This window comes from Thalassophryne amazonica, chromosome 19 (genome assembly GCF_902500255.1).
Source record: "Thalassophryne amazonica chromosome 19, fThaAma1.1, whole genome shotgun sequence".
Lineage (NCBI taxonomy): Eukaryota > Metazoa > Chordata > Actinopteri > Batrachoidiformes > Batrachoididae > Thalassophryne > Thalassophryne amazonica.
This window is the reverse complement of record NC_047121.1, coordinates 48,910,791-48,982,879: the sequence shown is the minus strand read 5'-3', so window position 1 is coordinate 48,982,879 and position 72,089 is coordinate 48,910,791. Positions and strand designations below refer to the sequence as shown.

Below are 72,089 nucleotides of genomic sequence, written 5' to 3'. Positions count from 1 at the left end.
ATATTATTTACAGAATCACACGTACATCCTGCAAGAAACACAGTATCGGTGCAACAAAATGCTATTCTACACACCTCCTTGGTCACACACTTTCAACATCACCCCACGGACAATCTTATAATCCAATGATCACTGAGCTGACTGACAGAATAAAAGAGCCGAAGAGAGACTTTGGATCCACATATTAGGCCCCATCACTCCCCAAAGCCTCAATGGCTATGAAATTCCATCATCCCCCTCCTCCTCTTCTTTCCTCACCCTCCCTCTTCCTCTTCAGGTGCAGTCCTGAACCATATATTTTCTTCTCCAGGAACAGTTTTCCCCTGCAAACTATTAATGTGTTTCCTGTTGATTCACATTCCACTGATTGGTGGGAACATTTCAGTTCCCTTGAGGACTAATAAATAAAAATTTTGCTCTCAAGCACAAGGTGTCCTTAATTTTTCTAATTACAAATATTGATACGAGCTCATATAGCATAGATCATGTTTTGGAAGGAAACGTATCCAGTTCTCGGGTGCACTTCTTTGGCCTCCGAGAGGGGAGTGTGACCCCTGCTGGCGACTCTGTTTATGGGTCATTTCTTTTGCAGTCTTGAATATTATAGATGAATCACATTGCTGTCTTTTTTTTTTCTCCTAAGCATCCATGGTAGTGCTATGTGACTGTATTTATCTAATAGATTACAATTTGTTCATGTAAATGGGGAATCTTCTTCACAGACTAAGGTTAATTATGGAGTTCCACAAGGTTCTGTGCTAGGACCAATTTTATTCACTTTATACATGTTTTCTTTAGGCAGTATTATTAGACGGTATTGCTTAAATTTTCATTGTTACACAGATGATACCCAGCTTTATCTATCCATGAAGACACACACCAATTAGCTAAACTGCAGGATTGTCTTACAGACATAAAGACATGGATGACCTCTAATTTCCTGCTTTTAAACTCTGATAAAACTGAAGTTATTGTACTTGGCCCCACAAATCTTAGAAACATGGTGTCTAACCAGATCCTTACTCTGGATGGCATTACCCTGACCTTTAGTAATACTGTGAGAAATCTTGGAGTCATTTTTGATCAGGATATGTCATTCAATGCGCATATTAAACAAATATGTAGGACTGCTTTTTTGCATTTGCGCAATATCTCTAAAATTAGAAAGGTCTTGTCTCAGAGTGATGCTGAAAAACTAATTCATGCATTTATTTCCTCTAGGCTGGACTATTGTAATTCATTATTATCAGGTTGTCCTAAAAGTTCCCTGAAAAGCCTTCAGTTAATTCAAAATGCTGCAGCTAGAGTACTAACGGGGAGTAGAAGGAGAGAGCATATCTCACCCATATTGGCCTCTCTTCATTGGCTTCCTGTTAATTCTAGCATAGAATTTAAAATTCTTCTTCTTACTTATAAGGTTTTGAATAATCAGGTCCCATCTTATCTTAGGGACCTCATAGTACCATATCACCCCAATAGAGCGCTTCGCTCTCAGACTGCAGGCTTACTTGTAGTTCCTAGGGTTTGTAAGAGTAGAATGGGAGACAGAGCCTTCAGCTTTCAGGCTCCTCTCCTCTGGAACCAGCTCCCAATTCAGATCAGGGAGACAGACACCCTCTCTACTTTTAAGATTAGGCTTAAAACTTTCCTTTTTGCTAAAGCTTATAGTTAGGGCTGGATCAGGTGACCCTGAACCATCCCTTAGTTATGCTGCTATAGACTTAGACTGCTGGGGGGTTCCCATGATGCACTGAGTGTTTCTTTCTCTTTTTGCTGTATATGCACCACTCTGCATTTAATCATTAGTGATTGATCTCTGCTCCCCTCCACTGCATGTCTTTTTCCTGGTTCTCTCCCTCAGCCCCAACCAGTCCCAGCAGAAGACTGCCCCTCCCTGAGCCTGGTTCTGCTGGAGGTTTCTTCCTGTTAAAAGGGAGTTTTTCCTTCCCACTGTTGCCAAGTGCTTGCTCACAGGGGGTCGTTTTGACCGTTGGGGTTTTTCCGTAATTATTGTATGGCCTTGCCTTACAATATAAAGCGCCTTGGGGCAACTGTTTGTTGTGATTTGGCGCTATATAAATAAAATTGATTTGATTTGGTTTTTCTTTTCTCCTAAGCATCCATGGTAGTGCTATGTGACTAAAAAGATTAATCCAGGTTGTGAGTATCTTTCTTATTGTTACATGGGAAACAAGATACCAGATACCAGTAGATTCAGTAGATTCTCACAAATCCAACAAGACCAAGCATTCATGATATGCACACTCTTAAGGCTATGAAATTGGGCTATTAGTAAAAAAGTAGAAAAGGGGGTGTTCACAATAATAGTAGCATCTGCTGTTGATGCTACAAACTCAAAACTATTATGTTCAAACTGCTTTTATAGCAATCCTGTGAATCACTAAATTCAGTAGTATTTAGTTGTATAACCACAGTTTTGCATGATTTCTTCACATCTGTGAGGCATGCAGTCAACCAACTTGTGGCACCTTTCAGCTGTTATTCCACTCCAAGATTCTTTAACAACATTCCACAATTCATTCACATTTCTTGGTTTTGCTTCAGAAACAGCTGTTTTGATGTCACCCCACAAGTTCTCAATTGGATTTAGGTCTGGGGATTGGGCAGGCCACTCCAAAACATTAATTTTTTTGGTTTGGAACCAAGATTTTGCTCGTTTACTAGTGTGCTTGGGGTCATTGTCTTGTTGAATGTCCTCTTCAGCATAAAGCAACATGACCTCTTCAAGTATTTTGACATATTCAAACTGATCCATGATACCTGGTATGCAATATATAGGCCCAACACCATAGTAGGAGAAACATGCCCGTATCATGATGCTTGCACCACCATGCTTCACTGTCTTCACTGTGAACTGTGGCTTGAATTCAGAGTTTGGGGGTCGTCTCACAAACTGTCTGCGGCCCTTGGACCCAAAATGAACAATTTTACTCTCATCAGTCCACAAAATATTCCTCCATTTCTCTTTAGGCCAGTTGATGTGTTCTTTGGCAAATTGTAACCTCTTCTGCACATGTCTTTTATTTAACAGAGGGACTTTGCGGGGGATTCTTGCAAATAGATTAGCTTCACACAGGCGTCTTCTAACTGTCACAGCACTTACAGGTAACTCCAGACTGTCTTTGATCATCCTGGAGCTGATCAATGCTTTAATCAATGCTTTTGCCATTCTGGTTATTCTTCTATCCATTTTGATGGTTGTTTTCCATTTTCTTCCACATGTCTCTGTTTTTTTTGTCCATTTTAAAGCATTGGAGATCATTGTAGATGAACAGCCTATAATTTTTTGCACCTGCGTATAAGTTTTCCCCTCTCCAATCAACTTTTTAATCAGACTACGCTGTTCTTCTGAATAGTGTCTTGAACATCCCATTTTCCTCAGGCTTTCAAAGAGAAAAGCATGTTCAACAGGTGCTGGCTTCATCCTTAAATAGGGGACACCTGATTCACACCTGTTTGTTCCACAAAATTGATGAGCTCACTGACTGAATGCCACACTACTATTATTGTGAACACCCCCTTTTCTACTTTTTTTTTTTTTTAACTAATAGCCCAATTTCATAGCCTTAAGAGTGTGCATATCATGAATGCTTGTTCTTGTTGGATTTGTGAGAATCGACTGAATCTACTGGTACCTTGTTTCCCATGTAACAATAAGAAATATACTCAAAACCTGGATTAATCTTTTTAGTCACATAACACTACTATTATTATTACTACTATTATTACTATTAACACTACTACTATTATTCTGAACTACTGTATGTAAATTGGGGAAACAACTTGGGGTTTCTTTCTAAGTTTTCTTGGAAAAAATGAGGCAATCAGTTCAATAAGTAAACTGACTGATTTTACTGTGTACACATCATCATCATCATCATCATCATCATCATCACTTTTACAGCCAGCTGGCTTTTGATCCATCTAGGGATGAAACAGAAAAATAAATTGGCAACAAATAAATTCAGATTGTAATTTCACTTTAAGATGAATGATCAGAATTTTAAATACTGTATTTAAAAACTGTTTTTGCTTTTAGTTTCTGATTTGATGTCACAAAAATTTAAAAAATATGTACAAATTTTCCAAGATGAAGGCAAACCTTCAAATGTCAATATTGCTAATTCTTTTTCCTTTTTGAAATAATGTTACATTTTAAAATTTAGTTTTAAATATCTGAAATTCTTAATTACTTTATTATTTAAATGTATATACTTGTATTTATGTGCGCACTTTAAAATCCTGTTGCTTTTTTTGAAAATGAATATTGCTATTACTGTTGCTATTAGTAATAGTGTTACTGAATATTAATGAAGTCTATTAAAATAATGTTCAATTAGAGACCATAGTTTCAGTTCAGAGTTAGCAGTAGGAGAATAAGATTTAGACGAGGATAAACGCTCAGTCCAAAATAATGACTTCATCACTCTGTGGTATTGTGCTATTCGTGCTTTGGTGCTTTTTCTTCCAGCGCTCCTTGTCAGAACGGTGGTATGTGTCTCGATGGTACAGTGAACTCCTCCTGTGTTTGTGCTTCTGGATTTTCTGGAGAATTCTGTGAGATCAGCATTGACAGCTGCCAACCGAACCCCTGCCTCAACGGTGGTAACTGCACCAACCACGGCCTGGCCTTCACGTGCGCCTGTCTGCATGGCTTCACTGGTTTCACTTGTAACGACACAGCTAGCCTGTCTCCCTGCACCGGCAGACCCTGTGCCAACGGGGGCACCTGTGTCGGTCAAACTGACGGAACCTTCCAGTGCATTTGCCACAAATGGTTTACAGGTCCCACGTGTTCTGTGTCTCATAGACCGAAGTCCAAAACCAAAGCTGTTAGTGTCCTAGCGAGACCCGCGGAGCACCGAGTGTTCTCGCTGACCCCTCAGCACTACTCCCTCCCGGCACATGCCTTCCACAAGCTCCTCAGACCCCCCGACAGAGACCTGCTGAAGATCACCCTGAAGGAGACGGTCCATTCCTCCGGCGTTCTGGTTACTCATGGTCAGCTTATCTGTTTTGGCATGCTGGCCCTGCTCACCTGTCTGGTCATCCTGGGTACGACGGGAATCGTGTTCTTTGGGCGTTGTGAGACATGGCTGGCCAACGCCAAGTACAGCCAGCTCGTACGGCAGCAAAGAGAACACCTGCTGAGAGAAACAGGAGGTGCCAACCAGGAAGAGCCGGCGCACTCAGTGAACATCATTTTGCCAGAAAAAATAAGACTCACCAGCTTTGCGAAGCACTACACCTCAATTTGACAACCCTGTCCTGAATGTCCAAAAACACAGAATTAAACACCCGGACTCTTGTACAAAGCAAGAACTGCAATTTTAAAGTCTTACAGTCAAACATTTTAAAGTTAACTTTTAACCCATATTTTAACACTGTGTTGAACCTTACACATAGTTTAAGCTGTAGAGAGTTGATATGATCAACTCTGAGAAATAACTTCAACAATTTGCAAGTTCGAACAGCGAGTATTAACAAAAAGAGACTGTTGAGAATTGAAAGTTAAAATAAGAGTTTTTAAAAGAGTTGAATCAACACCGATAAGAGGAACTCAGAAACAATTTCAACAGTGTACAAAGTTAAACAGTAAGAGTGTTAAAATAAGAGTTTGTAGAGAGTCAAATCAACACTGATATAATCAATTGAACTGTGAGAAGCAGTTTCAACTGTGCTAAAGGTTCAGCATTGAAAATGTTACAAAGTCTGCACAGAGTTGAATCAACACTGATAAGATCAACTCTGAGAAACAATTTCAACAATGTACAAGGTTAAACAGTAAGAGTGTTAAAATAAGAGTTTGTAGAGAGTTGAATCAATACTTTGTGAGAATTACATACACTGAGCAATAGTGTTGTTTAACACTATGCAAGTTGAATTAACACTGATTTTGCTGCGTACATTGCTGTTCATGATGAGGGCGATACAAAGTTGTCATTCATCCATTTGTATTCACATATTCTTCCATATAAAAATGTACTTGAATGTAAGGCAGACAAGACAAAAGATTGTAAATGTATTTTTAATCATAAATAAACAACCTGAAATGTGTACATAATTAGAAGAACACCATTTAGCAACTTGATGTTGAGTTAAAGTTAAGAATGGTGTTGAATTTTGAAGCAATTCATCAAAAGTAAAATTTTAGTATGAATCAGCAAGTATTAATTTATATAACACATTAGCAAATATGTTATGGTTTTGCTTGGTTTCTTTAGGATTACTCAAAAACTATTGAACCAATTTTTTTATGATAACTGGTGAAAATACTGCATTGCGTTAAAGGATGAATGGCTAAAATTCAAGATTTAATCATAACTTTACCAAATGGAGTGTTGTTGATCATTTATTTATTTATTTTGTGTGTATGTTTGTATGTATACACAGTATTGCAAAAATAGGTTTGGGGAGAATTAATGTGCCACAAACTCTTAAAAATGATGACTGCTAAATATATATTTTTCAGTCATTAGAAAAATGCTAAATGTTTGACTTTTCAAAAATACATGTTTTCCTTTAAATGGTCTCCTGCATTTTATAAGAAAATGGGTTGTAGTTGCTCAAGTTTAGGCAATTTTATTATCAGCAACTGTCTTTATGTTACGTTATGTCTTTATGTACCAAGCAATCCACCTAAAAATAAATATATTTTTTAAATTGGGGTTTTAACTGTATACTTCACTGTTTACTTTTATGAAATAGTTAGAATTTTTATTTTATGTTATTATATTTTATTTTTGTTGGAATTGGAAAGCGTGAGCATTTTAAACTTGATATTTGGGGAAAAAAATTTAAGACATAATAATAATAATAAATTTTATTTATAATCCACCTTTCATTAATAAAAATCTCAAAGTGCTACAGAAAACAAAACAAACAAACTGATAAAACCAAGGATCAAAACATAAAATAGATCACAAAATGGAATAAAAAAGATGACGATGCTAAGAGTTCAAAATTACGGAGAGCTGTGAAAGGCCTTTTTAGGATGGCTTAAAAATTTGTACCAAAAAAAAAAAAAGTTCATTAATAGCACAAAATGAAAGTAGCAATCCGCAGAGCAATCAGGAATGAATTAAAACTACATAAACTGATAAATTGTGACAATTATTTGGAATTTTTTTAAAAACTGAACTCTGTACGTATATTATTATTTTAACAATCACCACTTACAGTCATAAATGTTGTAGATTTATTATATGCTAATTGATGCAAATTGTGCATTTGTATATGCAGTAAAAATGTGTAGATATTACGTGCCAGTCAAGCAGCCACTGAGAACTGAATCAAAATCGCTGTCTGCAGGTGTATTATAGGATGTTGATTTTACAGACTCACACACGATGCATTTTCATAACAATAATGTGATTCATCTTTTGTACTTGTTCATATGCTGTAGATATGGTGCATATATGACTGAGCCTTTAGATCAGCAGATACACGTCAGTATTATTGATTTGCTTCATGTTAATGAGGCTAGAAATGGAGCCAGTGTGCATGCAAAAACACTCATATTCACAAACACATCACGTGAGGATCCTTTTGGTTTTTATCGCGCAGATAACTGTAGTCTGACAAACAGCCCACGCTGTGAATGTGAGGCGATGTTAGCATCATGATGCCATGCAGTGATTATCCTCATCCCATAAGATGTCACATTCTACTGGGATCAGCAATTCTGTATTTGTTCCATTCTTGGATTGTTTGTACTTTTGCCAGATTATGTTTTGTTGTATATTTGTTGGTTTTAATAAAGTATGCAAAAAAAAAAAAAATCTAACAGAACTAAGCACTTGTCATAGCTGCAAACAAAATGAGACATTCCTTTATTTATTGTGTTGTCATTTTTTTTTTTTTTTTTATCACATTTGACATTTGGTCACTGCTGGTTTGACATAAGCAGGTTTAAATAAGATTAGACTCACAGCAAAACCAACATATAAAACATGCCACAGTAAGAAATAAAGCCAATGTGCATACAGGATGTACTGTCTCCCTGTTTCAAATGCAGAAAAAAACATCTGTTCTTCTCTGTGACGCTGAACCTCTTCTGTGCAGACTGCGTGCAGCGTGCATGGAGCTACTCAACACAACAGTCTGTGTCTCCACCTTGTGGTGCAAAAGTGTCTTCATAGACGATTTCATTATAAAAACTAACTTCAAACTCATCTACAGGCAAAAAAAAAGGGAGTGTGCTACCTCTTTGACCCCAGTGAAATCAACCTTTGCTGTATCTCAGAACCACTGAAGCTACAGCAGGTTTTTTTTTTTTTAAATTACGCTGATACCGGAAGTTTCTATTTGCTTCAGTTTGTGAAAATAACCAAAAATGTCTCTATTGACCTTTCACTATAAATTTGAAATCATAAATGTAATACCTTCAGGGCCCTATTTTGAAAAGCTACAGCTCACACACTAAAGCTCATCATGAAAATGGACTTATGCTGTGTTCAATTCCAGTTTACTATTTACGCAGCACATCTTATGTGCACAAAGTAGGTCAGAAATATGTAAAAAAAAAAAAAAAAAATCAGCAGAATTGTGCATTTTATGGATTTTTTTTTAAAAAGCACAAAAAACGCAGAAATGTAAACACCAAATTTTGCTCAGACATTTTTTTATATACAGTGGTCCCTCGTTTATCGCGGGAGTTACGTTCTAAAAATAACCCACAATAGACAAAATCCGCGAAGTAGTCAGCGTTAGTTTTTACAATTATAGATGTTTTAAGGCTGTAAAACCCCTCACTACACACTTTATACACTTTTCTCAAACAGGCATTAACATTTTCTCACGTTTCTCTCCTGTGTAAACACTCTCAAAGTTCAAACCTTAGTAGAAAAATAAGTCCAGTATTATAGAATGAAACCAAAGATCAAAACCTGTTTTCAGGCCCAAACATTTTTTTGAGAAATAAAAATAGAACGTTTTCCTATAAATAATTATTATGGCCTTTAGAACTAACAAATTAAATTTTAACGATCAACCGACGAGGTTGGACACATAAGAAATTATTAATAGTGACTGACCAGTATTTCACAGTTCCTCTGATCGCGCGTCTGCGTCGTGGCGCCGCTCCACTGTAGCGTCTTTTTCCACTGAGTGACACCTCGGTGCAGGTGTCTTTTTCTGAGTGAAGAACACAGTTATGGGTAGTTGTTGGCGCTCTTTTTTTCTTCTGGGTGAGAAGAACAGACACGGAGAACACAATGCGCGTGCTCTCCCTTCGCTCACTGCCTCCGGTGTTACTGTTGTGGGGTACGGATGCGGCCCCGCAAAAATCCAAGCCATTAAAAAGATGCAAACCTCTCTCAGTGGCCACGGAGCTCTGTGGCTGCAGTTACTGAGACCACGCAGCGCTGTGAAAGGTGAACCGCGTTATAGTGAGGGACCTCTGTATAAGGAAGAAAAAAGATATCATGCCAGGCTCTTTTCTTCTCTTTATTTTCCTTTTTTGGATAATGCAGTTTTGGTTGGAATGGATTCTGCGTGTGAGAAAATGACAGTGTCATAAAATACACAATCAATTCACACTGATTCGCACTCAGAGCCATAGCTTGATGCACGAGTACACGTCCCCGTGTGTACAAATCGTGAACCATTTTATGTAAGATGTATCTGAGTTGATGTTAGTCTTTAGGCTTCCCCTGGTTGCTCAGACTCACCACAGGAGATCCAGTACAGATCCGCACTGAGATTTGGCACAAGTATTACAAATTCCTGACTAGGGTTGGGTATTGAAAACCGGTTCTTTTCAAGAATTGTTAAGAAATTATTTGATCCACTGACATCAATAACCTTTTTGCTTAACAATTCCCTGATTGGTCCTTCATGATCATTTCTTTTTATATATATATATATATATATATATATATGGGGGTTGTGATTGTGTTTTTTGCCATTTCGTTGAACCCTGTGGAGAAACGTGCACAACTCCTGGTATTTCTCAGTATTCTCCCATTCAAGTCCTAATCAGAACCTATTCTCCTTTACCTCTGAGATCTGACAGGCTCGGGTAAGGTGTATCTGAATAGTACACTGCAGAAAAACTTTACACTGGACTTCAGACCATGTTTATTGGCGATCAATATCACAAAAGTTTTTTTCGTTTTTTTTTGCTGCCTCACAAAAGCAATCTGCCAATACAGCACCTGACTACACCTCATTCTAAGATACACACAGCTGCACAGATGTGTACTATTACTTTTCCAGCTTGATAATCTAAAGTTTTGAGAAGTGGGCTTGTGACCAGAAGGTCATGGGTTCAATTCCCTGATCAGAGAGGGAAATCCCCCAAAGGTACCATGAAGTCCTGAATCTTGATAGTTGATGCTGGTATATGTAACTGAGCTTTGGCAACACAATCATCAATATGTGTAGTATCATAGTATGACCACTAGGTGTCACTAACGTCTGGAATCATGCACTGATGAAACACTCAGTATGAGGAGATGACCATACACTGCTGCTGCACTCACAGGACAGGTTGTATCAAATGAAAGCCTTAATCCACATCATTTTAAAGATCTAGACAAATCCTTCAGTGTGGATCATTATCTGAAAGTTAGTGGTTATCAGCAAAGTGATGCTCACTTTGTTAACGCGGTGCATCAAGGAGGTACAAGTTAACTTTTTGAATATAGTGCTGTTTTCCCCTTGGTGAAGCATTACAGTTTTTTTTAAATTGGTAAAACACAAAACCCAATTCTCTAAACCAAATAACTAGTTCTCTAAACACATTTAATAAAACTAACCCCCATTTGCCAAAACCATAAACACGTCACACGAAGACACAATTCACAAAACGCAGTCCTCCTTTTCTCATAAATCTAAACACATTTTGCCTTGCTAAGACACAAGTTGCATAAAACTCTGCTCAGATTCTCAATTTAAAGCTCAAGTGATGCAAAATGCTTGCCACAGTCAGCAAAACCTGAACACAATGTACACACATGGCTTCATTCAGTAAACATAACGACTCAGAATTGTAGACACTTGCTGGTGTCTACAAATATCTTTGTAAAGCTCAGTGCAGGTGTGCTGTTGTCACCACACTTTAAGAGGTGTAGTGCAGCAGATAACTGAAACAATCGTGCAAATGGTGATACAAGCACCAAGGTTGGCACAAATACTCCTTAGACATTACTCTTTTGAACAAACTGACTGCCCACTTGAATTTTCAGTAGGTGGCCAGGTAGGGATCAATTGAAGAATTACACAGGGGTTAAAATTAAAAATGCTGAAATAATTTTGAAAACTACACCACGTTATTTGTGTGATCGTAAAGATTCCAAAAAGGTATAGATTGGGCTATCTATGACTGAATGATTAGGAGTTATGGGGTAGAAACAGCAAAAATGGTGACAAAGGTCAGTTTCAGTTTGTACAGGGGTCAAAAGTTAAAGTTGCTCCAATTTTGGTAAAAAATGATGCAAATTATTAGTTGAGGTAACAGTGTTTTAAAAAGGAATAGTTTGCACCATGTATCATGCTTATCATGTTACAGGGTAACATATGTCACATGTCATAGAATCCAATGGACGTTGACCTTGTTTGACCTTTGGAGACCAAACAATTCAACACAATCAAAACTATTCCATTTATTAATCCTATTAGCTCAACCAATAATTTGTATCACTTTTTACCAAAATTAGAGCTACTTTAACTTTTGACCCCTGTAAAAACTGACACTGACCTTTGTCACCATTTTTGCTGTTTTTACCCCATAACTTCTGATCATTCAGGCATAGATAGTCAAAACTATACCTTTTTGGAATCTTTATGATCAGACAAATAATGTGTAGTTTTCAAAATGATTTCAGCATTTTTAATTTCGGCTTCGGCCCCTGTGTAATTCTTCAGTTGTCCCCTACCTGGCCCCCTACTGAAAATTTAAGTGGCCAGTCGGTTTGTTCAAAAGAGTAATGTCTATGGAGTATTTGTGCCAACTTTGGTGCTTGTATCACCATTTGCACGATTTTCCTCTAAATATTCTCTTAGCCGCTGCACTAGTGAGGACGAGTTGTAGCTGCTGCAGAAAACCGCGGATGAAAAGCTCACAGCTCGCTTGACATGGGCAGTTCAGTCGAACCCGACCTCCTGCCCACGGACCAAGTTTAATGCTGCTATCGACCCACAATACAAAAATAATATTAACACACAGTGACTTGGAGAAGTAACTTTAATCTGATTACTGGAAAGATTAACGTGTTAGATTACCTGTTACTAAAAAAAGTTGGCAGATTAGAGTAACGCGTTACTAAGCGTTACTATGTAACACGTTACCGGCATCACTGCTCTAGAGTATGTAGCATTCATGGATTTGTGTTTCATATGAACAGTATGTACACTACTGTACTGTATCACAACTCAATGCAAACACTACAGAGGATCCATTACACACAATACACATTGAAGATACAATGTTCAGGGTGTGATGTTTTTTTTTCATTTATTGAACTATACCACACACACACACACACATCATTGTGCAGCATCACGTCGTTGAGCTGGGTCAGGCCACAGGATCTCATCTACGGCACAGGCATGATGGTGCGAGTTTGCCTTGCTTTCCCTCCTTGGCCTGCTCCTCTCCCTCCTCTGACTAACTCCTCTTCCTCTGATTCTGCCTCTGTCCACTGTGGTACTGTGTACGTTTGGAACCTTCACCAAACTGTGCACTCTGAACTGGCTTCTATAGGTGTGGTCACATCATTTGCAGCAAGTGTCTACAATTCTGAGTCATTATGTTTAATGAATGAAGCCATGTGTGTACATTGTGTTCAGGTTTTGCTGACTGTGGTAAGCATTTTGCATCACTTGAGCTTTAAATTGAGAATCTGATCAGCGTTTTATGCAACTTGTGTTTTAGCAAGGCAAAATGTGTTTAGATTTATGAGAAAAGGAGGACTGCGTTTTGTGAATTGTCTTCATGTGAAATGTGTTTATGGTTTTGGCAAATGGGGGCTAGTTTTATTAAATGTGTTTAGAGAACTGGTCATTTGGTTTAGAGAATTGGGTTTTGTGTTTTAGCAATTTAAAAAAAACTGTAAAATCAACATAATACCACACAGACACTCTGGGACTGAGTGGACAGGGGTATTTTCAGGTCTGCTGCTGTATATGTCTTTCAGTAGGATGAGGAGTCGGGCCACCAATATGTGGACCTGGGATCAATTCCTGGTCTCACTATCTCTCTGTGTCTTTGGACAATACACTTCATCTGCATTGTCGAGTACACCCAGCTATAAATGGGTCTGGGAAGGGTCCTCCTGTTGGCTGTGCACCCCATCATATATATCAAGCAAGTACAAAGTAAACATATTTGGGCCTAATGTTTTGGGTCTAGTAGCTGTTTCCAAAATCACAGACACTGAAGTGTCGAATTTCTGTAATGACGGAACCAAAATCACATTCTAATCCAATTACATTTTTTCCTCAAATCTGACTGATTAATTGTGTGAGATTTCAGACAATAAAATATCACATAAACGGTTGCAAAATAGAACCCCAATTCCAATGAAGTTGGGACATTGTGTGAAATGTAAATAAAACACAATACAATGATTTGCAAATCCTCTTCAACCTATCTTCAATTGAATACACCACAAAGACACGATATTTAATGTTCAAACTGATAAAGTTTTTTGTTTTTGTGCAAATATGCTCATTAGAAATGGATACCTGCAACACATTTCAAAAAAGCTCGGACAGGGGCAACAAAAGACTGGGAAAGCTGATGAATGCTCAAAGAACACCTTTTTGGAACATTCCACAGATGAACAAGTTAATTACAACCCCTGGCAAAAATTATGGAATCACCGGCCTCGGAGGATGTTCATTCAGTTGTTTAATTTTGTAGAAAAAAAGCAGATCACAGACATGACACAAAACTAAAGTCATTTCAAATGGCAACTTTCTGGCTTTAAGAAACACTATAAATCAAATCAAATCAATTTTATTTATATAGCGCCAAATCACAACAAACAGTTGCCCAAAGGCGCTTTATATTGTAAGGCAAGGCCATACAATAATTACGGAAAAACCCCAACGGTCAAAACGACCCCCTGTGAGCAAGCACTTGGCAACAGTGGGAAGGAAAAACTCCCTTTTAACAGGAAGAAACCTCCAGCAGAACCAGGCTCAGGGAGGGGCAGTCTTCTGCTGGGACTGGTTGGGGCTGAGGGAGAGAACCAGGAAAAAGACATGCTGTGGAGGGGAGCAGAGATCAATCACTAATGATTAAATGCAGAGTGGTGCATACAGAGCAAAAAGAGAAAGAAACACTCAATGCATCATGGGAACCCCCCAGCAGTCTAAGTCTATAGCAGCATAACTAAGGGATGGTTCAGGGTCACCTGATCCAGCCCTAACTATAAGCTTTAGCAAAAAGGAAAGTTTTAAGCCTAATCTTAAAAGTAGAGAGGGTGTCTGTCTCCCTGATCTGAATTGGGAGCTGGTTCCACAGGAGAGGAGCCTGAAAGCTAAAGGCTCTGTCTCCCATTCTACTCTTACAAACCCTAGGAACTACAAGTAAGCCTGCAGTCTGAGAGCGAAGCGCTCTATTGGGGTGATATGGTACTATGAGGTCCCTAAGATAAGATGGGACCTGATTATTCAAAACCTTATAAGTAAGAAGAAGAATTTTACATTCTATTCTAGAATTAACAGGAAGCCAATGAAGAGAGGCCAATATGGGTGAGATATGCTCTCTCCTTCCAGTCCCTGTCAATACTCTAGCTGCAGCATTTTGAATTAACTGAAGGCGTTTCAGGGAACTTTTAGGACAACCTGATAATAATGAATTACAATAGTCCAGCCTAGAGGAAATAAATGCATGAATTAGTTTTTCAGCATCACTCTGAGACAAGACCTTTCTAATTTTAGAGATATTGTGCAAATGCAAAAAAGCAGTCCTACATATTTGTTTAATATGCGCATTGAATGACATATCCTGATCAAAAATGACTCCAAGATTTCTCACAGTATTACTAGAGGTCAGGGTAATGCCAGGGTAATGCCATCCATGTAGACACCATGTTTCTAAGATTTGTGGGGCCAAGTACAATAACTTCAGTTTTATCTGAGTTTAAAAACAGGAAATTAGAGGTCATCCATGTCTTTATGTCTGTAAGACAATCCTGCAGTTTAGCTAATTGGTGTGTGTCCTCTGGCTTCATGGATAGATAAAGCTGGGTATCATCTGCGTAACAATGAAAATTTAAGCAATGCCGTCTAATAATACTGCCTAAGGAAAACATGTATAAAGTGAAAAAAATTGGTCCTAGCACAGAACCTTGTGGAACTCCATAATTAACCTTAGTCTGTGAAGAAGATTCCCCATTTACATGAACAAATTGTAATCTATTAGATAAATATGATTCAAACCACCGCAGCGCAGTGCCTTTAATACCTATGGCATGCTCTAATCTCTGTAATAAAATTTTATGGTCAACAGTATCAAAAGCAGCACTGAGGTCTAACAGAACAAGCACAGAAATGAGTCCACTGTCTGAGGCCATAAGAAGATCATTTGTAACCTTCACTAATGCTGTTTCTGTACTATGATGAATTCTAAAACCTGACTGAAACTCTTCAAATAGACCATTCCTCTGCAGATGATCAGTTAGCTGTTTTACAACTACCCTTTCAAGAATATTTGAGAGAAAAGGAAGGTTGGAGATTGGCCTATAATTAGCTAAGATAGCTGGGTCAAGTGATGGCTTTTTAAGTAATGGTTTAATTACTGCCACCTTAAAAGCCTGTGGTACATAGCCAACTAATAAGGATAGATTGATCATATTTAAGATCGAAGCATTGATTAATGGTAGGGCTTCCTTGAGCAGCCTGGTAGGAATGGGGTCTAATAGACATGTTGATGGTTTGGAGGAAGTAACTAATGAAAATAACTCAGACAGAACAATCGGAGAGAAAGAGTCTAACCAAATACCAGCATCACTGAAAGCAGCCAAAGATAACGATACGTCTTTGGGATGGTTATGAGTAATTTTTTCTCTAATAGTTAAATTTTATTAGCACAGAAAGTCATGAAGTCATTATTAGTTAAAGTTAAAGGAATACTCGGCTCAATAGAGCTCTGACTCTTTGTCAGCCTGGCTACAGTGCTGAAAAGAAACCTGGGGTTGTTCTTATTTTCTTCAATTAGTGATGAGTAGTAAGATGTCCTAGCTTTACGAAGGGCTTTTTTATAGAGCAACAGACTCTTTTTCCAGGCTAAGTGAAGATCTTCTAAATTAGTGAGACGCCATTTCCTCTCCAACTTATGGGTTATCTGCTTTAAGCTGCGAGTTTGTGAGTTATACCACGGAGTCAGGCACTTCTGATTTAAGGCTCTCTTTTTCAGAGGAGCTACAGCATCCAAAGTTGTCTTCAATGAGGATGTAAAACTATTGACGAGATACTCTGTCTCACTTACAGAGTTTAGGTAGCTACTCTGCCCTGTGTTGGTATATGGCATTAGAGAACATAAAGAAGGAATCATATCCTTAAACCTAGTTACAGCGCTTTCTGAAAGACTTCTAGTGTAATGAATCTTATTCCCCACTGCTGGGTAGTCCATCAGAGTAAATGTAAATGTTATTAAGAAATGATCAGACAGAAGGGAGTTTTCAGGGAATACTGTTAAGTCTTCAATTTCCATACCATAAGTCAGAACAAGATTTAAGATATGATTAAAGTGGTGGGTGGACTCATTTACATTTTGAGCAAAGCCAATTGAGTCTAATAATAGATTAAATGCAGTGTTGAGGCTGTCATTCTCAGCATCTGTGTGGATGTTAAAATCGGCCACTATAATTATCTTATCTGAGCTAAGCACTACGTCAGACAAAAGGTCTGAAAATCCAGAGAAACTCACAGTAACGACCAGGTGGACGATAGATAATAACAAATAAAACTGGTTTTTGGGACTTCCAATTTGGATGGACAAGACTAAGAGTCAAGCTTTCAAATGAATTAAAGCTCTGTCTGGGTTTTTGATTAATTAATAAGCTGGAATGGAAGATTGCTGCTAATCCTCCGCCTCGGCCCGTGCTACGAGCGTTCTGGCAGTTAGTGTGACTCGGGGGTGTTGACTCATTTAAACTAACATATTCATCCTGCTGTAACCAGGTTTCTGTAAGGCAGAATAAATCAATATGTTGATCAATTATTATATCATTTACTAACAGGGACTTAGAAGAGAGAGATCTAATGTTTAATAGACCACATTTAACTGTTTTAGTCTGTGGTGCAGTTGAAGGTGCTATATTATTTTTTCTTTTTGAATTTTTATGCTTAAATTGATTTTTACTGGTTATTGGTGGTCTGGGAGCAGGCACCGTCTCTACGGGGATGGGGTAACGAGGGGATGGCAGGAGGAGAGAAGCTGCAGAGAGGTGTGTAAGACTACAACTCTGCTTCCTGGTCCCAACCCTGGATAGTCACGGTTTGGAGGATTTAAGAAAATTGGCCAGATTTCTAAAAATGAGAGCTGCTCCATCCAAAGTGGGATGGATGCCGTCTCTCCTAACAAGACCAGGTTTTCCCCAGAAGCTTTGCCAATTATCTATGAAGCCTACCTCATTTTTTGGACACCACTCAGACAGCCAGCAATTCAAGGAGAACATGCGGCTAAACATGTCACTCCCGGTCCGATTGGGGAGGGGCCCAGAGAAAACTACAGAGTCCGACATTGTTTTTGCAAAGTTACACACCGATTCAATGTTAAAATAATGTTAAAATATATAAAACAATTTGAACCATGCTTCTAATTTCGGACCACTGTTTGTGCACTTCCGGGAGTCTTGTGCAGTATTACAACCCCTGGCAAAAATTATGGAATCACCAGCCTCGGAGGATGTTCATTCAGTTGTTTAATTTTGTAGAAAAAAAGCAGATCACAGACATGACACAAAACTAAAGTCATTTCAAATGGCAACTTTCTGGCTTTAAGAAACACTATAAGAAATCAAGAAAAAAAGATTGTGGCAGTCAGTAACGGTTACTTTTTTAGACCAAGCAGAGGAAAAAAATATGGAATCACTCAATTCTGAGGAAAAAATTATGGAATCACCCTGTAAATTTTCATCCCCAAAACTAACACCTGCATCATATCAGATCTGCTTGTTAGTCTGCATCTAAAAAGGAGTGAACACACCTTGGATAGCTGTTGCACCAAGTGGACTGACATGAATCATGGCTCCAACACGAGAGATGTCAATTGAAACAAAGGAGAGGATTATCAAACTCTTAAAAGAGAGTAAATCATCACGCAATGTTGCAAAAGATGTTGGTTGTTCACAGTCAGCTGTGTCTAAACTCTGGACCAAATACAAACAACATGGGAAGGTTGTTAAAGGCAAACATACTGGTAGACCAAGGAAGACATCAAAGCGTCAAGACAGAAAACTTAAAGCAATATGTCTCAAAAATTGAAAATGCACAACAAAACAAATGAGGAACAAATGGGAGGAAACTGGAGTCAACGTCTGTGACCGAACTGTAAGAAACCGCCTAAAGGAAATGGGATTTACATACAGAAAAGCTAAACGAAAGCCATCATTAACACCTAAACAGAAAAAAACAAGGTTACAATGGGCTAAGGAAAAGCAATCTTGGAATGTGGATGACTGGATGAAAGTCATATTCAGTGATACTAAAGCCAGAAAGTTGCCATTTGAAATGACTTTAGTTTTGTGTTTAAGAAACACTATAAGAAATCAGGAAAAAAAATTGTGGCAGTCAGTAACAGTTACTTTTTTAGACCAAGCAGAGGGAAAAAATATGGAATCACTCAATTCTGAGGAAAAAATTATGGAATCAAGAAAAACAAAAGAACGCTCCAACACATCACTAGTATTTTGTTGCACCACCTCTGGTTTTTATAACAGCTTGCAGTCTCTGAGGCATGGACGTAATGAGTGACAAACAGTACTCTTCATCAATCTGGCTCCAACTTTCTCTGATTGCTGTTGCCAGATCAGCTTTGCAGGTTGGAGCCTTGTCATGGACCATTTTCTTCAACTTCCACCAAAGATTTTCAATTGGATTAAGATCCGGACTATTTGCAGGCCATGACATTGACCCTATGTGTCTTTTTGCAAGGAATGTTTTCACAATTTTTGCTCTATGGCAAGATGCATTATCATCTTGAAAAAAGATTTCATCATCCCCAAACAGCCTTTCAATTGATGGGATAAGAAAAGTGTCCAAAATATCAACGTCAACTTGTGCATTTATTGATGATGTAATGACAGCCATCTCCCCAGTGCCTTTACCTGACATACAGCCCCATATCATCAATGACTGTGGAAATTTATATGTTCTCTTCAGGCAGTCATCTTTATAATGTTAGGGAAAGTGTAGTGACACGGACCCACAACAGGGGGCGCAAATGAACGGTCAATAGATGAGCCAAAAGGTAACAATTTAATGTTGTGAATGTGCACAACGACTATACAGACAATCTCAGAATATGATAGCAGTCAATACACAAAGGTAACGTGTGGGCAGGCTCGAGGATAGAAGACGTCTGTCCTGAGAAGAGCTGGAACCACACGATTTCCGCCGCCACCGAACCTGCTGAATACTGGAGCCGCCAAGTCCCGAATTCCCAGGTGATCACCGTCCCCGACTGTCGGATCTGGTACTGCTGGTGAGGAGCACAAACAGTGAGATGTGGGTGTGTGCACACCCAGTAACAAAAACAGTCAGAAGGTGGAAAGTCACCTCCACCTCTAATCACACACTCGTGCAGCTCCTGTTAACCACTTATCTGGTTGGAGTGTGAAGCGAAGCCGTCGCTAATCACACCAAACGCCAATCCCACAGATAAGGAAACACTTACAGGAAAACAGCTGCAAAGAAGTTCAGACTATTAGTCAGTGTTTTCAGTTTAGCAGAGAATTACCTTCACAGGTAGATGATATCTCGGCAATGAGGTGGAGATGACATCCGGGTTTTATGGAGTAGTATGATGAAGCGTAGATGGGTGACAGCTGTCATGAAATAATGAGTGACAGCTGTCACCCCCGGCTGTGTCTGTGGCGGCAGCGCCCTCTCGTGCCTGAAGCCCGCACTTCAGGCAGGGCGCCCTCTGGTGGTGGGCCAGCAGTACCTCCTCTTCTGGTGGCCCACACAACATATAAAGCTCATTGGAATGGCACCAAACAAAAGTTCCAGCATCATCACCTTGCCCAGTGCAGATTCGAGATTCATCACTGAATATGACTTTCATCCAGTCATCCACAGTCCACGATTGCTTTTCCTTAACCCATTGTAACCTTGTTTTTTTCTGTTTAGGTGTTAATGATGGCTTTCGTTTATCTTTTCTGTATGTAAATCCCATTTCCTTTAGGCGGTTTCTTACAGTTCGGTCACAGACGTTGACTCCAGTTTCCTCCCATTTGTTCCTCATTTGTTTTGTTGTGCATTTTCGATTTTTGAGACATACGAGGGCTGTCAATAAAGTAACGGTCCTTTTTATTTTTTTCAAAAACTATATGGATTTCATTCATATGTTTTTACGTCAGACATGCTTGAACCCTCGTGCGCATGCGTGAGTTTTTCCACGCCTGTCGGTGACGTCATTCGCCTGTGAGCACTCCTTGTGGGAGGAGTCGTCCAGCCCCTCGTCGGAATTCCTTTGTCTGAGAAGTTGCTGAGAGACTGGCGCGTTGTTTGATCAAAATTTTTTCTAAACCTGTGAGACACATCGAAGTGGACACGGTTCGAAAAATTAAGCTGGTTTTCAGTGAAAATTTTAACGGCTGATGAGAGATTTTGAGGTGAGACTGTCGCTTTAAGGACTTTTCACGGTGCGAGACATCGCGCAGCACTCTCAGGCGGCGTCATCAGCCTGTTCAAGCTGAAAACCTCCACATTTCAGGCTCTATTGATCCAGGACGTCGTGAGAGAACAAAGAAGTTTCAGAAGACGTCGGTTTCAGCATTTTATCCGGATATTCCACTGTTAAAGGAGATTTTTTTAATGAAAGACGTGCGGACGGGTCCGTGCGTCGGGACACAGCCGCCGCGACGCTCCGCCACAGGAAAAACACCTCTGTTGAAAGCCTTAAGGACAAGTTGGAACATGTCCTACCTGTTAAACAATTTCTCATATACTCACTCCACTGAAAGCCATCAAAAGCTGCCTGTTTTTTTTCAAATGGTTATCAACACGCACGTCTTTCATTAAAAAAATCTCCTTTAACAGTGGAATATCCGGATAAAATGCTGAAATCGACTTCTTCTGAAACTTCTCTGTTCTCTCACAGCGTCCTGGATCAATAGAGCCTGAAATGTGGAGGTTTTCAGCTTGAACAGGCTGATGACGCCGCCTGAGAGCGCTGCGCGACGTCTCGCACCGTGAAAAGTCCTTAAAGCGACAGAATCACCTCAAAATCTCTCATCAGCCGTTAAAATTTTCACTGAAAACCAGCTTAATTTTTCGAACCGTGTCCACTTCGATGTGTCTCACAGGTTTAGAAAAAATTTTGATCAAACAACGCGCCAGTCTCTCAGCAACTTCTCAGACAAAGGAATTCCGACGAGGGGCTGGACGACTCCTCCCACAAGGAGTGCTCACAGGCGAAGGACGTCACCGACAGGCGTGGAAAAACTCACGCATGCGCACGAGGTTTCAAGCATGTCTGACGTAAAAACATATGAATGAAATCCATATAGTTTTTGAAAAAAATAAAAAGGACCGTTACTTTATTGACAGCCCTCGTATTGCTTTAAGTTTTCTGTCTTGACGCTTTGATGTCTTCCTTGGTCTACCAGTATGTTTGCCTTTAACAACCTTCCCATGTTGTTTGTATTTGGTCCAGAGTTTCGACACAGCTGACTGTGAACAACCAACATATACCCTCTTTTAAGAGTTTGATAATCCTCTCCTTTGTCTCAATTGACATCTCTCGTGTTGGAGCCATGATTCATGTCAGTCCACTTGGTGCAACAGCTGTCCAAGGTGTGATCACTCCTTTTTAGATGTAGACTAACAAGCAGATCTGATTTGATGCAGGTGTTAGTTTTGGGGATGAAAATTTACAGGGTGATTCCATAAATTATTCCTCAGAATTGAGTGAGTCCATATTTTTTTCCTCTGCTTGCTCTAAAAAAGTAACCGTTACTGACTGCCACAATTATTTTTCCTGATTTCTTATAGTGTTTCTTAAAGCCAGAAAGTTGCCATTTGAAATGACTTTAATTTTGTGTCATGTCTGTGATCTGCTTTTTTTCTACAAAATTAAACAACTGAATGAACATCCTCCGAGGCCAGTGATTCCATAATTATTACCAGGGGTTGTAAACTTGGGGTCAAGCAACATTTGGAGCCAAATTTCAAGTGTCTAGTTGCAGCGGTTCTCAAGATATGACATTTTCGCCTATATTTTTGGCGATTTTTGAATCCGATATCTTCACTATCTTCCGATATCTTCCATGTATATTCCCATATTCCATGCAAACATTTACAGATTTCCAAATTTTTTGAAATAACACCCCTCCCTACTCTTGTGTCTAATTTGCGGACGTTAATGATGGATTACAGTTGTAAATAGCCGTTTCACTGGCTCCACTAATGCGTCGTCTATAAAACTGAATTTGCGACTGTAAAATCCAGCATTAACATCCACAAATCATCAGACACAACAGGGTTATAACCTAATTTAACAGTGAAAGGGAGATAAAACTGACTTGGGCACAATATGTAGAAGTAAGTCCAACATAGGCTCTGATGCTCACTGGTGCCAGTGATTATCCCCGGATTTGGTAGATTACAGTGTATGAGCATCTACTTCTCCCCCAGATGGGGTGCAGGACCATCACAGGTTACTTTCACAGCCAAGCTGGTACCCATTTACAGCTGGGTGGACTGGGATGATGCACACAGAGTATCTTGTCCAAGCACACAGACATCTAAGTCTACATATTCTATCCCACTTAGTTGTTCTATCACAAATGCAAAATATTAACTCCTTAAAAAATAGGGCCTAGGTCAAGATCAAATTGGTCTTGGAGACACTTAACTTGTATAAAAACATTCTGATCAGTCAGTGTGTGCAGAATGACTCTCCTTCCCTATATGTTAGAAATTTCCCAAGAACCTTTCTGGAATCTGGTATTTGTCTGGAGTTGGGTGATCTTTGAAGACGACTGATCCATGACAACCTACTTTGTGCTATATTTTCAAGACATTCAGTTGGACTGGAGTCAGAAAACAAACTGTCAAAAACAGCATTGAGCTTCTACAGTCCAAGTTTAGATCCAGATCCTTCTGGTCATTTGTGGGCTATGGAGCCATACACCCTCCCTCACTTGTATAAAATTTTAATGTCAGTTAAAGATACAGCTTTTGAGTTGTGTGAGTTGAACGTTTTTCACACTTTCTTGTTTTAAACCCTAAACTAATAGAAAATAATCCCTTGATGAGATCCATGTGACTCATTTGTGTTTATCTTGTACATAATATGTGCATTCCTTCTGTGAAGAGTCCCGGAGAAAGCGATGAGAAAATCCAAGTGCACATTTTACCAATGTGAAAGCAGATTCTAGTGCTTAATGCATAGGTAACGAGTCTCTGCTGAGAAATATTAAAGCACACAAGATCATTATGTGCAACACTTTCCCCACTGTGTTAATGGGTGTTCACATATAGGTGTTATAGTGTCTCACAGGGCACTGAAACCAATTCCATAAGGATCTCCATCTCCACTTTAGTCATAGTTAAAGTCATATAATGGCTATAAATTCAAGATTTCTGTTTAAATTTCATATGGGTTTAACACTCTTTGTGCTGTAAGTAATTGAAAAATGTAATAGCAAAGTCAGCCATCGTTAAAATCACTATGAATTAATAGACAGAACATGACTTATTACTTTATATACTTTATTGAGATACGCACAGGCAGCAAAAGGACCTCAGAACTTATTTAGGATTTACTTCATCACTGTTTTCCTCAAAATTTTCATTGTCAGTTGAGGTACATACACATACTGAATATTTAATAATGACACTCATATGACCAGCCAGTCGCTATAAATCTGTGCTCACACCAGGAGCTAACAAATAATATTTTATGTGTGTAGTGAAGTGAAATGTACTGCTGTTGTGTTGCCAGTGTGGAGCAAGGAGAAATACTAAAAGTCACAACTGCAAAGGTTAATTATTTCATAAAATTAGTAACTGTGTAGCACCCTGGTGTATCCTGAAGAACATTCGCCCTTTTCACGTTTCAAATCCCGCAAAACCTCGGAGAGGTCACCGCGCTGTGAGATCTCAGTAACATTGAGAACTGCATTGAGACGCTCTGATCACGCTGCACTTTAACTGCTGCACACGGACAACAGCATTAACATCGCAACATAAAGCTATTTTTATATTGTGCCTAAAACTCTTGTGAATATATTCTCTGGGTTTATAGACGTTGTTATTGTGTTTGTTTTATGTAAACATGCGAGAATCACAGGCTGTCTCTCCGTTATTTTCAGTGGAAGCTGCTGTGAGCTACAATCACTTCCTGATCATGTCGTTCTGGGAGAAAGTGAAGTTTGCTCTTTAACGTCTTGATTATTGTTCTTTACAACACTGTTTGTCCTCTTTGTTCCAGACTAATATATATAATATGTCTGAAATTTGGTTTGCATTTATTAAATTCCACACAGATTAAATGTAGCAGACACGGATTATTTGTTATAATTGTTTTAGCACGTTTCAGGGTAACATGCATGCAGTCTCTTATTAACGTGACGAAAAGCATAAAAAATACATTTTTGTAGTATAATATTAATTTACAGTTGTCATCGTGTGGATTCTCTATGTTGTTTTGAGTGCAGCGACTCTTTGGCGCGGAAGGGATTATGGGATACATGAAAACCCTGGATGCTAGCTAACCAAGCTAGCTGATGTGCCAGACATTGTATTCGTTGGGCTAAGTTAGCTAGTTAGTTCAGTCACTAATAACTTGAATAGCTGTTTAGCAACTATACACCTCCATTTTATGCACTAGTAAGGAATCATTTTGTAAGATTATTGCATTATTGGCAAGCTAGTACTGTAGCGATCAAAATTTTGGACACCTCTACTTCCATCAACATAAACAAGAGCAAGATCAAGACAGTCTTTGATTAGCGTCAAGGCAAATTTCCATGTCAACGATCATCATAATTGTGCTGGATGCAGTGGTGGGCACAATTCCGCTAATCCGCTAATTAGGGAAGCTAACTTTTTGTTAGCAGATTAGCTATTCAGCTAATGTTGAAAACCATCAGCAGCCCAATTAGCTTAAGCTAAATTTACTTCTGCTAACTTTCAGTCTGCTAACATTTTTTTGCTAGCATAGTGAGTAAAGCTTAACGATCAAAAACATTTGTAAATCCTAAAATAATACATGCTAGTTCCTGTCTGTTGTGTGTCTTGCAACAGTCAGGCCGCTGTGAGGAGCTCAGCCCTCCCCCAGCAGAAGGGGGCGGGGCAGCCCGAAACACATTTTCTGCTTTGCATTTTGCTTTCAGTTCTTCACACAGTTTCCTACATTAGACACTGAACTCAAAGATAAAATACCTTGTCATCATTGGGAAAACAAAATGCAAAACACATCTGGCAATTGGAAATACTTATGCACACATCTGAAAACACACAGAAAACTCACCACCAATCAGTCTGACATTTGGCACTACAAATAGAGCTCAGGTAAGACATTTGGTCAAATCTGCAATCACAGAGGCAATAACACCTAGAGAAGGAGGAAGAAGACAGGGAAGACAAAGAGAGATATGTGAACAAGGACAAAGACAAAGAAGAGCAAGAAGGAAAAATGTGTCAGATGTAAATCAAGCAAATTTGGTGGAGTATGTGATCAACCACAGCCTCACACTGAAGGAAGCTGCACTCTAAAAAAGGTGCTATCTTAAACAAAATAAATCATAAAAACAGGGAAATAACACTTTTGTTGCTAACTACTGTAGTTTTCAGCTCCTGTTTGAGAAAAAGTAAATAAAAATATAGTGACTTCAGAGTTTTGTGTAAAACACATCAGTGTGTTGCTGTTGATTTGAAAGTGTTTCAGAATGGTGCATGTGTGTATTATTTTGTTGCAAGAATGACATTTTTGAAGGGATTGTTAGCTTTTAATTGTAGGGTTTTATTTAGAGAGAGCTATGAGGTGTTTTACAAGCGTTGTGTCTTATCTTGCTTGTGTGTGGAATTTTGACACAGCGAGCCAAATTTTGCAAAATGTGTGTAAGCAGTCGGCAAAAACTGTAATATGAGCTGGTGTCAGTAACTGTAATAAGAAAAGAAAAATCAACATCCATGTTCTGGATGTTTTGTGTTAAAAAGTTTTGTTGAGAACTGATTAACTCTAGTCACATGGTGTCTTTTCTGATTTGTCAGTGACCGTAACCTTTCCACCACAGCGCATTGATAATACAGTAGTGTTCAGAATAATAGTAGTGCTATGTGACTAAAAAGATTAATCCAGGTTTTGAGTATATTTCTTAGTGTTACATGGGAAACAAGGTACCAGTAGATTCAGTAGATTCTCACAAATCCAACAAGACCAAGCATTCATGATATGCACACTCTTAAGGCTATGAAATTGGGCTATTACAACGCCTGGCAATAATTATGGAATCACTGGCCTCGGAGGATGTTCATTCAGTTGTTTAATTTTGTAGAAAAAAACAGATCACAGACATGACACAAAACTAAAGTCATTTCAAATGGCAACTTTCTGGCTTTAAGAAACACTATGAGAAATCAGGAAAAAAAATTGTGGCAGTCAGTAACGGTTACTTTTTTAGACCAAGCAGAGGGAAAAAAATATGGACTCACTCAATTCTGAGGAATAAATTATGGAATCACCCTGTAAATTTTCATCCCCAAAACTAACACCTGCATCAAATCAGATCTGCTCGTTAGTGTGCATCTAAAAAGGAGTGATCACACCTTGGAGAGCTGTTGCACCAAGTGGACTGACATGAATCATGGCTCCAACATGAGAGATGTCAATTGAAACAAAGGAGAGGATTATCAAACTCTTAAAAGAGGGTAAATCATCACGCAATGTTGCAAAAGATGTTGGTTGTTCACAGTCAGCTGTGTCTAAACTCTGGACCAAATACAAACAACATGGGAAGGTTGTTAAAGGCAAACATACTGGTAGACCAAGGAAGACATCAAAGCGTCAAGACAGAAAACTTAAAGCAATATGTCTCAAAAATCAAAAATGCACAACAAAACAAATGAGGAACGAATGGGAGGAAACTGGAGTCAACGTCTGTGACCGAACTGTAAGAAACCGCCTAAAGGAAATGGGATTCACATACAGAAAAGCTAAACGAAAGCCATCATTAACACCTAAACAGAAAAAAACAAGGTTACAATGGGCTAAGGAAAAGCAATCGTGGACTGTGGATGACTGGATGAAAGTCATATTCAGTGATGAATCTCAAATCTGCATTGGGCAAGGTGATGATGCTGGAACTTTTGTTTGGTGCCATTCCAATGAGATTTATAAAGATGACTGCCTGAAGAGAACATGTAAATTTCCACAGTTATTGGTGATATGGGGCTGCATGTCAGGTAAAGGCAGTGGGGAGATGGCTGTTATTACATCATCAATAAATACACAAGTTTACGTTGATATTTTGGACACTTTTCTTATCCCATTTGAAAGGATGTTTGGGGATGATGAAATCATTTTTCAAGATGATAATGCATCTTGCCATAGAGCAAAAACTATGAAAACATTCCTTGCAAAAAGACACATAGGGTCAATGTCATGGCCTGCAAATAGTCTGGATCTTAATCCAATTGAAAATCTTTGGTGGAAGTTGAAGAAAATGGTCCATGACAAGGCTCCAACCTGCAAAGCTGATCTGGCAACAGCAATCAGAGAAAGTTGGAGCCAGATTGATGAAGAGTACTGTTTGTCACTCATTAAGTCCATGCCTCAGAGACTGCAAGCTGTTATAAAAGCCAGAGGTGGAGCAACAAAATACTAGAGATGTGTTGGAGCGTTCTTTTGTTTTTCATGATTCCATAATTTTTTCCTCAGAATTGAGTGATTCCATATTTTTTTCCCTCTGCTTGATCTAAAAAAGTAACCGTTACTGACTGCCACAATTTTTTTTTCCTGATTTCTCATAGTGTTTCTTAAAACCAGAAAGCTGCCATTTGAAATTACTTTAGTTTTGTGTCATGTCTGTGATCTGCTTTTTTTCTACAAAATTAAACAACTGAATGAACATCCTCCGAGGCCGGTGATTCCATAATTTTTGCCAGGGGTTGTAGTAAAAAAAAGTAGAAAAGGGGGTGTTCACAATAATAGTAGCATCTGCTGTTGACGCTACAAACTCAAAACTATTATGTTGAAACTGCTTTTTTAGCAATCCTGTGAATCACTAAACTAGTATTTAGTTGTATAACCACAGTTTTTCATGATTTCTTCACATTTGTGAGGCATTAATTTTGTTGGTTTGGAACGAAGATTTTGCTCGTTTACTAGTGTGCTTGGGGTCATTGTCTTATTGAAACACCCATTTCAAGGGCATGTCCTCTTCAGCATAAGGCAACATGACCTCTTCAAGTATTTTGACATATCCAAACTGATCCATGATACCTGGTATGCGATATATAGGCCCAACACCATAGTAGAAGAAACATGCCCATATCATGATGCTTGCACCACCATGCTTCACTGTCTTCACTGTGAACTGTGGCTTGAATTCAGAGTTTGGGGGTCGTCTCACAAACTGTCTGTGGCCCTTGGACCCAAAAAGAACAATTTTACTCTCATCAGTCCACAAAATATTCCTCCATTTCTCTTTAGGCCAGTTGATGTGTTCTTTGGCAAATTGTAACCTCTTCTGCACGTCTTTTATTTAACAGAGGGACTTTGTTGGGGATTCTTGCAAATAAATTAGATTCACACAGGCGTCTTCTAACTGTCACAGCACTTACAGGTAACTCCAGAGTGTCTTTGATCATCTTGGAGCTGATCAATGGGTGAGCCTTTGCCATTCTGGTTATTCTTCTATCCATTTTGATGGTTGTTTTCCGTTTTCTTCCACGTGTCTCTGTTTTTTTTTTTTTGTCCATTTTAAAGCATTGGAGATCATTGTAGATGAACAGCCTATAATATTTTGCACCTGTGTATAAGTTTTCCCCTCTCCAATCAACTTTTTAATCAAACTACGCTGTTCTTCTGAACAATGTCTTGAACTTCCCATTTTCCTCAGGCTTTCAAAGACAAAAGCATGTTCAACAGGTGCTGGCTTCATCCTTAAATAGGGGACACCTGATTCACACCTGTTTGTTCCACAAAATTGACGAACTCACTGACTGAATGCCACACTACTATTATTATGAACACCCCTTTTCTACTTTTTTTTTTTTTTTTTTTTTTTTACTAATAGCCCAGTTTCATAGCCTTAAGAGTGTGCATATCATGAATGCTTGGTCTTGTTGGATTAGTGAGAATCGACTGAATCTACTGGTACCTCGTTTCCCATGTAACAATAAGAAATATACTCAAAACCTGGATTAATCTTTTTAGTCACATAGCACTACTATTATTCTGAACACTACTGTATCAGTAATGTTAAATGCAGCTTCTGGAATTCTGATGCATCATTAAGGAAAAGGCTTGACTATTGATTAAAGTTTAACATTTTGAACTGCAATTACTGGAAAAGGTTTAATGAAATCTTTGTGTGTTGTGTGGGTGACCCGGAGAGCCCTGGGCCTCCTCCAGATGTTCACTTACAGCCTCTGGGGAGAAAAGGGGCCCATTTTACCTTCAAAGCTGACCCCAGAAATCTGACAAACTATCTCAGGAGACCCTTCTGCTGCCTTTACGTGATAAAACAAACCAGAGCAGCAAAAGTTAAATATCCCCCTCTTGCAAGAGGCCCTTCATTCACTTTCAATTCTTCACTGACAAATGAGCCGCAACGTCACTGAAAAACTGTGTGTGGAGAGGATCCAGATGTGGAACAATTCCACTCTAAGTTTCTCTTTGGGGTGCCCGTGGATACGGTTTATGAATAATATTTCACTTAAACATGTACCTTGGTGTCATCTGTCAGTTCCACAAAACTACATTAAGGTGTGTGTGTGTGTGTGTGTGTGTGTGTGTGTGTGTGTGTGTGTGTGTGTGTGTGTGTGTGTGTGTGTGTGTGTGTGTGTGTGTGTGTGTGTGTGTGTGTGTGACTGCTGGTGAGGTAAATGTATTCCAGATGAACAGGAAGTAAAAGCCTGACGGTTATCAGTAGACTCACAACACATTTTCATGTAATACCTTTTCCTTCTTTCTTTCTATTTTAAAAGCCCCTTTTATGGCTACAGGTACTGGAAATGTCCATATCGCCAAGAAACATAAAAAAAATACAAAATGAATAAATAAAAAATATCAATAAAGACTTCTTCCTGTGTCCCATATGTGTTGAAATATGTTGCTGGACTGGAAATGAATGTAGTTTTTGGCACATTACCTCAGTGTGTCAAAAACAAATGTACAGTAGTGTTCAGAATAATAGTAGTGATATGTGACTAAAAAGATTAATCCAGGGTTTGAGTATATTTCTTATTGTTACATGGGAAACAAGGTACCAATAGATTCAGTAGATTCTCACAAATCCAACAAGACCAAGCATTCATGATATGCACACTCTTAAGGCTATGAAATTGGGCTATTAGTAAAAAATAGTAGAAAAGGGGGTTCACAATAATAGTAGTGTGGCATTCAGTCAGTGAGTTTGAGTGATTTTTTTTAATGGGACGTTCAAGACATTGTTCAGAAGAACAGCGTAGTTTGATTAAAAAGTTGATTGGAGAGGGGAAAACTTATACGCAGGTGCAAAAAATTATAGGCTGTTCATCTACAATGATCTCCAATGCTTTAAAATGGACAAAAAAAACAGAGACACATGGAAGAAAATGGAAAACAACCATCAAAATGGATAGAAGAATAACCAGAATGGCAAAAGCTCAGTTAGAAGACGCCTGTGTGAAGCTAATTTATTTGCAAGAATCCCACGGAAAGTCCCTCTGTTAAATATCTAGGCACACTATCAGTGTCTACCCTCCCCCAACCCTAACCATACCCCCCGACCCTCCCCGTCACCCCACATTTCATGCCCCCGTCACGAACCCATAGATTAATGTACTTTTTGTAATGCTGCCACAAACTGCTGTGAAACTGGCTCACTAAAATAACTTGGTCACTTGAGAGTTATATGCTTGATGCGCTATGGAATTTGTGTCCCCGTTGTCGGTTTGCTTTGTTCGTGGAGGTAAAAACTACATTCCAAAGATGATTGCAAAGAATACAAGAAAACTGGTGAGGCAGGAAACTGAACCATCCTATCGTTTGTCTATAACATGTTTAACATACATATGTCATGTCATGAGCCATTTATGTCTGTGTCTACACCCTCTGAGCACATAGCTTCCTACAACTTCAACAAAAAAGTCTCAGAAAGTCAGCTTATATCTTTTAGAATGTTGACTAAATATGCCAAATTTTGGAATAAACTGAACTGCAGTATTCGGATGGTGTTATTTCTTAAGATGTGCAAATACATCAGATACTTTGGTTTTATGGTAAATTTTAATTCCTTCCCTCCTGATTGTGTTTCTGTTATGGGATTGTTGCGCTCAGGCTTCCGTGTGTGTTTAGACACTAACAGGAAGATGTAAAGTGCATCCGGAAAGTATTTGCAGCGCTTCACTTTTTCAGCATTTTGTTATATTTCAGCCTTATTCCAAAATGGATGAAATTCTTTCTTTTCCCTTCAAAATTTGACACACAGTACCCCATAATGACAATGTGAAAACGGTTTTTGAGATTTTTGCAAATTTATTAAAAATAAAAAACTAAGAAATCAAGAACTGAGACTGTAACATAATAAAATGTGGAAAAAAAATAAGTGTGGTGAATACTTTCCAGATGCACTGTATCAATCAGCATGATCAAGCACTGATTATCGTCATTTAATTGTTTGTTACCAAAGCTTTGAAAGAGAACAACAAAAAAAAAGAATTCTTTTCTTATTCTTTCCCCAACTGGCAAAAGCATGATATGAAAAATATCCACACAACTGTAACAATAGCAGATTTAAAATAAAAAAATAGTTATAAACACACAAAAGTGAATTAGGTTCATTTCATACATTTTATAAAGTTATTGTTTTCAATTTATTTAAAATACATGTCCTTGTTAAGATCATGTATTTCTAAAAATCCTGTTCTGTTGTGTGGGCCGCCAGAAGAGGAGGTACTGCTGGGCCACCACCAGAGGGCGCCCTGCCTGAAGTGCGGGCTTCAGGCACGAGAAGGCGCTGCTGCCACGGACACAGCCGGGGGTGACAGCTGTCACTCATTATCTCTTGACAGCTGTCACCTATCTACACTACATCATCTCACTCCATAAAGACCAGACATCATCTCCACCTCGTTGCCGAGATATCATCTACCTGTGAAGGTAATATTCTCTGCTGTATCTAAAACTGTCATAGTCTGAACTCTTTTTGCAGCCGTTTTCCTGTGGTGTGCCTTATCTGCTGGATTGGCGTTTGGTGTGAACAGCGACGGCTTCGCTTCACACCCAAACCAGATAAGTGGTTTAACAGGAGCTGCATGAGTGTGTGATTAGAGGTGGAGGTGACTTTCCACCTTCTGACCGTTTTTGTTACTGGGTGTGCACACACCCACATCTCACTGTTTGTGCTCCTCGCCAGCAGTACCAGATCCGACAGTCGAGGACGGTGATCACCTGGGAATTCGGGACTTGGCGGCTCCAGTATTCACCAGGTTCTGTGGCGGTGGAAATCGTGTGGTCCCGGCTCTTCTCAGGACAGACGTCTCCTATCCTCGAGCCTGCCCACACGTCATTTTGGTGTATTGACTGCTATCAGATTCTGTGATTGTCTGTATAATCGTTGTGCACATTCACAACATTAAATTGTTACCTTTTGGCTCATCTATTGACCGTTCATTTGCGCCCCCTGTTGTGGGTCCGTGTCACTACACTTTCCCCAACAGGATATCTCGGCCAACGTCATGGATCCCGAGGGGCGTCAACCATCTGTTGGACAGCCAATGGAAGAGCAGGGTGCACAGCCGTCGGCTGGAGGCGTGATTGGTGAGTTGCAGCACATCCTCACCGCCTTTACCGCTCGGATGGACCTGATGACCGAGCAAAACATCATCCTTAATCGCAGGATGGAGGCTCTCACCACGCAGGTGGAAACGCACGCTCAGGGCGCTGCTGCAGCTCCTCCTCCTGCCGACCCGGTGCCGAATACAGACATTCCACTGGTCATTCAACGACCCCCCCACCATCCCCTGAAGCATACATAAGCCCCCCAGAGCCGTACGGAGGTTGCGTGGAGATGTGCGCGGACTTTCTTATGCAGTGTTCGCTCGTCTTTGCACAGCGTCCCGTGATGTACGCGTCTGATGCCAGCAAGGTGGCTTACGTGATTAATTTGCTTCGAGGTGAGGCACGCGCTTGGGCTACAGCGCTTTGGGAACAAAGTTCATGGCTCCTTGCCTCTTATACTGGGTTTGTGAGGGAGCTCAGAACTGTTTTTGATCACCCTAACAGAGGCGAAACCGCATCTACCGTGCTGCTGTCAATGAGACAGGGGCGCCGGAGCGCAGCCGAATATGCAGTCGACTTCCGCATCACGGTTGCGAGATCCGGCTGGAATATGACTGCGCTCCGCGCCGCCTTCATAAACAGACTGTCATCGGTCCTGAAGGAGCACCTGGTGGCTAAGGAGGAACCGCGGGATTTGGCTGAGCTTATCGATTTGGTTATACGATTGGACAATCGGTTAGAAGAACGCCGACGGGAGCGAGGCGAAGGGCGTGGTCAGGCACAAGCCGTCCCTCTTCCTCCCGGGTCCGAAAGGGAGCCGTCTTACCCACGCTCCACAGCCACAGCGCTCCGTGTGGCTACAGCTCCCCCTGCTGACGATGCTAGGGACACGAGCAGGGCCACATTCAGACAGAGGAGGCTGGTCTGCGGGGAGTGCTTTGTCTGCGGCTCGAGTGAGCATCAGCAGAGAGACTGCCTCAAACGGTCAAAACACAAACGCCCGCCCTTAGAGACTGGGCTGAGGGGGGCTCAAAACATTCACGTGGGTCATACACATCTTTCAACACGACTCCCAGTTACAATCCTGAGCGGGGATTTAACCCTTCAAGCCCCAGCACTGGTGGACACGGGGTCAGAAGGGAATCTGCTGGATAGCAGATGGGCAAGGGAGGTACGGCTCCCTCTGGTGGCGCTTTCTTCGCCAGTGAAGGTGCGAGTACTAGATGGCACTCTTCTCCCTTTTATCACACACAAGACACTACCTGTAACCCTGGTAGTGTCTGGGAATCACCGGGAGGAGATTGAGTTTTTTGTAACTCCTTCTACCTCCCCCGTGATTTTGGGCTTCCCATGGATGATTAAAAACAATCCCCAGATTGATTGGCCGTCTGGGGTTGTGGCTCAGTGGAGCGAAACCTGCCACCGGAATTGTTTAGGATCCTCGGTTCCTCCCGGTGTAAATGCTAATGAGGAGGTTAAAGTCCCTCCCAATCTGACGGCGGTGCCGGTTGAGTACCACGATCTTGCTGACGTCTTCAGCAAGGATCTGGTGCTCACCCTTCCCCCGCACCGTCCGTACGATTGTGCCATTGATTTGGTCCCGGGCATTGAGTTCCCGTCCAGCAGGCTGTACAATCTCTCACGTCCTGAGCGCGAATCAATGGAGACCTACATCCGAGACTCATTAGCTGCCGGGTTGATCCGGAATTCCACCTCCCCGATGGGTGCAGGTTTCTTTTTTGTGGGCAAGAAAGATGGCGGACTCCGTCCATGCATTGATTACAGGGGGCTGAACGACATAACGGTTCGTAATCGATACCCTTTACCCCTGTTGGATTCAGTGTTCACGCCCCTGCATGGAGCCCAAATTTTCACCAAACTGGACCTTAGGAATGCGTACCACCTGGTTCGGATCCGGAAGGGAGACGAATGGAAAACGGCATTCAACACCCCATTAGGTCATTTTGAGTACCTGGTCATGCCATTCGGCCTCACTAACGCCCCCGCGACGTTCCAAGCATTGGTAAACGACGTCTTGCGGGACTTCCTGCACCAATTCGTCTTCATATATCTGGATGACATACTCATCTTTTCCCCGGACCCTGAGACTCATGTCCAGCATGTACGTCAGGTCCTGCAGCGGTTGTTGGAGAACCGGCTGTTTGTGAAGGGCGAGAAGTGTGAGTTTCACCGCACATCTTTGTCGTTCCTGGGGTTCATCATCTCCTCCAACTCCGTCGCCCCTGATCCGGCCAAGGTTGCGGCGGTGAGAGATTGGCCCCAACCAACAAGCCGTAGGAAGCTGCAACAGTTCCTCGGCTTTGCAAATTTCTACAGGAGGTTCATTAAGGGCTACAGTCAGGTAGTTAGCCCCCTGACAGCCCTGACCTCTCCAAAAGTCCCTTTCACCTGGTCGGATCGGTGCGAAGCCGCGTTCAAGGAGTTGAAACGCCGGTTCTCGTCTGCACCAGTTCTGGTGCAGCCTGACCCTAGCCGCCAGTTTGTGGTTGAAGTGGACGCCTCTGACTCAGGGATAGGAGCCGTGCTATCCCAGAGCGGAGAGACCGATAAGGTTCTTCACTCGTGTGCCTACTTTTCTCGCAGGTTGACCCCAGCTGAACGGAACTATGACGTCGGCAATCGAGAACTCCTTGCGGTGAAAGAGGCTCTTGAGGAGTGGAGACACCTGTTGGAGGGAGCGTCTGTGCCTTTTACGGTTTTCACTGACTATCGGAACCTGGAGTATATCAGGACGGCCAAGCGGCTGAACCCCAGGCAAACCCGCTGGTCACTGTTCTTCGGGCGTTTTGACTTCCGAATCACCTACCGCCCCGGGACCAAGAACCAGAGATCGGATGCATTGTCCCGGGTGCATGAAGACGAAGTCAAGACTGAGCTGTCGGATCCACCGGAGCCCATCATTCCGGAGTCCACTATCGTGGCCACCCTCACCTGGGACGTGGAGAAGACCGTCCGGGAGGCCCTGGCACGGAGCCCGGACCCCGGGAACAGACTCTACGTCCCACCAGAGGCAAGAGCTGCTGTCTTGGATTTCTGTCATGGTTCTAAGCTCTCCTGTCATCCGGGGGTGCGAAGGACTGTGGCAGTGGTCCGGCAGCGCTTCTGGTGGGCGTCCCTGGAGGCCGACATCCGGGAATATATCCAGGCCTGCACCACCTGTGCCAGAGGCAAGGCAGACCATCAGAAGGCACAGGGACTTCTTCAGCCACTTCCTGTGCCTCATCGCCCCTGGTCCCACATCGGTCTGGATTTTCTCACGGGCCTCCCGCCGTCCCAGGGCATGATGACCATCTTCACGATAGTGGACCGATTCTCCAAGGCGGCCCACTTCGTGGCCCTCCCGAAGCTCCCCACGGCCCAGGAGACTGCAGACCTCCTGGTCCACCACGTCGTCTGTCTGCATGGGATACCTACCGACATCGTCTCTGATCGTGGTCCCCAGTTCTCCTCACACATCTGGAGGAGCTTCTGCCGGGAACTGGGGGCCACTGTGAGCCTCTCGTCCGGGTATCATCCACAGACCAATGGACAGGCAGAACGGGCCAATCAGGAATTGGAACAAGCCCTGCGCTGTGTGACGTCCGCACACCCGACGGCCTGGAGTGAACATCTGGCCTGGATCGAGTATGCGCATAACAGCCAGGTGTCCTCTGCCACCGGCCTCTCCCCATTTGAGGTGTGTTTGGGGTATCAGCCCCCATTGTTTCCCGTGGTGGAGGGAGAGGTCGGTGTGCCCTCGGTCCAGGCCCACCTGCAGAAGTGCCGTCGGGTGTGGCGCTCCGCCCGTTCTGCCTTGTTGAAGGCCCGGACGAGGGCGAAGACCCATGCAGACCGCCGGCGATCCCCGGCCCCTGCTTACCAGCCCGGGCAGAAGGTGTGGCTATCCACGAAGGACATCCCCCTCCAGGTGGACTCCCCGAAACTCAAGGACAGGTATATTGGGCCATACAAGATCCTCAAAATCCTCAGTCCTGCCGCAGTGAAGCTCCAACTCCCGGCTTCACTGCGGATCCACTCGGTCTTTCATGTGTCAAGGATCAAACCTCACCACACCTCACCCCTCTGTGCTCCCGGACCAGTGCCAGCTCCTGCCCGGATCATCGACGGGGAGCCGGCTTGGACGGTGCGCCGGCTCCTGGACGTCCGTCGGATGGGCCGGGGGTTCCAGTATTTGGTGGACTGGGAGGGGTATGGACCCGAAGAATGCTCCTGGGTGAAGAGGAGCTTCATCCTGGATCCGGCCCTCCTGGCCGATTTCTATCGCCGTCGCTCGGACAAGCCTGGTTGAGGGGGGGGTCCTGTTGTGTGGGCCGCCAGAAGAGGAGGTACTGCTGGCCCACCACCAGAGGGCGCCCTGCCTGAAGTGCGGGCTTCAGGCACGAGAGGGCGCTGCCACCACGAACACAGCCGGGGGTGACAGCTGTTACTCATTATCTCTTGACAGCTGTCACCTATCTACACTACATCATCTCACTCCATAAAGACCGGACGTCATCTCCACCTCGTTGCCGAGATATCATCTACCTGTGAAGGTAATATTCTCTGTTGTATCTAAAACTGTCATAGTCTGAACTCTTTTTGCAGCCGTTTTCCTGTGGTGTGCCTTATCTGCTGGATTGGCATTTGGTGTGAACAGTGACGGCTTCGCTTCACACCCAAACCAGATAAGTGGTTTAACAGGAGCTGCACGAGTGTGTGATTAGAGGTGGAGGTGACTTTCCACCTTCTGACCGTTTTTGTTACTGGGTTTGCACACACCCACATCTCACTGTTTGTGCTCCTCGCCAGCAGTACCAGATCCGACAGTCGAGGACGGTGATCACCTGGGAATTTGTGACTTGGCGGCTCCAGTATTCACCAGGTTCTGTGGCGGTGGAAATTGTGTGGTCCCGGCTCTTCTCAGGACAGACGTCTTCTATCCTTGAGCCTGCCCACACGTCTCCTTGGTGTATTGACCGCTATCAGATTCTGTGATTGTCTGTATAATCGTTGTGCACATTCACAACATTAAATTGTTACCTTTTGGCTCATCTATTGACCGTTCATTTGCGCCCCCTGTTGTGGGTCAGTGTCACTACACTTTCCCCAACATGTTCATTAAGTTACAATAACTTAATATTTTGCTTTTAACTAATCCAATGCAATTTTGTGCAACCTGTTGCAAAATAAATTTAAGTCAACGTTTCATTTTTTTGAGTGTATTAATGTGTGATACTGATTGAAAGATTAATTTAGAAATCAATGCAGTGAAAAAATATTGGAAGTTTGCTCACTGTTCACTTAAAGCTGCATTATTTCATTTTTCTTGCACCATAAAGTGAGTTTCTGTTCATAGTGAAAAATCTTCATTTTGTATTTGGCAACCATAATAATCAAGAACATAGAACATTTACCTTGTGTGTGCTTTTATATGTGTTCATGTACCGGGCCAGGTTATGTGTGTTATGTGTTAAGTGAGTGTCGTCTGTTGTCATGAGGCCGGTCATGGTTTGCTCAGCCCTGCTGTTGACCCCGGGCGCCTAAAGGTGACTTCTGTTCCTAACTGGCAATTAGGATGGGTTAAATGCAGTAGACACATTTCATTGTGCAGGGAACATGTTCCTATGTGCATATGACAATAAAATTCTCTTGAATCTTGAATTTTGTTTACAATCATTACTGATGTAAACAATCCTTCAAATGGTTCTGAAATTATGAAATGGTTGCATGTTTGTCCATTTTTCAACATTTTTTTTTTCAATCATTTCAGTGTGCTGAGATCAAAAGCTTCATTTTTATTTGGTTTATGTAAATGCAGTAATTGATTTAATCCAAATAATTTTTGTTTACGTTTTAGTAGATTATTTTTAAGGGATTTTAAAATTTTTGAAAGACAGACAACTGGTTAAAATTTTATTGTAAAAAAGAGGAAACATTACAATACAAAAAGCAATGCAGCAACAAAAAGATAAAAAATAAACTGGTCACGATGTAAATATAATTATATGAAAAATAAATCCATACGTTTTTATTAAAACAAAAGAATTACACGAGCACAAGCTTCACCTCGAACTTCAGTATGAAAGACATCAGTGTCGGTTTCCTGGTTTGAACCGATTTAAAAACCGAACTTCACAACAATACTGAGGAACGCGGTGACGCGCGCGGCTCATAATAACACTGATTGTGGCGCGTTCACGCACACTGGACATACAATTTGTTCACAATCAAAGTCCAAATATATTTCAGCTGTCCATATAAATGACTAAACAAAACTGATCAATATGAATCTATAATTCTATATTTCTTTGAATGTTCTCTACACATTAATGACGAGATTATTGGGTTTTTGCAGCCTTTCTCGGTACTGATGCAGCCAGTCTCTGAGCTCTGAGATCCGGTACCTCTCCGGTCCTCTGCCACCTTGATAAACCACCTTTCCTTCGTGTAATACGTAAAGTCTGTCGAAATAAGCTCCGTAGGCGGCGTTGGAGGAGTTTTCCATGCTGTCCACCACAATCAGGCACCCGGGGACCTCCATGCGCATCAGCTGCGCTGCGCTCAGCCGGTCCTCCAGACACCGGTGTTTGGGGATCTGATACGGCGCGTCTGTGCTCATCCAGCCGTCCGACGGGTGCGCTTCCTCGATATACACCACCACAGAGTCTGCAATGTCTGCGTTCTGCTGCGCAACTCCCTGGAAAGCCTTCAGGCGCGCCATGAACGGCGGTCAGGTGCAGCTGCCAAAGTTGAGGATGAGCGGTCTGTTGTCCTTCGCGTAATCGAGGATTCGACTGCGCCGCAAATCGTCCAGCTGGACGACTTCGGTGTTGGGCGCCCCGTGTCCGAGGTGCGCCGCTTTCAGGAAGTCCAGTTTTTGGCCGTGCCACACCGCTTTGAGAGACTCCACGCTGAACAGCCGGTTGGAGTCCGATACGCACAGAGGGGGGTCGACGCCGGCGTCGCCCTCGCCCTCCCTCATCCTACAGAAAACCCTCTTCCTTATGCATAAAAAGTCAAGCAGCCAAAACATCACGGCTGCCATGAGGAAACGGGGCAGGAGGACCAGACAGACTACTGCATCTTTAATAGCCCTGACAGTATTCATTATCACTTTGGAACAAGGAGCGCTGCGCTGCTGCTGACGCGCTGCGCTGCGCGATCTTGCGGGTTGAAGTAGGGTTACTTGCAACTTCTCCTCTTTTTAAAGCACCGGCAAGATTTTAATGAATAACACCCCGCCTCCAAAGTGGGGCCGAGGCCTCACATGAACTGTGGTCTTGACGCGCAGCCAAAAGTTAAGGGTGTAAAGGGAGAAGAGGAGAGAGGGGGGAGGTGCGCCACAGAAGGTGCGTCTCATTTGGACAAAGTCTGACCAAACCATCGGGCCAGCTGGAGTTGATCAGACATGGTTTTTATAAAAGCCAGAGAAAAGCAAATATCTATAAAAGATGCTCATTTGAGTGCTTTGAAAAGTGTTTCAAGATGCTGCAGAACAAACTGACTGTCACCTGAGTTGAACCCAAGTTGGGGATTTTTTTTTTTGGGGGGGGGGGCTCAAAGAAAACTTCATCTACATTCCCGGAACTCATCCTTTCTTCTCATCCCTCTTCTTGGCAAATAAACAAACAAACCTTTTGTGAGCCGCTGCTGTTCCAGTGATGCATTTGATAAGAAGAAACTCCTCCCTTTCGTGCACAGAGTGCCTCCAAGGTCAAAAACTCAAGTGTTAAAGTTACAGTGTGTAGGATTTATGGGTTTTTGTGCTCAGTCTTTTTAAGTAATGCCATCTCAGATTACTGAGTAAATGCGAATGAGAATTTTACAGTAAAGGCGCCCTGACTCTTGCACGACTTTGATGCACATTTTTTCAAAAACATAATGCAAAAATGCAAAACCACATTCCGCATGCATTACAAAGGTATGGATACATGAAAAAGAGGGTACGAAACTGGAATGGCCTGTTTGAAGTCCCTAACAGAGAATGTATGGAGGATTTTGAAACAGAATATGCAGCACTGACAACTCTGTATACTGTTGCACAGCTCAAGACATTTTTGCATGAAGAACGGGACAAAATAATGCCTGAAATAACTCATCATTTGGTATCTTCAATGCCAAAACATCTTTTTTTGTGTTGTGAGAAGGAATGTCAACATTACAAAGTGATAAATGCTTTCAGGTCCCAACTTTTTGGGCAATGCATTGCAGGCTTTAAATGCAGGAATGTAACAAATTAAATGAAGGTGATCACACAAAACATTAAACATCTTGGGTTCATACTGTTTGCAATAAAAAAGAAGTCAATACAAAAATCACTGTTTTGTTTTTTGTCGATATTGTTCCAATTTTTTTCCGATTGGTGTCAAATGAAATAGGAGATGCACAAAATACAAATTAAAGACATTAAAATATAAATCAAGGCAGTTGAAATCACAAACGTTTTAAGTCTACTTTTAAAAACCTCAGTCAAACGCGACTGCCTAGCGCTGGGTGGTAAACTATCCCAAAGCACTCTTAACCCAGATTTTGTTTTAACTTAAATTTCTGAGTTATCATTAATTATTCTTTCGTGTTTTGTAAAAAAGCATTCTCATTACTAAACTAAATTAGTTGATTGCACTATTCAACTGAAATTTTCGGTGCAATGATCATGTTAAGCAGAGTTAACTTTTTGTCTTAAGTTTCTGTAAAGGAGGGGAGGGGCCCATTTTAAATTTTACCTAGCAACCATGTCAAGTGTGAAGGCTCCACTCATCCTGCTGCTTCTGCTCATGGCTTGCTGTGCTCAAATTCAAAACCTGTGGATTTTGAGAGCAACACATAACTTTCTGCTCAAAAGACGATTCATTGAAAATAGCTTAGTGTATAAGTGCTGCTTCTTCTTTTTTTTCTCTCCGCTGTACACAGTCTACACTTGGCTGTGGGTTTTTGAAAGAAACACTGACTTAAAGAAAATGGAATGTAGGCTTCAAGTTAGTTATTTGTTGATAACTTTCTGGAAATTAGTTTCGCCCAAAGAGTGGTCCAGTGAGAACACGTTAGCTAAACTGAAGTTATTTTTTGGCAATATAACTCATCATTTGGTGTGCTATTACTAAATCAAACACATTTCAACTGTTGCTTTTTTTTAACATGCACTTAATTTTTTTGTTTAGGTTTAGTTAATGTATTAAATACTTTTTAAACAAAATTGTAGAACTTAAAATCTGTTCATTTATATTATGTGTCACTTTGTTGCCTTTTTTTAGTAAACATTTGTCACATTTTTTACAGTACAGTTTTAATGCATTTTTTCCTGTTTTTACTTTTCCTTCGTAATATTTTTTTAAATAAAAGTCTTTGGAACATTTAAATGTATTGTAGCAATCGCCGGGCCGGTTGCTAAGACTGTGAACTGTTATGTTGCAGTGCATCATGGGAGTACAGGGTTTTGAGAGTTTTAAGTGTTGTTAATGTGTTTCATGTTAGTTTAACAGTGTGGTTAGTGTTACTGATTTATTGTGTTCAATAGTTCAGTTGAGTTAGTCAAGTTTAGTTAAGTGTCTGTTGCCACCATAAGTGAAAAGTGTATTGCGTTTGATGCTTTCCACCATTTTCTGTGTTGTTAGGGTTGCAAATAAAACGGCACCTTCTTGCGGCAGAGTGCAGAAAAGCTCAGAGCGTCTTGTTCTTCCACACCACTCGCCACAGTATTCTTTAATTCCTTTCCTTCCATACACATTTGTTGAAACAATGCATTATAATCTCAAAATAAAGATGGAGTATAAGACATTACTTATATTAAGAAATTGTTTTAACTATTGATTAATAATGTTTATTATGTTATTTGTTATATGTTTACGTATGTTTAACTTAAAATAGTTATTTTATACACCAATGAGAAACCATTTATGTGAACTAATGATTTTGAGTAGCAACTACTACTGTGATTTGTTAATACAACTTAACCTGATTAGTTTTAGCTTGTGTAAAAACTAAAGTGGTTTAAGGCAACGGGTTTCCACGCAATTTTCTAGTAAACTCAACTAATTCAGGTTAAGAGTGTAGACATGAATGGGAAAACAAATCATAAGATCACAGTAATCCCCCGATTAAGCTGCAAGACAATACCTGCATGAAAAGTCAGCTCAGTTCGTCTCTTTAACACAGCTGTGCCCAACCCTGTTCCTGGAGGGCCCCTGCTTTGCATGTTTTCTAAAACCCCTGTACAAACTGAAACTGACCTTTGTCACCATTTTTGCTTTTTTACCCCATAACTCCTGATCATTCAGTCATAGATAGTCCAAACTATACCTTTTTGGAATATTTACGATCAGACAAATAATTTGGTGTAGTTTTCAAAATGATTTGAGCATTTTTAATTTTGACCCCTGTGTAATTCTTCAATTGACCCCTACCTGGCTGCCTATTGAAAAGTTTTTTCAAAAGAGTAATGTCTAAGGGGTATTTGCGTCAGCATGGGTGCTTGTATCACAATTTGCACGATGTTGCTCTAAATATTCTCTTAGCTGCTGCACTATGTGTGTGTGTGTGTGTAGAACATGTACAAATAGTACGTAAGACAATAAATAGGATCTTAATAATTAAAGTAAATAACAATAAATGTATATTAATTATATATACACCGTACAATTTGTACATGTTTAATAAAGCCCCCTTATCAATCAATCAATCAATCATAAACAATATTTACATTTTAACGTTGTCTGCAGGAGGGCATGCGTATGTGCGTACATGAGCTTTTGACAAGAGCAGAAGTTAGCTTTTACATAATATATGACAAAGAGGTTAAATTTACACACAAACAAAATGGAGTTTGTAGCTAGCGAGACCAGCCACTGACATCACAGTGCCGCTCTACTCTGATTGGCTGTCAAGATTAAGCTGGGCAGACACTGTACAACATTTTCAATTGTTGTACTTGGCTCCAGAAAACCGCAGGGTGTAAAAGTTCAGACTGCATGATTTATCCTCTCACACTATACGGCCCGATGCTCTGATGTGATCTGACTGCTCACATTGTACATACATTCAAAAACCACACGTCGGACTCATGTTTCCGGAAGCAAAACGTAAAGAGAAGCTTTTTAAAGAGATGATCACTGTTTATGCTCTCTCCGGTGTTTGCACATCAGCTCGTAGACGCTTGTCGCGCTGCTTCAATAGTGCGATACCCTCACGAGGGCCGACAGGAATATCAAACAGGTTTGATTTTCATCCGACCATACGATTACCGATTGGTAGGTGGTCGTGAGAGGTTAAACACAGCTCGTTACTCCATGTATACGACACGATGCAGGATGCACGGTTAAGCTGAAACTCGGCACTACCCAAAAAATCTCGCACAAGTGAAAAATTGGCTGAAAAAGGGCCAAAACTCGCACAGTGTAAGCCCAGCTCTGAGATTGTCCAAGGTCTGTGTCTCAAGAATGTTCCCTGTGAATTTGAAGACTCTGGCAGTGATTGGACTGAGCACAGACAGACGGACAGATGGACAAACAGGCGCAAAAGTCTTCGTAATACCCGATGGCCTCAAGTAAAGTAAGTCCCTTCAGCTGCTCCCTTGTTTGTACTCGGGGTCGCCACAGCAAATCCAAGGTGGATCTGCATGTTGAATTGACACAGGTTTTACACCAGATGCCCTTCCTGACGCAACTCCACATTACATGGAAAAATGTGGCAGGGGTGGGATTTGAACCCGTAACCTTCTGCACTGAAACCAAGAGCATTAACCACTTGGCCACCACCCCTATTTGATGGCCTCAAGTAAAAAGAAGAAATTAAACAGTGACCAGACACAAGTGTCTCTCTGAAGAAAAAAGGATGTTGTTTTGCCATCCTCTGCCTGCTGTAAATGGATCAGCACCACCGAGTTCTGCTTAAATCCATAAGCTTGTCTGTGTTTTTCCATGTGGAGGAGTTCTGTATATGTGCACGCTGTGATATTTCAGGACTCTGTGATTCAGGCAGCTTCAGCATTAACTCATTGTGTTGCCTAGTTTGAGATTTCCAGAAAACATAAAATCATATGATCACTGTCATCATTGTCCTTTGATCTCCACATTAGAGATATTATGAGGACTTCTTTCTTCCATTTGCGAAATATAGCGAAGATTTGTCCCATCCTGTCTATGGCTGATGCTGAGACTTTGATTCCTGCATTTGTCTCTTCTAGACTGGACTATTGTAATGCTCTATTTTCTGGTTTACCACAGTCCAGGATTAGGGGTCTTCAACTGGTTCAAAATGCTGCTGCCAGACTTTTGACACAAAGCAGAAAGTTTGACCACATTACGCCTGTTTTGGCATCCCTGTGCTGGCTTCCAGTTGCTGCAAGATCGGATTTTAAAGTACTGTTATTAGTTTATAAAATTGTTCATGGACTTGCACCTCCCTTTCTGGCTGACCTGGTAAGCCCCTATGTACCGGCTCGGGCCCTGCGTTCTCAGGGTGCAGGACTTCTGTGTGTTCCCAGGGTGAATAAAAAGTCTGCCGGTCACAGAGCTTTCTCCTACCGTGCTCCAGCTCTGTGGAACGATCTCCCGGCACACATTCGGCAGTCGGATACTGTGGAGACTTTTAAGTCACGTTTAAAGACTCATTTGTTTTCCCTGTTTTATCATTAGTGTTATGATGTGTTTTTATTTTTGTATTCTTTTATGGTTGTGTTTTTATTGTGTTTTAAATTTTTAATTCAGTTTTTTTGTTGTTGATGTTTTATGTTGTGTGAAACGCCTTGAGACGAGTTCGTCGTGAATTGGCGCAATATAAATTAATAAATTTGATTTGATTTGATATGATCATTTTCCAAAATACATACAGGACAATGTGGGTGTGTTTTATTATAGCGAATATTATGTTTGTAAGAAATAACCTATAAGCCAAGTTGAGATATCTCTCCACTTGGTGGCAGAATAAGTCAAATATGAATTTCTAAATAATGATTTGCCTTTGTGGGTGATATAATCACACATTAAAATTAGTATATAGTTTGCACCAAATTATTTGGCCAAAATTATGAGACCAGTAAGGTGCCAAAGACAGTGTAGGAGGCTTTACTGTGTGTGTGTGTGTGTGTGTGTGTGTGTGTGTGTGTGTGTGTGTGTGTGTGTGTGTGTGTGTGAATTTTCATAAAATATGTATAAAATATGGTTTATAACATGATCATTTATTTATTAAATGAAACACAAAATAGAAAATTTCAGATCTGATATTGGTTGGAAGTACTGTTAACCTAATAATGCAGGGAAAAATCCATCAAATACTACATTACTATCAGAAATATAAGGTGTCTAAAATGTACAGTACTGCAACACGTATGCCCTGATCACTTGCAAGTGAGGATTAATTTGAATGAGTGTTGCCTCTGGCTTACTGTTTTACAGTTTAAACATGAACTTTATTATAAATAACTATAAATATAACCAACGACCAACCAACCAACATATGTCACAGTGCAGTCACACTGCCTTCACTCAGACTGGGAGTTGCTGTGACATATCGCTCAGCATTTGCATAAAATAGGCTTCATTTTTTTTGGCCATGGCTAGATGGTGGTGTAGTGACCGCTTGTCTCTTGTAGCTGTAAAACACCCACTCTGACTGAAAATGAATGACAGCTGGTTGCTTTGCCTTTGTCTCTTGTAACTAATGTGTCCAAGGGGTGATGAGGATCCCACTGATGCTGGCCATGAGAACAGTATTGGTGCTCATGGATCTGCTAACTGGCCAGATCATCACTGTAAACGTGAACCAGTTCTCAATTGACCAACCTGGTTAAATAAATGTTAAATTAAAAAATAAAATGGTGCAATCTCACTCAGTGAATGCTAGTATAGGCTCCAGCCCCCACGACCCTTAACTAGAATAAGTGAGTTCACAAAATGGACACACACACACACACACACACACACACACACACACACACACACACACACACACACACACACACACACACACACACACACACACACACACACACACACACACACACACACACACACCTTGGCTAAAACAGGAAGGGAGCATCATCTTAGACATTTGGCTGTGGCAGATAAACGTTTATTTTCTTTTTGTTTGTTTTTTTGGGGGGGTGGGGGTGGGTGGGGGGGGGCTGGTTGCCTGTCTGGATGGTTGTTATCCAAAGACCCAAAGTAGTTCTGTGATGTCACGAATGTAGTGAAGCGTTGCACCAGTACATGCTCACAGACTTCACACTATACCTTAATTTCCAGGGTATAAGCTGCACCTGTCAAAAAAAGGGGGTGTGGGGGTGCACTTGAAGAGGAAAAAAAAAAAACCCAAACATATACAAGTCACACTGTTTTTTGTATTAGATTGTTCATTTGGGAGTTTTGTGCATTGTTATTGTGTATTTCTTATTACTGGCATTTATTCTTTTATTTGTTTTTCCTGAGTTTATATTTTTTCCTGCTTTGGCTCCTGGGAAAGCCCTATATAAATAGCTATAATAATAATAATAATAATAATAACAACAATAATAATAATAATAATTATTATTATTATTAATTATTATTATTATTAGTATTACTGACAACCACTTGATTTTTCAGTATGTAGTAAGTTCTGGGGTATAAATCACAAACTAGTAAAAATATAAAGCAATGCTAAAATTTCCTTGGCCGTATGAGCATTGTGTTCCTTATAATTTGCATTTTGTTATGTGTCGGACGCAGCTCGGAGAACCGACCAGCGTTTGAAGGACCCAGTATGAAATAAGCAGAGCACGGTACAAAGGCTAACTGAATTTAATACATAACAGTGAAAATATAATAACAAAAGGTGCGGCCTGGCGTGGTGCGCTCCCAGCAGCGCTAACGGTCTGGAGCCAGAAGCTGTTTCGGACCCAAGGACCCCGCCGACACCCCCCAGGTGGCCGCAACAACCGAGTCTGTGAAAGAAGGAACCATTATGTGAGTCCACACTCTACACACAGAACACTTAAAGGTGTACAAACAGCAAACACTTCCTGGCTTGATTACTGATCAGCTTCCAAACCTGCAGGCATGGAACATCCAGTTCACAAAACTCCACCGCAGTGGAAGCTGATACATGACTAACAAACAGCTCAATACAATAAGGTGTGAGGGACACCACATTTACTGACTGTATAACTGTTAGTCACAAAATCTAACGTACCTCAGGAAGTGTGCTGACGAGCGTGAGACCTCACCCCCTCCTCTTTCACAGACTGTGCATCAAACCTGGACGTTCTCAGCATCCGCTGCTGATGAGATGGCTCCCGAGACGACGATCTCACCCGTCTGGTCACAAGGTCGAGTCTCTGGCAAATACACACTGTGCACTCCAGTCTTAAATGCCAACATGTTCCAATCCATCCAGATGCACCACAGCTGTGAGTCCTGACGAGTCGCAGGTGATCAGGGTGAGGTCCTGACAGCCTCAGCAACACAGCCACTCAGTCCCAAATGCACGCCACCTGGGAGGAAACCAAAAGACAAACAAACCGGCAGCCAGGCCCCCCCAGCCATATAACACATTTGTTTAATTAATTATTAAGATCCTATTGTCTTACGTATAATTTGTACATGTTCGATAAAGCCCCTCTCTCAATCAATCAATCAATCAATCATAAACGATATTTAAGTTTTAACAGCACCTGCAGGAGAGATTGTGTGTGCACGTCCGTGAGCTTTTGACAAGTGCCTAACTTAGCTTTGAGTTAGCGTGCATTCTGACATCCATGAAATGTCTTGCAAATCACTCCAGAGGTGCTATCAGGTTACAAAAACAGTGTTTTCAGTTTTAGAAGTGTGTATTTCTCGATAGCTTTTACATAATATATGACAAAGAGGTTATATTTACACACAAACAGAGCTAGACCAGCCACTGACATCATGGTGTTGCTCTACTCTGATTGGCTGTCACCCATGCCCCTAAAAAACAACAACAACAACAAAAAAAACAAACAAATAAAAACAAAAACATGGACCAGAATAAAAAAGAATGTCACTTTTTAACCTCTTAAAATACCTCTTAAAATAGGTCAAGGTTAGCCATCTTTGAACTTATCTAAGGTCTGTTTCCCAAGAATGTTCCCTGTGAATTTGAAGACTCTGGCAGTCGGAGGACTGGACTTATGCTGAGCACAGACAGACGGACAGATGGATGGATGCAAAGTCTTCACAATACCTGATGGCCATATTTGATGGCGTCGGGTTAAAATGTGATTTATACTCCATAAAAGAGAAAATACGGTATACACTCTGCTTGTAATCAGTTACAGTGTGATAATCTGTCGTGCACATCTTTCCGAAGTGCAATAGCTCCCTTTGTGTCACTAATGCTCAACAGTCGCGTAAACATGGCGATGAATTGTCAGCAGCACTGTGACATGAATATCTTGTGGTGAGCCTGAGCTCAGTGTTCACGTATTCAGGCATGATTCGCCTTCTATAAATGCTGGCGCCGCGCTTTATCCCGATTCGTGTGCGCTTTTGCTCCATACTGATAAAGACGGCGGCACATGAGGGAATTTGCATGGGGTGCTCTGAGGTTTTTGCTTTCTGTTCTGTCACTTTGAAGGCATTCCTTCAGCTTCTATCCTCCTGTTGCTCCCCTGTAAACTGCATTAGCACTTGATTATCTAAAGCTTCTTCACTTTCTCACAGCAGGAAAACAGAAGTGCTTTGACGAAAAGAAAAGGCTTCCACGCTGTGACTGAATTTGTTGGGAGGAATTACTCTCTTGCCGGTACGGCTGGGGAGCATGTATCCCATCCTGCTAACTCTTACCTCGTATAAACCTTTCTGCACTGCTGGCACCAGTTCCCGGTTTATCCAAGGACAGCATAGATGTGGGAAAACAGCCCTTTGCTGCCGCTTACTGAGATGGCAGGATTCCAGAAACCGCAGCTGATGGGATAGCATAAATACTAAGCCATGGAACAGATTTGTAATAAATGTCAGTGGTGGTTCCATCCCTTTCAAGTCAATAGTATTCAGTGTGTTTGCAGTGAATATGTATGTATATATGATAAAGTAACAAAAAGGACCATTAAAGACAACAGTTGACAGCAGGTGATGATGCACACAAATAAACAGAGTGGATGAGAGAAAGAGACAGAGTGTGTCAGAGGGTGTTTCCATACCATCTGTTCCGAGGTCTGGCATCAATGAGCGTACAGAGGAATGATAATAAGCTCAAACAGGCAGCGCAGAAGCAAGATACGAGGACACCGTCCCGGCACGCTCGCCACTGCTGTTACTCTGTGGGTGCAAATGAAAAAAAAATAACACAACTTTACAGGAATCTCAAGATTAGAGGAAATATTTCTCAGATGTTTGAGCATCTTCTGCTTATAAAGTTGACAGTGAGATCAGGTCCTATTTCAAAACATACAAATTAGATTCAAAGTCAAAGGGGATTGATTAGACTGCATCCTGAAAGCTCATCAATAATGCAAAATTCACCTGGTAATTACTGGATGCAGAGGTATGAATAACCTACATAAACATATTTTTTAAATCCATGTCAGAACATTTATTCTTCAGAAATTCACCAAAATGCAAACAGGTCACAGGCTGCAGTGTTAACCTAGAAGGTAACTCTGAGTATGCAAATCTCCATCCAGGTCCAAAAGTCTCTGGCATCATTTTCCTTTTATCCCTTTCTTTTTCATTGTGAGATGGTTCTTATTTTTATTTAATCTCAAACAAGCCTAGATTCTGATGGCTGACGTTTGATCCTGACAGACGACCTTTGAGCCTCTTCACTGAGCTAAAATCCTGGTTGCTGACCTCTGATCCTGATTGCTGGCCTTTGATCACGTCTGAGGTTCTTTGAGCCTCTTCACTGAGCTATGATCCTGATTGCTGACCTTTGATCACGTCTGAGGTTCTTTGAGCCTCTTCACTGAGCTAAAATCCTGGTTGCTGACCTCTGATCCTGATTGCTGGCCTTTGATCACATCTGAGGTTCTTTGAGCCTCTTCACTGAGCTATGATCCTGATTGCTGACCTTTGATCCTGACTGAGAATCTTTGAGCCTCCTCATCAATCTACAAACCTGATTGCTAACCTTGGATCCTGATCGCAGACCTTTGATCCTGACTGCATACCTTTACGAATACTGCAACAGACTGGCGTCCTGTCCAGGGTGTACCCGGCCTCATGCTGTATGACTGCTGAGATAGGCTCCAGCCCCAACTACCGTGACCCTCATCTGGAGTAAGAAGGTATAGAAAATAAAATGAACGAATAACTGATTGGGTATAAACACAGAAATAGGCCAGAATAACAAAATAATAAAAACAGAAAAGAACATAAAACATGAACTCTGACAAACGATGCATCCAGAAAGTATTCACAGCTCTTCACTTCATCCATATTTTATGTTACAGCCTTATTCCAAAATGGATTAAATTATTTTTTCCCCTTAAAATTATACTCACAACATCCCATAATGACAAGATGAAAAAAGGTTTTATTTATTTATTTGCAAATTTGTTAAAAATAAAAACAAAGAAATCACATGTACATACGTATTCACACCCTTTGCTCAATACTTTGTTGATGCACTTTTGGCAGCAGTTCTTCTGCAATATGATGTCACAAGTTTGGCGCACCTTTGTCTCATCAGACCAGAGAATTTTGCTTCTCATGGTCTGAGAGTCCTTCGGGTGCCTTTTAGCAAACTCCAGGTGGGCTGCCATGTGCCTTTTACCAAGGAGTAGATTCCGTCTGACCACTCTACCATACAGGCCTGATTGGTGGATTGCTGCAAAAAAAGCAGCAGAAATGTTTCTGTACCTTCCCCAGATTTGTGCCTCCAGATAATCCTGTCTCTGAGGTTTACAGACAATTCCTTTGACCTCAACCTTGGTTTATTGTTGGGAAAGTGTAAGTACACGGACCCACAACAGGGGGCGCAAATGAACGGACAATGGAATAGGTCAAATAACAACACTTTACTGTTGCGAACGTGCCCAACAAACACAACAGATTACACAATAGATCAAAGGTCAAATTACAAGGTGTCGTGTGGGCAGGCTCGAAGATAGGAGACACCTGTCCAAAGCAGAACCGGAACCACACGATTTCCTCCGCCACCAGACCCCGGGAATACTGGAGCCGCCAAGTCCCGAACTCCCAGGTGGCCACTGCCTCCGCGTGTCGGACCAGGTACTGCTGGCGAGGAACAAAAACACAATTAAACGTGGGTGCGTCTGCACCCAGCAATCTGCACGGCAGGGAAGCTACCTCCACCTCTCGTTGGAGAAAAAGTCTGTTATCACTCACAAAAATCACAAAAAGGGCTTTCTATCAAGCAGTCAGGCTGAGGATATTACCTTTCAGGTAGAACGATATCTCGGCAAAGAGGTGGAGATGACGTCTTGCTGATATACCGATGCAGATCAGATGAGTGGTGACAGCTGTCACAGGTGATGAGTGTCAGCTGTCACCCCGGCTGCTCCTGTGAGGCGGCAGCGCCCTCTGGTGCCTGGAGCCCGCACTCCAGGCAGGGTGCCCTCTGGTGGTGGTGGGCCAGCAGTACCTCCTCTTCAGCGGCCCACACAACATTTATGCTCTGACATGCACTGTCAACTGTGGGACCTGATATGTAAACAGGTGTGTCTCTTTTCAAATCATGTCCAATCAACTGAATTTACCCCAGACGGACTCCAATTAAGCTGTAGAAACATCTCAATGGTGATCAGTGGAAACAGGATGCACTTGAGCTCAATTTTGTGCTTCATGGCAAAGGATGTGTATATTTATGTACATGTGATTTCTTTTTTTCATTTTTAATACATTTTCAAATATCTAAAAAAAAAACTTTTTTCACATTGTCATTATTGGGTATTGTGTGTAGAATTTTGAGTAAAAAATGACTTTCATCCATTTTGGGAAAAGGTGTAACATAACAAAATGTGGAAAAAGTGAAGTACTGTCAATACTTTCTGGATATACTATATTTGGCATATACAGCCCATATTTACATAACTAAGAGGGACCACCCAAGACTCGGACTTCACAGCAATCTGAGAACACACCACATGAGCATCCACAATAGATTTTTCATTGACAGGTCGACACATGATGGACTACCAAAATGCTGCTTCCCATTTCATGTCTAACAGTATCTATGGGTCTAACGCCTATGATTCAGGAGTTCTGAGTCTTTGAAAAATTCCCCCTCCCCAGCCTATCTTTTTGCAATGGGACATAATTTTGTCCTTTGATACCTAAACTCCAAAAGTTAATTGGATCATCCTTTGGTAGAAGTCAGCCCATCTGCAAAAGTTGATTGAAGTCAACCAATAAGACCCTAGGAAGAGTTTTGACGTTAATTCTGTTATTTCCACTCCCTGTGTAAGCTGTGGATGGAAATTTGAAAGTCTGACTCCATTAGTTTGGGCGTCTATCATCTTACATTCCAGAGTGGACAATTCGGGATCAATAAGAATCCTACGAGGAGTTGCGATCTGTAATACAAGTCCATGCATGGCCATTGATGGAGAATCGGTAATACCATTGGTACCATTGATGATCTTCGATCAGTTGAGTGTGGGTGCGTGGGCATCCATGTCTGTATGACAATGTTTGAAAACAAGAATTTACACATATTTGCTGAGCATCACCCTCGCTACTAAGTTGTACCATGACATTCAGATTGCTTAGTATTGGCTTGAACTCTTTAGTCGGTAAATTAAGAGATATTCATTGAAGCGTGTCTTTTTTGTTCTGATACAGTATTAGGAAATTTTAAAAAACAAAATAAAAAACAGCTGTGTTGCCGACCTAACACATTCGAATTTGGGCAAATAGAGTATTGGCAGTTCTTCTTTAATACAATACAATACCAATAAGTAAACAATACATTCTAATAATCAAAACTCTGTTGAGCAGACTGGGGATGATCCGGGTGCATTCAGTAAACTCTTGGTGAAATGTGATATTTCTAAATTTTGACCTCATCTGAGATGCAATCATTTAGGACTTCCAGTTCAGATTTGGTGAAAACCAAATTGATTTTGTTCAAGTTATCATGTACACAAGCAAATATGATGAATGCACAGACGGACAGACGGTAGCAAACACAGAGTGCTGTTCTATATTTCACTTCTGGCCTTACGGCCAGGTAGGTAACAATATTTAACAACGCAGAATAAAGTGAGATCATTTATTGTTATTACAGACGTTTCCTCATCATCCACACACTGCACATTCATGTGATTCATCCTCAGGTAGGATAAGAGAATTTCTTACCACCATTCACTCGATTAATGATCCCTTTAAGTACATACGCGTATGCACATTACAGACTGTTGTTCCACATGACTTCATTTTCAGTCATCCAACATTCCATTTACAGTTTTCCTCCCTCTCATTTTCATCATTTGCTCGTCTCTGCCCAGTCTGGAGCTACACACCGCCTCCCTCCCCATTAGTGTCTTGGCTCAGTGAGACCCCCTGGTGAATGCTGGCACTGCACTTCCATTTCAAAGGAATGAAAATGCAGCCAGGGTCTGTGCCATCAGTTTGTTCTCTTCCCCCTTTCATCTGCCCGGACATATCAAGACAAGAAATGTGAAGCTGTGCAAAGGGTCCCACGTGAATCAGCCTATAAGCCCACCAGTGGGAATGTGTGCTGGTCATTTCAGGTCCTATTTCTCTGCACAGGAGAGAGTGGATGAGACACAGAGAGCAAGCACGAGAGCCAGATCATAGTGAGAGAGACCACAGAGAGCGTACATTTGGCTTCTTTTATAAAGATGCTGCATTCTTGATTGATGTTGTTACCATTAAAGAAATTCATTCAAGCTAATTATGCATAACTGCTATCAATATATATTAAAGGGGACATTTTTTAACTTGAGCTCTAGGGTGTATTAATCTTAAAATCGACTTTAAAATAACAGAAATGGGTATATCGAGACAGAGACTTCTGAATCATGTACTGTCAACCAGTCAACTCACTTTTAACTAGGGATGGGTATTGATAAGATTTTATCGATATCGATACCATTATCGATTCCGCTCATCGATCCGATTCCTTATCGATTTCCTTATCGCCACCTCTTGTGAATTTTCTGTGTTCTAAAAGTAGGCTTTACAGATTTTCTGTAATCAACATTTTATTGAGTCTTAAAGTAAATAAATGTGAAACTGATCACTGAATCCTTAAACTCTGGACATAATAAACTCTACATGGTGGATTCTTGATATCTGGACATAAATAGAAATAAACAAAATCTGTAGTTTTTGTCAAAAGCATTTCCTTTCAGACTTTATTGGCATGAATGTCTTTCCATATGTCTGAGCTGAGCAAGAGCTTAGCTCAGAGGCCGTGCTGCATGTCAGGATGTAATTCATAAAGAATGCAGGACGTCTCATTTTGGGAGGAACAATGTTTTCGGCAGATACCCGTGCAGCGTTCAGAGCTGTGCCAATGGAACGGAGGACGATTCTCGTTTCTTGACTGCAACAAAACATGAGTTCCAGTTAGCAACTTTAATCTGCACAAAAGTGACTGACGATTAACATATTTTAATGGCTTTGAGAGGGGTTAAGAAGCGGACTTGCCACTTCTGAAGAGTAGCAAATAAAAAAAAAACAATGAACCAGTGGATCGAAGCATTGCTTCATTGGTTCATGCTTCAGAAACGGTTGATTACAGACCCACTGAAGGGTCTGTAATCAATGTAGAGGAATGATCATTTTCCTGACAAACACGCTTAAAAAACAACGGCTGCTCTGAAGGACCGATAAGGGAATCGTTAAGCAAAAAGGCTATTGATATCAGTGGATCGAATCATTTCTTAACGATACCCGAAAAGAACCGGTTCTCGATACCCAACCCTACTTTCAACATTAGAAATCAAATGAGTAAAGCTTGTTTCCCTGTTATTTCTATATCTTCAAAGTTTCATAAAGTTCAAAGGTCAATGTGAAGCTCTTGCAAGACTGGTCACAGGAGTGTTTAACATTGCAAACTTAAAAACAAAGCCATCATGTCCAGTAGAGGTAAACAGTATAACAGATAAAGTACCAGTTTGAATTTTACATTTTGTTCACAGTTTTCCAAATAATATCATAAGCGTTCACAAGAGGAAAACTACTCTATGCTATTTGTGTAATGAGAATAACAGCTGGCTTCTTTTTCTGGGCTTCTTCTATGCTGTACTATTGCTGCTGTATGTGGTACTGCCCCCAGTGGTGAAAAATATGTCAGTACATCAGTGCCAATGCGCTGGAGCACAGTAGCAAAAACCTAAAGAAGGTACCCGTTTCTGTTTGACATATGTATTTGAAGGTGCAAAGTCACTTCTGGCTTCTTCTACTCTATCATGGAAAATAAATGCCTACATTAAGCAAAGAACTGTACCCCTAGTGGGCTCTCTTTTTAGATGTTTTGGGTCTCCCCTTACCAAAAAATAGTACTGATAAGTATATACAAAGTAAACTAGAAGTATACTTGAAACATACTTGCATATACTACTTTTTGGTAAGGGTCACCTTGTCACTCAGTTTACTTTATGCAGAACTGATTTAGAACAATGACACAGTTGCAGGCTAACTGGCTACATCATGTAATTGTAGGGGATAAATTAAAAACATTCATACAAAACTGCTTCTTTTCACCACTGAACAGGTGAAAGTATCTTTAGAAGTGTGTGCTGGCACTGAGAGCAGTTATGGAGACAGTCGCCATGTAATGTGTCAGTGGAGACCAGCGCCACCGAATGGACTGGAGGATAAGGTAAGGCGCTAACTGTATAATAGGTTGTCTTAAATAGTTTATTTACATTTTGTGAGATAAACATTCACATTTACCACCACAGGGATATCACACACTTCTAATGACATTTTTCTTGGTTCAGTGGTAATAGGAAGTGGTTTACCTCATGCCCCATACACTAACATTGTGTAACTCATTAGCTGTCACCGTGTTAGTGTTCTAAATCAGTAAGGCACAGATTAAATTTATTTTGTCAAAAAGGGAAAAAAATTTACCCCAAAACCACTAAAAATAGAACCTACATGAGAAAATTTCAGAATTTTCCTTTAGGATTCATGGCTAAGAAGTTTGGCAGAGTGAGCAGATACTATTAAACCACCATACAAGCGCTTTATCTATGCACAAAATAATGTATAACATGCTTAAATAATGACTACAACTCAGCACGTAATAAACATTTTGTATTCTGTTAAACACCCAAAGGCCTCACATCTGTGGGGCCCTCAGCAAGTTAATAAAACATTTTCAGGAAAACATCCAGAATGTACAGGTGTGAAGCCTGCGTATTTCAAAGAAAAAACTATTTACAACAGTATTAACCTCAATCAGTACTGCACAATGTATTTACAAGAAAAAATGGTAATAAGGAAAAATGTACACCATGCTGGGTAAACATTGTTGAGCACTAAAAGGCCAGTAAAGAGAAGATAACCCAGAAAGAAATATTATACTTGTAGAATAGTTCATCCATTAGTAAAGTTTCTTTAAAATCCGTACACCACTTTAGGAGATGGTGCACTTACAAAGTCAAAATTAAATCAATTAAAAATTAAAGTCCAATAATCTCTCCTCGAAGATGTGAGACTTGAATCATTTTCCTTCATGCACAGCTTCATATGATGTGCTAATCACTGAAATCAACCAAGACTCATGGACAGACAACCTTTTGGAAAAAGAGTGTTTGTTTTTGTTGTTGTTACTGTTTTAATTAATTAATTAATTAATTAATTAATTAATTAATTAATTAATTAATTAATTTATTTTGCACAAGTCAGTCTTTCAATTATACCTGAATCTATACATGATTTTTTTTCAATTGATAAAATCAATAAAAATATGACTGCATATATTCTTAATAATAATATACTGAGATACAGACAGTTCACAGAAGACATTTTCCATTGATACCAATCAAAATTAGAAACAGTCCAGCAGGTAACAATATTCATCATGTCCATGACTAAATATACTAAAACAAATACATCACAATTGTACACATATCACAGTTGTGATATGTGTACAGTTGTGAGTTTTAACTCGCACTTGTAGATGTAGCGACAAACTGTGTTAACTGACAATGGTTTTCTGAAGTGTTCCTGAGCCTACGCGGTAAGATCCTTTACACAATGATGTCGGATTTTAATGCAGTACCGCCTGAGGGATTGAAGGTCATGGGCATTCAATGTTGGTTTTCGGCCTTGCCGCTTATGTGTAGGAAGTTCTCCAGATTCTCTGAATCTTCTGATTATATTATGGACTGTAGATGATGGAATCCCTAAATTCCTTGCAATTGAACATTGAGAAACATTGTTCTTAAACTGTTGGTCTATTTTTTCACGCAGTTGTTCACAAAGTGGTGATCCTCACCCCATCTTTGCTTGTGAACGGCTGAGCCTTTTTTATACCCAATCATGACACTCACAGTTAGTGTCCTCAGTTTTCAAGCGCTTATTGAGTGTTGTTAGAAGGAAAGGTGATGTAACACAGTGGTAAACATACCACTGTCCCAGCTTTTTTGAAACGTGTTGCAGGCATCCATTTCAAAATGAGCAAATATTTGCACAAAAACAATAAAGTTTATCAGTTTGAACATTAAATATCTTGTCTTTGTGGTGTATTCAATTGAATATAGGTTGAAGAGGATTTGCAAATCATTGTATTCTGTTTTTATTTACATTTCACACAACGTCCCAATTTCATTGGAACTGGGCTGTATGTCACTCTGGCAGTCAGACCATCAAGTCAGTCAAAGTCTGTCTCAAACTTGGCGAATAGCACACTGACGATGCGTAACAAATTCAAAAACACAATCTACAAATCTAGTTACAGCATGGAGTGTTAAATGGGGCAGATTAGTACAAAGCTTTAGCCCCTCCAGTGCAGATTTTCAAAGCACTTTACAATGAGTAGTGCAATGCCTGTAGGAAGTTTGCATTCCTGTAGAAAATAGGGAGCTCAAGTAGATTTCTCATGGATGGCTGTATGAGGCTGTGTTTGAAGGTGTGATGTAGAAAGAGGGGTACTTATGTTATGTTATATTAGTATTTGAATATAGTATTTCATATTGTTTTAAAAATCAGATTTATTATCAATTACATGAAAATAAAATGATTCCTTGATTCTGTGAGGCAGTCGGAGTCCATGGACATTTTTAAGTCAAGACTTAAAACCTATTTTTATTCTCTTTCTTATGAATAGTTTTTATTTTTTATCTGTTTTATTCTTTTACTTCTGTTTTAAATTATGTATTTGAATTTGTAATGTAATTAATTTTTATTTATTTATTTTAAATTTTATATTGAACTGTTCTGTCTGAGGCGCCTTGAGGTGGCTTTTGTTGTGATTTGGCGCTTTATAAGTTGATTAAATTGAATTGAATTCCTATTAAACAGGTCATTGGAAGAGAGTCAGACAAATTTAACCAGTGACTTTAGAATATTTGAAACACCAAATCAATATCCCACCTCTTGAACACAGTTTATTTAAACTTGATCTCACAGCAAATATAAGATTTTATTCAGCTTATGTACTTACTGAAACATTGTACAAATTGTGGGAAAATATAATATTTTATTCACCTTATGTACTTACTGTAATGTTGTACAAACAGTGGGAAATTTGTTGGTGTCATCAAAAAATGGATTTTAGCTGTCTCTTCAGTGTTGTCAAGTTAAACTCAGTAGTAAGGAACACTGACACAATGCCTTTCACAGTAAAAGTATTTGCTGGGATGCTGGCATAAAACATTTTATTTTATTGCAACATGAACTATCTGATGTTGTTTAACTTTGCTACCAGTAACATCAGGGAGCCAAGCCATCTTGGAAGTACGAATCTTACATTGTTCATCAAAATAAAGGTTTTTAAAATTAATCATAAAATTTTTCATAATAAAGGGTGCACATCATTGTGCCATGCGCAAGCCATATCCAAAAGCTGAGGTCCATCTGGCAAACAGTCAGAGAGATATGCGAGCCACATACCTACACACAGACATTTCTTGCTTTATAGATAGATGCCTCACACTCACTCACCGATGTCAGCATGCTGCCATGCAAGGTGCTCAATTGCACACCAGGATCAATTTAGAGATTAACATCCTTGCCAAAGGAATCTTATGATTTTCCTGTCTGACAAGTAATCAAACCAATGATCCTCTGGGGCTCGAGCCAACTGCTTTAAAACCTTGTCTTCACGGACAATGCGTTGATCTTTTCAGACTCAATGGATGCTCCAACTGCCCGACTTGAGGAACTAAATGAGGAATCAAAAATACATTGAATCTTTATGAATTGAGCTCAAAAATATGCAAAATGTACAAATTTTACTGTGCTCTACTACTTTTTCATGCATTTTACTGCAACATTTTCTTGAGAATAGGTTTCACCAGCCCCGTGACCCATCCCAGATAAGTGGTTGAAGATGAGTGAGTGACATTGCACCAGCACGACCCCAGATGCACCAAAACTCATTGTGGACCAGGGAAGATGACAAAATGAACAAAAACCCAGAGAAAATTTGCAGTAGCAGTTTTGTCAGACATCTTATTATTCCTATTCAACATGGAGAAACCAGTACGAGCTTATTCTGGAGAACACCGAACTAAACATTTGTGGTTGACTTTGATTAAAGATTTGCAGCAACAAAACATTTAACAAAAACACTCCCACATACCTGCACTGACAAAAATACACAACCCCACCAACCTAACCTCACAGAATTTCCATGACTTTGATCATCATGGTTCTGCTCTGATAACTGATCCTCAGTTGATTGTTTGTTGGGGCTGTCCATGTGATGGACTCAGTGCCCTGCAGGAAGACACGGCTATAAAAAGTATTTGTGGAGTTTTTCCATCAAAAAAAAAAAACAACAAAAAAAAAAACCTACGTTTCTAAACACAAATGTCAATCTGGCAAAAACTGTTGACAACGTCATCTGCCTCCTACACACAACAGAGAAACTTTTTGTTGAAATCATGGCATCCTGACAGTCTGGTTACATAAGAAGTCAGAACAAGTCCACTTTGAATTTCTGATTCCATATTTAATGTGTTTGCGGGGGACGTGAGATTTTTATTTTTTATAGCGTAAACACCTACCTACGTACCAGCCAGTGTGTTAGAGCTGTCTGAGAGCAGAAAAAACGAAAGCCATAAGGAAAGATGCAACACAAGAAGTTCATGCTGAAGACTGTAGATAAATGTGAAGGCAAGGCTTCACAAAATTTTTGTTAGGTCAGATTATTGTTTCAAAGAAGTACATATTTTTGGCCAAAGTTCCTTTGTTTAAAATCATATTGTGCATTCAGTCATTTTCCGACATATTCTCATCATCAGGTTCTTGTCTGCCTCGCAATGTGTTCTGTGTTTTTATTGCTTTCTGAAAGCACCTTATGTGCCTCCAGACAGTCAGGAACAGTGTTGTTTCAACACTGTTAGAAGTATTGATACATGAAACGTTTGGGACAGGATCGTGCTGATTATTCATCAGGACCAAGTGTGACCATGTGCTTATTTTCTTTTTGACAAAACTGAACTGTGTATTTTAAGGCTGACCACTTTTCCGAGGTGTCAAATCTCAATGTTTGCTGAGCTCTTGTTGTTGCACACATGAGCATATGCAGAAGGTTGATTGAAATGTGGAAATGAGGTTTCCACATTGGCAGACCAAAATAATCCCTAACCCCTGACTTTTGCCCCCTGATATCACTAACATTACCCATAATCCCAACCCCAGTATAACAAAAACAGTAATTATACATTAAACTAGAAGGGCTTGGTGATACCTCCACTATGGACAGAATGGCTCTTAGAATCTCTCCTAGATTATCTGTAACCCAAAATTCACTACAATGAAATAGTATTGGGACAGTTTGGATGCACAAAGATTCACAACATCATCATCAACATATCTTGCAATCCAAATCAATCCACTGCTTTTTGAAATATCTTGAACACAGACAATCAGATGAACAGACAGCAGACAGGTCGAGGGTAATCATATAACCTCCACCTGCCAACACTGTTTGTTGTTACTGTACATGATAGAGGTGGCCAATTGGCCCTTTTCACTTACACACCATTGTGATTATTAGACCTACTATGTTGATAGCTGATGCCAAAACATTTATTTTGTCTTGAATGTTATGGCCAGAATTGACTGTTATGCATTATTTGTTGGTTTATCCCATAAAAATACAAGAAGTCTTCAGATGAGTTAAAGTATAGCTGCTTAAATTTTAACTAAAAGTATGAGATTTGATGACATCGCAGGTGTATTGTCTCTTTTTATTGGGTTCCTGCACGTGAAAGCAGATTTTAGGTTATGCTGTAGACTGTAGAGGTTCTGGATGATTGTGCACCCTCTTATCTTTCAGAACTTCCCTTAGCAAAAAGTAGTATACTTAAAGTTCATTTTATTAAGTATGCTTCATTATAAGTATAGCAAGTATACTACAGACCGTGTACTGTTAGTATACTAGAAAGTACACAAATTTAATACTTTTTCGGACTAAATTGGAACATTTCAAGTTTATAAAAGTATATTTTAAAGTTCGTTTTAAGTTTGCAAAAGTACACTTTAAAGTATACAACAAGTACACTCATCTATATACTATCAATGTACTTGGTATATCCCTCTTGTATGCTTAAAGTATACCACACGTACACTTATTGATATACTGCCATTGTACTAGTTGAATACTTTGAGTCCCCATTTTGAGTTTATTATCGTATTCTTAAATTATACTGTTATACACATTAGTTATTTCACTATTTTACTTTTTATACTTTAATTTTGCTTGGCATATTACTTATAGCTTACTATTTATATACTGAAACTATACTCCTTAAAGTACTGTTAAAGTTTACTCATACTGTATGTACACAAGAGTGTGATGCATTTAAAAAATCACAAGACAGAATGTTGAAAACAAGTTTGATATATTTTCAAACATTTCAAAAACAAAGACCTATGAAATCAAGTCCTTCCTTTGTGGAGAAAATTAAAGGAAAAAGTGCATGTAAAATGTAAACATAACGGTCTCTCCAAGATCATGTCCTTATTTGTAAAAATGTAAACATAGCGTCTTCAACTGAGAACTAAAGTCCTTCCTTGTCAAAAAAGGTCAAAGAAAACCGCGAACCTTTGGAACCAAAAATAAATAACTACAGAGAAAAAAAAAAATCTGTACTTTTATGACTTCTTTTCAGTTACTTGAGTCAATGGCTTGACTTAGTATATCTTGCTCCAAGTGCATAATAAGTGTTAGTACTTTGTGGCAGAAAGACGTAAAAAGAATACTAAAGTTTTAGTATTAAAGTATAAGTATAAGTCTTAATGTACTTAGACTTTTGTTTATACTTCTCAGTATAAGCCAAGTATACTTCACTATACTATTCTTAAGTATATACAATTATAAAGTATACTTCCTCAATTTTAGTAAAAATAAATATACTCATAGTACACTTGAAAAAACTTCTTTTTGCTAAGGGTTATTGAGCCTTATGTGCCGTCTTGTGGTTTTATACAATTTTATGTACATTTTCTTGGTTTGATATGTATTGATTAGGCGTTTTTAAATCTCTTCTTTTAAAGGCTCATTTGAAAATCTTTTTACCGCTTGTGTTTTGACATTTTGACTTTGAAATTTTCTGCTTGAATGGGTTTTGGCTGTCTCTACCATGTTTAGCTATTAAAGGAGCCTGTTCTCACCCATATGTGGCTGGGTGTCTGTGGCAGGAGGTGGAGCTGGTCATGTCTGGGAGAAAATAACAGATTGTCTGCACCTGCAACAGGACTACTTTGAGAACACATGAGCCAGTCTTAAATTAAACAGATGTTATTTACACTCCTGGGAGATAAACGTGACATGTCAAAAACACCTCATATGCCATGACGGAATAGATGCCTGGCAAACAAAGGGATCAGGACCTCGATAGAGAAAAGATGAATCGGCCTGAAAGGGACAGCTGAACTAACAGTGAGAGAAACTGGCAAGAATCTGGTTCGGGAGGCAGGCTGATCTTGGGCAACAGTGAAAGGGAAACAGTGTGACTGAGAGAAAAGCTGGATATGTGGGCTTTGAGAGATGCAAATAAGAACTGAACTTTAATTTTGCCATCTGTGCCTTGTGATAGTGTCATAATACACAAACACATTGTATTAAACATTAATGACCATTAATTAATGAGTTGATTCAATATCTTTGATCAACCATTTCAATTAAAGCTAGATGTCTGCACTAAAATTATATCTTAAATGTGTCATTTCATCTCAACAGTGGACGTGTACAGAGGCAAAACTGCAAAAAAAAAACAAAAAAAAAAAAAAACGGCTCATTGTACAAATACTTATGGACCTGATTGCACGTTAAAAAACATGTGGACCTCTGATAAAATGAGGGACCCACTACACTAAAAAATTAACTGCTGTCTCAATGAGAAAAATTGATGTAACAATTTGCATAGATTTTTAAAAAGTTATTTCAACTTAGTTATTTCAACTTTCAATTGCGTGAATGCCACAAGACTAAATAACTTTAGTTAAGTTGCATTAATTGAAAAAAAAAATCTATGAAAATTCTTGCATCACTTTTTGTTGTTGTGATGGCGGTTCATTTTTTTTTGTTAGAGCGTATGATATTTTGCACACAAAATTTTCAATTCTAATTTGACCTGTGGCCGCAGCATAAATGACGTTCATCATCGACATTGTTGTCCCTGTTCTGGACTTTATTCATAAGAAGAATGGAACAGTCATCATGCAAGGAAAAGTCACTAGGGTTTAACTGTATGACGCAATGCAGCATTTTGTGTTTTCCTGCACTTTAATGCAAGTGCATTGGTTGCTACGGGAATAAAGGCCCCTTTTTTACATCCATGTCATCAGTGCACTTTTCATTAGGACTGAGATAGACTGATAACTTTCACCTTCTGTTTTATACACAGTTTGATGTGCATCATTGCATGTGTGCATGAGTGTGCGATTTCTGTTTTATTTTGAGATTTTTTTGTGTGTGGAGGGTAAAGCTCTCTTTGAATGACTGTTTCACTTCCACGCGTCATCCCTCCTCTGCTGTGAAATTCCAAATGACATTCCTTTCACATATCAGTCCAGCTTGACACAGTCGCATCTCAGATCTTACTTGTTGACATGCTGAGAGCAGGCGGGAAGCAATGGAGCAAAGGGAGCTTAATGCCCATCAGCTAGTGAGAGAGACAGAGAGAGAGAGAACTCAGCTGTGTATTAACCGTTTCATCCACCCAAAGTGCAGTTGAGGACAGACTTCTACATTCACTGCCTCGCGATTAGCTGCAGCTCTTTCTCTTTTCTTTGGAAGACACAGCGGATTTCACCCATACAAAGTGAAATTCCATCAGGACGTTTTCCTTGTCTTATCTGCTCATGTTTTACACGACCTCAACATACAATCTTCCGCTTCAGTGGCTTCAATATTCCTTCCATAGGAGGACCTTTTTAGGATACTTATGGATATGGGAAGCATCCATCACATGGTGCTCTGCGTCACAACAGGAACAAAAAGGGGGGAACATCCTTAATCTGAGACGGATAAGCTTGTCCGCGGTAATTGTGACAAGTGACAAGTGACAAAGTTTTTATTCGGCACACAAAATATTCAGATAGAAAAAAATGAACAATTCCACAAACAAACACAGACAAAACTAGTGAGTCCGAAAGGGTGTGGGCTGAAGCAAAGCTTATTAGCGCCCACCCCTGCTAGTACAAGTCCAACAATTCTAATCAGTCATATTTACATAAATATAAATTCACTACTACATGTCGACACACAGACATACACATCAATATACTATTCACTTATAATTATATTTATATAGTACCAGATCACAAGAAAGTCGAATCAAGGCACTTTACGCCAGTAAGGACTAACCTTACCAATTAATTCTGTTGACACATGAAAAGGGGTATAGACGAAAGGAAGGATAGGATGAAACAAAATGAGAAGCAGAACATACAAGTGGAGGGCTGCAATGTGCCGGCCCAGAATATTTGTTAGCTTTTGTCTTCCTGCAGATAATCTGGGCTCCTCTTTGTGCTAAATGGTAGATGGGGTGAGTTTCTATAACACTTTGACACTCACATTCACTCATTCATGCACACACACGCACACACACACGCACACACACACACACACACACACACACACACACACACACACACACACACACACACACACACACACACACACACACACACACACACACACACACACACACACACACACACACACACACACCTTGTTGTCAGTGTGCTAATATGAAAGTCGCTCAATTGCTCACAGGGATCGGGATCAACTTGGGGATTAAACGGATTTGACATTTTACAACCTAGGCTCTATTTTTGGTGGGGTTTTTTTTCACTCAGGACAATAACTGTGCATTGTTGATTTATAACATGAACACCGTCATGGGCTTAATATAATGGTACAGTACAAGCTAAACACATTCGATACTTGCCACCACTGAACAGTCATTACAAGTGTCTGGTAGACCAGAGAGGGTTCGTGCAGAGGTAAACGTACGCATGTTTACCTGACTAATTGCAAATAAACTTTTCAAAACAACTGACTATATAGCTAGCCATTTCCATTAGGTGTCGTAGATCAAACGGTCCCCCCCAACATGTGTCATTTGGGACCACATCTGTGCAAATTGTTTGCGATCACTTATTATTAATTTGATCGCTTTGGGTGACTCTCTTCACCCAAAGCGATCAAATTAATAATAAGTAATAATGGGAGTATTAACCATCAGATGACAAGGTAAAACCACTTAAATCATTCTACAGTCAGTTTTAAGCAGAAACGAGGCCGTTTTGAGCAGAAACGAGGCAAAACTTGGTGATGCTTTGAAATGACAGACGTGCAGTGAACACATCAGCTAGCAGGTCATGTAGCTGCGGTGCTCTGATCACTTCATCTGTCTTTTATGATGACATAATTCTGAATTTATGTGTAAATGACTGTTGCACAAAAGCTTCAGATATCTGTCTCTGAGATAGATGATGACTGGAGTGCAATTTTAAGGAGAAACGAGGTGATAATCTGTGAACCGCGGCTAATGATGGCATGCGCAGTGAAGGCAGGGCAGACTGATTTTTAGGGGGGGACCATTTGGTCGGTGACACCGGCACTGCTCAGCTCTGAGTTATTACAAGATGATTGCCAGTGAAGAGCTCGTTCTGTAAAACTGTGCCTTTACCAGCCCAGTCTCACATTTTTTTCCATGCCCCAGCACGAAAAGTGCCCGATTTTTGTGACACGTTTTTTTTTATTTTATTTTACTGTTTATAATCCTCCCATGCTCCTAACTCTAACCATAACCATAGCGTTAGTGTCTACCCTCCCATAACCCTAATCATAACCCCCCAGACTGCCCATCACCTCACATTTCAAGCCACCGTCACAAAATGAATTCATGCCCCATCATGAAAAGCTCTTTGTTTTCGTGCCCCATCACAAACCCGTAGATTAATGTACTTTTCGTAATGCCGCCACGAACTGCCCTGAGACTGGGTTGGCCATTACATGAATTAGCTGGTTACCCCGTGATGGTGTTGGCATTCTAAAAACCATAAGGCAGCAATGAATTTAGTTTTTGTACTGAGTGAAAAGATCACTTACCCAAAACATCTAAAAGTAGAGCCTAGTCAGAGTTCCCCTTTGTGGAGCTTGTCAATGGCTTCTTACTGATTTTCCTGACAGGGAATCAAACTGATGATCTTCTGGTCAGAAGCCAATGACCACAAATGATCAATCAGAAATTTTTTGATACCTGCTGAAATCCGTCTGTGTTTCAACCAACATTCCCATTTATTCCCACAGGTTTCCATAAACTCTATTGTGAAGTACAGGTATTCTACGCTGCACCTACAAGATGGAGGTCTAGAAAAATCGTGGGGTGCCAGGAATTACAAATAGCTTTCTCTTGCCATAAAAGGACTTTGAATGTTGGCAGTAACAGATTCCTAGAAATAATCAGAAAAGTGGATCGACCAAAAGAGGCCAAAGTTGGTTTTCATGCTAACTGGTCGCCAATAAACGGTCTGGTTTTCATTTAGAGTTGAAATTAGAACACAGCAAAGTGGTCCGAGGTATCCTGAGGCAATTACGTGTGTTAATGTGCTCTTAAAGCTTTCTAGAAACAACGCAGGATGTGCAAACTGAGAAGAACAAGCGGAGCTAAAGTGCCAAAAAAACCCCCCCAAAAAACCCCCCACTAATTAAATAGTTTATTTTGGAGTAAAAAGCCTGAACTGTTGGATTTCACATTGAGTGTTATATACAGTAAGTGTCTGTCATGAATTTGGCAAGTTACTTACAGTAAATTTCACATGACTAATCTTTTGAACTGGAGAGCATCATCAGCGTCAGTGACACATGCTTTTATGATCGTCTGTTGCTCAGCTGGGGCATGGGTTCAACTTTCATTTCAGAGGGATTTCCAGTACAAGCTTTACTGTTCTTCCTGGAAAATTCAGCGGGGTGACTCACTCCAGTTGTGCATAAATGATACCGCTTCTGATTGAATGCACTGGCTGTTTCGGAGGCGTCGCTGCTCTGAGGTCTACAAACAGATGCCACGCTGGACAGACCTAAAGCGCAAATAATCACAAAATCATTGGGAATAACAATAGGAATTAAAAACAATACTGGATCTGCAGGTCAGCTGTTCCTTGACACGAAACCTGCCATTCCACTAAATGTTGTTTTGCAGCCTCCGTTTTTTTCCAGGATGGACTGAATGAGGTAATATCAGGACATGGAGAGCAATAACCATGAAGACCTCTCTTTAGACCACATAGTATGGAAATTAGAAGAAGATGGTAAGAAAGGAAAACAATGAAGGCTTTTCTGATTTGAAAGCTCACTGGAAATGATCTGAAAAGTTGTCTTACTGGGCCTTCCTAAATTTATTCATACTCTGTGAACAGATTTAGAACTTCTTCAGACCATGCGGAAGACCAAATAATGAAGGCCCAGTTGTCCTAAAAAATTTAAAAACATACCCTTTTAACTAAATGCCAAGGATAGTATAGTTTGTTTTATTTTTAAAAAAAAATGCTTTATTAAGTATGTAATATGATTATATTATATTATAATTTAATTTGCTAATGCATTATCCAAATGCACTAAATAAACACTAACCTGGTGCCCTTTCATTCTCATCATTAAAATCGTCAACTATGCCAGTCAAGGTAGTTTATTTTGTATACAATATAGAATGTGAAAATATTCATATTGCAATGTAATAGTTTTGGAAATTGCTTATTGGCTTAAAATTGATAGATCACTCCCAGCATTTTCTACTGCCATTAAATTGCACATCTTTGGATTATTTTATTAACTGATAGCATTTTAAGGGGCATTCAGGGTAATATTAAATGATACTGTTTACCCTACGAGTATATACTTTTGCAAGCAGTAATGCTATTTTCACTTATAAAATATTATGTTCTGATTGGATTACACTCATTAATTACAAAAAACACAAGATATTTCAAATATCATCTCAATAATTAAAATAAATTACCTCTGGGTGACATTTCTGGATAGGTCATCATTTTCTCGGCCATTCTTCCAATAATTGCCACTTGTCATGTCATTGCCATTTGTCCACATAATCAAGTCATGTGACCCCAACAACACATGTAATAACAGGGCAGGATGCCGCCATGATATAAAGACAAAGATGAGCTCACAGGGGTCATCATTTATCAATAGTTTGTATATGCACAGGTTTGTCCTTAAAGTGTATTTGAAAACTCTTCTACGTAAAACCTGAATTTACCAACTTGTACTTAGATTTACAAATGTGTGTACAAATCCACACAGCTTTGACCGTGCTTAAGCAGCATCTAGTAGCAGAACAGCTAAATTACAACTAAAATGCATTGACGCCATCACAACATGCAACCTCATCCCCATACATTCTTTATTTCTGTAAGTGAATAAGTATATAATTAGTAATTGTCGAATGAGAAATTTGGTGATTGAGTGATATTTTCTCATTTTTTCATATTTTCAGTAATTCTCCTTTTAGGTACTTTTTTTTTGGTGTAACGCCCATGGGCAGGGCTGGTGACCAAGTGTTTAGTGCCCTTGGTTTCAGTGCAGAAGGTTCCCGCGTTCAAACCCTGCCACATTTCACCATGCAACATGGAGTTGGGTCAGGAAGGGCATCCAGCGTAAAACCTGTGCCAATTCAACGTGCAGATCTGCCTCGGATTTGCTGTGGTGACCCCGAATGCAAACAAGGGAGCCCATGTGTTGCACATCACAATGTTCAGAACAAGCTCAGCTTTCAGGGTATGTGTTACATAACTGTCTAGAATACTATATAGAGAAATAATTTGGCTCTAAATCTGAAAAAAGAAATACAGTATTTTTATTCTTCACATTTTTATTGAAAATACACACTTATTCATGTAGCTGAACTGCTTTGCTGCTATAAATGGGGTTATCAAAGTCTTTGGCTCACTAATTTGGAATATTGGAAAAAATACTGCCAGTCATGATTAACATATTTTTGAGGGATTTAGACAAAATAACACAAAGTAAGTCTGCATACTGCATATCAACTTTTATTTATTCCATTTATGCTAATTTATATATATTTTTAGACCAGCAAATGTTCACTATTGATATCCATCACTTATGTTGACTTTTATACCACAAATAACTAATACAGAGGGAGAGATGATCAATTTGAAATAATAAGACTAAAGTATAATCAAACAGGGAAACAAACAGACAGATCTTCTAAATCAAATCAAATCAAATCAATTTCATTTATATAGCACCAAATCACAACAAACAGTTGCCCCAAGGCGCTTCATATTGTAAGGCAAAGCCATACAATAATTACGGAAAAACCCCAACTGTCAAAATGACCCCCTTTGAGCAAGCACTTGGTGACAGTGGGAAGGAAAAACTCCCTTTTAACAGGAAGAAGCCTCCAGCAGAACCAGGCTCAGGGAGGGGCAGTCTTCTGCTGGGACTGGTTGGGGCTGAGGGAGAGAACCAGGAAAAAGACATGCTGTGGAGGGGAGCAGAGATCAATCACTAATGATTAAATGCAGAGTGGTGCATACAGAGCAAAAAGAGAAAGAAACACTCAGTGCATCATGGGAACCCCCCAGCAGTCTAAGTCTATAGCAGCATAACTAAGGGATGGTTCAGGGTCACCTGATCCAGCCCTAACTATAAGCTTTAGCAAAAAGGAAAGTTTTAAGCCTAATCTTAAAAGTAGAGAGGGTGTCTGTCTCCCTGATCCGAATTGGGAGCTGGTTCCAGAGGAGAGGAGCCTGAAAGCTGAAGGCTCTGCCTCCCATTCTACTCTTACAAACCCTATTGGGGTGATATGGTACTAAGAGGTCCCTAAGATAAGATGGGACCTGATTATTCAAAACCTTATAAGTAAGAAGAAGAATTTTAAATTCTATTCTGGAATTAACAGGAAGCCAATGAAGAGAGGCCAATATGGGTGAGATATGCTCTCTCCTTCTAGTCCCTGTCAGTACTCTAGCTGCAGCATTTTGAATTAACTGAAGGCTTTTCAGGGAACTTTTAGGACAACCTGATAATAATGAATTACAATAGTCCAGCCTAGAAGAAATAAATACATGAATTAGTTTTTCAGCATCACTCTGAGACAAGACCTTTTTAGAGATATTGCGCAAATGCAAAAAAGCAGTCCTACATATTTGTTTAATATGCGCATTGAATGACATATCCTGATCAAAAATGACTCCAAGATTTCTCACAGTATTACTAAAGGTCAGGGTAATGCCATCCAGAGTAAGGATCTGGTTAGACACCATGTTTCTAAGATTTGTGGGGCCAAGTACAATAACTTCAGTTTTATCTGAGTTTAAAAGCAGGAAATTAGAGGTCATCCGTGTCT

The 72,089-nt window shown here is 40.2% G+C and overlaps 2 protein-coding genes and 1 long non-coding RNA gene across 4 annotated transcripts in view; 1 reads left to right on the top strand and 2 right to left on the bottom strand.

Moving 5' to 3' along the window:
* LOC117500651 (protein delta homolog 1) overlaps positions 1-5,841 on the top strand; it is a 14,172-nt gene extending 8,331 nt beyond the window's left edge. The window contains exons 6-7 of one of the 2 annotated variants that reach the window (XR_004557817.1): positions 4,493-5,647; positions 5,742-5,841. Coding sequence is in view for 1 of the 2 variants with exons in the window: in XM_034159403.1 (XP_034015294.1) it covers positions 4,493-5,279 (787 nt within the window). In the remaining variant the exon portion in view is untranslated. The other variant, XM_034159403.1, reaches the window with a different exon arrangement.
* A 33,195-nt stretch (positions 5,842-39,036) lies between these two features.
* Positions 39,037-40,301, bottom strand: dio3a (iodothyronine deiodinase 3a). Its single transcript, XM_034159851.1, has one exon. It carries the CDS (start codon positions 40,242-40,244, stop codon positions 39,456-39,458), a length of 789 nt encoding a protein of 262 aa, XP_034015742.1. The 5' UTR covers positions 40,245-40,301; the 3' UTR covers positions 39,037-39,455.
* Positions 40,302-46,672: 6,371 nt separating this feature from the next.
* On the bottom strand, positions 46,673-66,734 carry LOC117501198. Its single transcript, XR_004557961.1, has 3 exons — positions 66,722-66,734; positions 66,254-66,260; positions 46,673-46,823 (listed from the first exon to the last, which is right to left on the bottom strand). It is a non-coding gene; the product is annotated as an uncharacterized LOC117501198 (long non-coding RNA).
* Positions 66,735-72,089: the final 5,355 nt, after the last annotated feature.